Below are 72,089 nucleotides of genomic sequence, written 5' to 3' on the forward strand. Positions count from 1 at the left end.
TTGCCGGAGGAAATATCAATAACCTCAGATACGCAGATGACACCACCCTTATGGCAGAAAGTGAAGAATTAAAGAGCCTCTTGATGAAAGTGAAAGAGGAGAGTGAAAAAGTTGGCTTAAAGGTCAACATTCAGAAAAGTAAGATCATGGCATCTGGTCCCATCACTTCATGGCAAATAGATGGGGAAACAGTGGAAACAGTGGCTGACTTTATTTTTCTGGGCACCAAAATCACTGCAGATGGTGACTGCAGCCATGAAATTAAAAGATGCTTACTCCTTGGAAGGAAGGTTATGACCAACCTAGACAGCATATTAAAAAGCAGAGACATTACTTTGTCAACAAAGGTCTGTCTAGTCAAGGCTGTGGTTTTTCCAGTGGTCATGGATGGATGTGAGACTTGGACTATAAAGAAAGCTGACTGCCGAAGAATTGATGCTTTTGAACTGTGGTGTTGGAGAAGACTCTTGAGAGTCCCTTGGACTGCAAGGAGACCCAACCAGTCCATTCTAAAGGAGATCAGTCCTGGATGTTCATTGGAAGGACTGATGTTGAGGCTGAAACACCAATACTTTGGCCACCTCATGTGAAGAGTTGACTCATTGGAAAAGACCCTGATGCTGGGAAAGATTGAGGGCAGTAGGAGAAGGGGACGACAGAGGATGAGATGGCTGGATGGCATCACCGACTCAGTGGACATGGTTTTGGGTGGACTCTAGGAGTTGGCGATGGACAGGGAGGCCTGGCGTGCTGTCATTCATGGGGTCGCAAAGAGTCAGACACGACTGAGAGACGGATTATAATGTTAGTTCCATGAAGGCAGAGATATTGGCCTGTTTTCTTTTTTCCCCATTACTTTATTTCCAGGGTGTGAATGAATACTTCTTGAATAGACAAATGAATGAAAATAGCCACTATAATGGGTCTTTGTAGTCTTTGATTTTCCAGATGCCTCTGGTTTTTTTTAAAGTTCATATTTATCAGCCTTTTCTTAGCTTTGATTTTGACTGAGGATAAATTCCTCATTCTCTGCTTCTGTTTTATGCCTGTTATTTATGAGTCTGTCCCAGAGCCACTTCTCATTTTTATGTTCTCCCTGTTGATGGGTCGTAGCACTTATCTTTTCCTACTCTCCAGTGTCCACAGGCCACCTCTACAAATGAGAATGTCCCCAATAGAAATTATCACCTCCCCACAAACCTGCTGTGGAGTTGGAAGCTCCGTGTTGGTGAATAACATCACTAATACCCAGTCTCTTAGGCTAGTGGTATCTGTATCTTCAGTTCCTCTGAAGGTTGATCCTACGAGTGTCAGTTTCTGATAGCCTGGCACCCAGTTTCTCCACATCCACACTGCCACTATCCTAGCCCAGATCCTTACCCTCCTGCCCTGAGGCAACTGCAATCTTCTCTGTACCTGTATGTGGAGAAGTTTAGGAAACTTTAAGGAACTACCACACTTACAGCCACATTTGGAGGAGATAGACTTAGGTCTTTCTGTGGTAACTAACAATGGCTTGAGCAGCATTTGTGGGGTGGAAGCTGCCTCGATACATGATGGATCTATGATCAGATAAAAGCTCAACATAACCATGTGTGTGAGCTGGACATGGGAGGTAAGGGCAATCATTTCCGAGGCAGCCAGTATAAACAAAAAAAGCAGCCCCTGACTTGGGGAACTGACTTGACTCTGACAACTGGATCTGTGTGTGGTTAACAGCTGACCTGGCATTCACAGCTAGGCCCTGGCATCCTCAGAATCTTCCAGAGTCCTACATCTGATGACACCAAACAAACAAAACAAACTTCATAATCTTATCTAAGCCCAGATGAAAACAAGGTCACCATGTAAACCACAAAATGCCAAAAAGTCCCCTCTCCCAGCTAATGTGAATGACTGCTGCTTTTGTAACAATGACAGCCTTAGCCTCATTGTTCTAGTTACAGTCAAGATATGCAATCATAGAATTATTCCCCTCACTTCCTGAGAGCATTCAGCAAAGCCCTGCTTCCTTGAGCTCTTCCCCAGATCACTCAACAGCAGCTCCCTAAGAAGTCTTTTCTAACATTGTCTTACTGAGCTGCCTCCCAGGTCCCCACGGTGAGCACTCTCCCTTGCTGCAAAGAATGTGAGACCCAGCTGGTCCAACTCAAGGTTTGTACCTGATAGTTGTTGGCTGAAGAGTTTGGACCCTGGTGTGGGAACTCTGCTCTGTATTTGATTGAATCAAGTAAGCCATTTAGAGAGGCAATATTAGATGCTCTACAGGCAAAGATGAGTCAAATTCAGGCAGTAACTCAAATGCTTGAGGATATCTGAATCACACAGTCTTGAGAATCCTAGCCCAGAGTGAAAGCAGGGTTGAAGAAAAGATACTATTTGCCACTTCAGACTTCATGGATTATTAAAATACCCTCAATTTATGCCTTTAGAGAATATGTTCTGAAGTGGAAAAGGGGATGCAATAGCTGGCTACCTTGGATGCTGGCCTGATAGTCTGTCTGTCTTTATTAATTTAAAAAAATTTTCCAAAATGCTCAAATGCTTCAAGCATTTTTCTAAGCATTGCAGATACAGTAATAAACCAAACATACAAACTGTCTCCCTGCTCACTTTGATTTATATTACAACTGGGCATGAAAAACAACAAAAACAAATGTATACATCTGAAAAAACAAGTAGCAAAGTAAAAAATATGTAGCTTGTTAAACAGAGGATGAGATTGTTGGATGGCATCAATGACACAATGGACATGAGTTTGAGTAGGTTCTGGGAGTTGGTGATGGACAGGGAAGCCTGGCGAGCTGAAGTCCCTGGGGTCACAAAGAGTCAGACACAACTGAGCGACTGAACAGAAATTAGAGAAAGTCAACAGTGTGTCTTGACAGTTCCTCTAGATTTTTGGATAGTATCAATAAAGGCCTTTCTCAGGAGGTAGAATTTAAACAGATATCTGAATATTGAGAAAGAGCCAGCCATACTCACATCAGAGAGACATGATTCTAGACAGAGGCCATATAAAGCAAAGGCTCTAAGGAACTATAAAGATTGTTTTAGTCAGCTCAGGTTGCTGTAACAAAAGACCATAGACTGGGTAGCTTATATGGAATCCTAAGAATTTCAATTATAACAACAAGAAAGACCCCTTTCCCTTGGAGAATGAATATGAGGCTATGTTTAAAGTCAGTGCTAGTGGAAGTAAGTGCTAGTAACAGAGCTGATTTTCATCACAGCTAAAACATGAATATTTAATTTGTATAGATTTAATTTTTTCAATTAAAATGTTCTGAATTGAAGACCAGGAAAATCTTACCTTCTCAGTCTTAAATGTGTACTTTCCCCAGGAGGTGGTGGTGGCTGCGACTTAGAACGCTAGCACTCTCACAGTTGCTTGTGAATCTCTCTCAATTTTACTGATGATAATAAGCAAACAGGAAAATGGAATTTCAAAGCAATCAACTTAATTCTGGGATCACCAACCCTGATGTTCATTCTACTTAAATCCTCAAGTCAATTTTACCAGAATGTATTACCTTTAGACTTCTCTTTGCAAAGGGTTTGGATACCACCATGACTATGTCAAAGCTTTTGACTGTGTGTGGATCAAAATAAGCTGTGGAAAATTCTGAAAGAGATGGGAATACCAGACCACCTGATCTGCCTCCTGAGAAATCTATATGCAGATCAAGAAGCAACAGTTAGAACTGGACGTGGAACAACAGACTGGTTCCAAATAGGAAAAGGAGTACGTCAAGGCTATGTATGAATAGTCTGCTTATTTAACTTACATGCAGAGTACATCATGGGAAATGCTGGGCTGGATGAAGCACAAGCTGGAATCAAGATTGCCAGGAGAAATATCAATAACCTAAGATATGCAGATGGCACCACCCTTATGGCAGAAAGCGAAGAAGAACTAAAGAGCCTCTTGATGAAAGTGAAAGAGGAGAGTGAAAAAGTTGGCTTAAAGCTCAACATTCAGAAAACTAAGATCATGGCATCTGGTCCCATCACTTCATGGGAAACAGATGGGGAAACAGTGGAAACAGTGGCAGACTTTATTTTTCTGGGCTCCAAAATCACTGCAGATGGTGAATGCAGCCATGAAATTAAAAGACACTTGCTCCTTGGAAGGAAAGTTATGACCAACCTAGACAACATATTAACAAGCAGAGACATTACTTTGCCAACAAAGATCCATCTAGTCAAAGCTATGGTCTTTCCAGTAGTCATGTATGGATGTGAGAGTTGGACTATAAAGAAGGCTGAGCGCTGAAGAATTGATGCTTTTGAACTGTGGTGTTGGAGAAGACTCTTGAGAGTCCCTTGGACTGCAAGGAGATCCAATCAGTCCATCCTAAAGGAAATCAGTCCTGAATATTCATTGGAAGGACTGATGCTGAAGCTGAAACTCCAATACTTTGGCCACCTCATGCAAAGAACTGACCCAATGGCAAAGACCCTGATGCTGGGAAAGATTGAAGGTGGGAGAAGCTTTAAGCCAACTTTTTCACTCTCCTCTTTCACTTTCATCAAGAGGTTCTTCAGCTCCTCTTCACTTTCTGCCATAAGGGTGGTATCCTCTGCATATCTGAGGTTATTGATATTTCTCCCAGCAATCTTGATTCCAGCTTGGGCTTTTTCCAGCCCAGCGTTTCTCATGACATACTCTGCTGCTGCTAAGTCACTTCAGTCCGACTCTGTGTGACCCCATAGACAGCAGCCCACCAGGCTCCCCCGTCCCTGGAATTCTCCAGGCAAGAACACTGGAATGGGTTGCCATTTCCTTCTCAAATGCATGAAAGTGGAAAGTGAAAATGAAGTCACTCAGTCGTATCCGATTCTTAGCGACCCCATGGATTGCAGCCTACCAGGCTCCTCCATCCATGGGATTTTCCAGGCAAGAGTACTGGAGTGGGTTGCCATTGCCTTCTCTGATGATGTACTCTACATAGAAGTTAAATAAGCAGGGTGACAATATACCGCCTTGACGTACTCCTTTTCCTATTTGGAACCAGTCTGTTGCTCCATGTCCAGTTCTAACTGTTGCTTCCTGATCTGCATACAGGTTTCTCAAGAGGCAGGTCAGGTGGTCTGGTATTTCCATCTCTTTCAGAATTTTCCACAGTTTATTGTGATCCACACAGTCACAGGTTTTGGCTAGAGGTGGGCTAATCCACAGCTATGGTCTCATTTCTACAAGGTCTCTCTTAAGTTCAAGCTCAACTGAGTCCAGTTTTTCTAAAGAAACCAGGAAATGGGTCTCTCAATGGGGAACACACATCCCATCAATACCCAACTTAAACACTGTGTAAGTGGGCAGCTTCCTAGAGGTTCCTGTGGTACCATGTGAATGGACATCTAGGCCTGATACTACAGAGGCTCTGGGACGATTATCTGAGAAGACAGGTCTTAAGACCATGGATTCCCTGAGAAGGCAAGTATAGTTCTACAGAAAGAAGTAAGAGGTAATCCACCAGAAACAAACAATGGCAATGGCTATTATCTCTGTGGAATCATTTCCTAGTGGATTCATCAGGAAAACTGCAGCCATTTTGCAACTTCTGAATGCAAAAATCACTTGAGCAGAGAAAACTGCAGCTATAATCAGAGAAGTGTCTTGGGCAAGGGTTTCTTAACCTGAGGAATTTTAAAATTAATTTAATAAATGCACTGTGACTGGTTGAATTATGGCCTCCCAAAGAAGACTCTTGAGAGTCCCTTGGACTGCAAGGAGATCCAACCAGTCCATTCTGAAGGAGATCAGCCCTGGGATTTCTTTGGAGGGAATGATGCTAAAGCTGAAACTCCAGTACTTTGGCCACCTCATGTGAAGAGTTGACTCATTGGAAAAGACACTGATGCTGGGAGGGATTGGGGGCAGGAGGAGACGGGGATGACAGAGGATGAGATGGCTGGATGGCATCACTGACTCGATGGACGTGAGTCTCAGTGAACTCTGGGAGTTGGTGATGGACAGGGAGGCCTGGCGTCCTGTGATTCATGAGGTTGCAAAGAGTCGGACACCACTGAGGGACTGAACTGAACTGAAAGACATCCCCACCCAAATCCGCCAACACCTAATGATGTTAGTTTAGGAGCTTTATGGATGTGATTAAGTTAAGGATCTTGAGATGAGGAGATTACCCTGGATTATCTGATGGACCAAACTTAATCATCTAAGGGCAAGGCAGGGAGGTCAGAGGAGAAGAAGGGACTGAAGCAGAAGGCTGAGAGATATGGGGTCATGAGCTGAGAATGTGAACAGCTTCTAGGAGCTGGAAAAGGCAAGGAAATGGATTCTGCTCTGAGCCTCCAGAAGGAACACAATCTGGCTTACTCATTTAGACTTCTGATGGACAGAAGTGTAAGCAAATAAATTTGTGTTGCTTTATCTAAATTTGTGTTATTGAGTTCCAGAAACAGTAGGAAATGAAGATATACTCTTTATTAGATCCCATTTCACAAATCACAAAGGTGATTGGTATTTATTGCCATAATGAGATAAAACAAATATATAAAGGAAAAAAATCCCCCAACTTCTCTGTTCAGCACCTCCCAAACCTCACCTCCAGGGCCACCTAAGTTTTTCTACCCACACTCAGTACTGGCAGTTCTAGCTCTTCAGTTGGTCGTTTTTATTTAAAGTATTAAGACCTTTGCTAATATATTCTCCCACTAAAAATATATTCTCTCACTAAAAATGGAAGATTACACAAATGGCTCCCAATCATTCCCTTCTCTCTATGTAGGCCCCTTTGCAAAGTGCTTTGTAGCAATTCCCATCAAAAGGTGGGTTCTATTCCCCAAACTATCCCTGGGCTTGTCCAGTTGACTTGGTTTGACCAATGGGACAATAGCAAGCATTAACTCAAGCAGAGGCTAGGAATTGTCATGTTTGTGTGAACTAGGCCAAGGCAAGCCAACCTGACTGGAAGAAATTTCTACTCAACTCACAGACTCATATCAAATAACTGTTCATAGCTTAAAGCCACTAAGTTTCAAGGTCATTTGTTATTATAAGTAACTGTTCCACAAATTTGAAGCTATTGACATCTTCTCAGATGTCACCTTCCAAGAGTCTGGATTTTCTCTCTCGTCTGAATTTCTGAAAAGAATGATCTACAGATACAATACATATCAAGCTGAGGCATCATATGGTTCAATCTCAATGAAGAGTCACATCCAAAGACAAAATGGTGAAACAAAATAAGCAAATAGGGAGATAGAAGCAACTAAAATCTTTTCTGAAATTTCTTTTATTAATGCACTGAAAATTTCTTAATATTCTCTTTCTCTGTTTTTCTTGTATCTCCCACACATGCTAGCTACTACTACTACTACTACTACTACTACTAAGTCACTTCAGTCGTGTTCGACTCTGTGCGACCCCAGAGACGGCAGCCCACCAGGCTCCCCCATCCCTCGGATTCTCTAGGCAAGAACACTGGAGTGGGTTGCTATTTCCTTCTCCAATGCATGAAAGTGAAAAGTGAAAGTGAAGTCATTCAGTCCTGTCTGACTCCTAGCGACCCCATGGACTGCAGCCCACCAGGCTCCTCCGTCCATGGGATTTTCTAGGCAAGAGTACTGGAGGGGGGTGCCATTGCCTTCTCTGCACATGCTAGCTACTACTCACCAAATCCAAAATGTCTCCTCTTCTAAGATCTCTCTTAAATCTCTAAATCTCTCTTCTCTAAGATCTCCAAAATCTTTTCCATACCATGTCCATGCTCCTGTTTCAGTTCACTTCTTTAACTCTTTCCTTCTAGAGTAACTGCCTGCCTTTTACAATATAAATTAGCAGGCAGGAAAGCAGTTCTCTAGTTTCTAACCTACCTATTATTCTGAAGTCAACTTCATATCAACTGACATCAGGAATGGATTTGGAAATATGGAATAATACTTTTAGGAGTTTGTGTGGGGGCGGGGAGAGGAGCCATGGAAAAGTCCATGAATAGTCTTATAAGGATAAAAATATTTCTGCCTGCATCTCACAAGAATACAGTGAGTAAAGGCACTGGTAAATTTTATAGTTAAGTTTGAGTAAAGTGGCTGGGAATATAACAGTGAATTAATTTTAAAGCTTTCTGGAAAAATAATAATATAGAGCTAAAATTTCAGATGATCTTAACTGAACACAGGAATCGCTCCCAATGGTAGACGAAGGATTAAAATTATCTACTCTTGGGGCAGAGATGACAGTACAAGTCTGGATGTTGTGAAACCAACATGTTTACATTGTTTTGTTAGAAAATTTAAGGAAAAATGATAGATGAACAGAGTAACAGACACAATTTCTAAGCCACTAGAATAGGAAAAATCTAAAATAATCCAATCAATCCAGTTCAAGACAAAAACTATTTAACTGAAATAGCATAATCTTAAAAATCAATTTGGGATGAAGTGCCTTCCTGTTGTTCAGTCTTTCATGCAGGAAGATTTTTTATTTATTTTCAAACTCTTTAAAACAGCTTATTTATATAAACTCACATAGTCTTCACAACAAGCTTACTAAGGTAGGCATTACTATTATACCTTTATTACAGAGAGGAAGATACAGAATATCTTCAATAAATTTTCAAAATCTCAGAAAAAAAGGTTTGTAGTTTCCTTCTTATAATAACTGCATGTTTTCTTTTACATTTATTCTACGTGTGCATTGCCATAAACATGAACATAATGTCAGATTTTTATATTTTTAACATTTTTATATTTATTTTAAATAGTGATTAATTTTTCATATTTCTCCATTATTTTAGTAAAATTCTTGATGATACTGAGATTTTCACTGGGTGAATAATTTTATTGATTAAAATAATCACTCTCCATTTAAGAGATATCAAGTGTAACTTGGAGAAGGCAATGGCACCCCACTCCAGTACTCTTGCCTGGAATATCCCATGGATAGAGGAGCCTGGTGGGCTGCAGTCCATGGGGTCATTAGGAGTCAGATACGACTGAATGACTTCACTTTCACTTTTCACTTTCATGCACTGGAGAAGGAAATGGCAACCCACTCCAGTGTTCTTGCCTGGAGAATCCCAGGGACGGGGGAGCATGGTGGGCTGCCGTCTCTGGGGTTGCACAGAGTCGGACACGACTGAAGCGACTTAGCAGCAGCAAGAGCAGCAGCAGCAAGTGTAACTACTGTTGTTTCATGGGGTTAATTTTTGCTTTGTTTTAATACATCATAACATATTATTCATAAAAGTTTATCTTTTTCTTCTAAAAGGTATATCCCTTATTCCTATTTCATATCTTATGAATTGGTCAGAATATTCAGAAAATGCTATATAATACATGATACAGGACATCTTTTTTAATGGTGATGCTTTTGGTTTTTCACCATTACACAATATGTTGGCTCCTGGCTAAAGAGAGGAACTACTTATTAAAATGGAGGATTTATCCTTTCTTAGTAAAAACTTAAAAAAAAATTTAAGTGAATGATTTGTGTATTAAATTTAAAACTATTCTTTGAAACAACTAGCCAACAGACTGAAACATACTTTTAATATAACTTGAACGTGTCCAAAGTCTGACAGAATGTAGTCCACTGGAGAAGGGAATGGCAAACCACTTCAGTATTCTTGCCTTGAGAACCCCATGAACAGTATGAAAAGGCAAACTGACAGAGGAACTGAAAGAGGAACTCTCCAGGTCAGTAGGTGCCCAATATGCTATAGGAGATCAGTGGAGAAATAACTCCAGAAAGAATGAGGGGATGGAGCCAAAGCAAATTCAATACCCAGTTGTGGATGTGACTGGTGATAGAAGCAAGGTCCAATGCTGTAAAGAGCAATATTGCATAGGAACCTGGAACGTTAGGTCCATGAATCAAGGCAAATTGGAAATGGTCAAACAGGAGATGGCCAGAGTGAACGTCGACACTCTAGGAATCAGCAAACTAAAATGGACTGGAATGGGTGAATTTAACTCAGATGACCTTATATCTACTACCGTGGGCAGGGATCCCTTAGAAGAAATGGAGTAGCCATCACGGTCAACAAAAGAGTCCGAAATGCAGTACTTGGATGCAATCTCAAAAACGACAGAATGATCTCGTTTATTTCCAAGGCAAACAATTCAATGTCACAGTAATCCAGGCCCATGCCCCAACTAGTAACGCTGAAGAAGCTGAAGTTGAACAGTTCTATAAAGACCTTCAAGACCTTTTAGAACTAACACCCAAAAAGATGTCCTTTTCATTATGGGGGACTGGAATGCAAAAGTAGGAAGTCAAGAAACACCTGGAGTAACAGGCAGATTTGGCCTTGGAGTACAAAATGAAGCAGGGCAAAGGCTAATAAAGTTTTGCCAAGAGAACGCACTGGTCATGCAAACACCCTCTTCTAACAACACAAGAGAAGACTCTACAAATGGACATCACCAGATGGTCAACACTGAAATCAGACTGATTATATTCTTTGCAGCCAAAGATGGAGAAGCTCTATAAAGTCAGCAAAAACAAGACCGGGAGCTGACTGTGGCTCAGACCATGAACTCCTTATTGCCAAACTCAGACTTCAATTGAAGAAAGTGGAGAAAACCACTAGACCATTCAGGTATGACCTAAATCAAATCCCATGTAAGTAAGAAATAGATGTAAGGGACTAGATCTGATAGATAGAGTACCTGATGAACCATGGACGGAGGTTCATGACATTGTACAGGAGACAGGGATCAAGAAAAAGAAATTCAAAAAATCAAAATGGCTGTCTGAGGAGGCCTTACAAATAGCTGTGAAAAGAAGGGAAGCGAAAAGCAAAGGAGAAAAGGAAATATATACCCATTTGAATGCATGTTCAATGAGTTCCAAAGAATAGCAACAAGAGATAAGAAAGCCTTCCTCAGCGATCAATGCAAAGAACTAGAAGAAAACAATAGAATGGGAAAGACTACAGATCTCTTCAAGAAAATCAGAGATACCAAGGGAACATTTCATGCAAAGATGGGCTTTGCATTTCATGTAAAGATGTACAGAAGAACTGTACAAAAAAGATCTTCACAACCCAGATAATCACAATGGTGTGAACACTCACCTAGAGCCAGACATCCTGGAATGTGAAGTCAAGTGGGCCTTAGCAAGCATCACTACAAACAAAGCTAGTGGAAGTGATGGAATTGCAGTTGAGCTATTTCAAATCCTGAAAGATGATGCTGTGAAAGTGCTACACTGAATATGCCAGCAAATTTGGAAAACTCAGCAGTAGCCACAGGACTGGAAAAGTTCAGTTTTCATTCCAATCCCAAAGAACGTGAACGTGAATGTGAAGTCGCTCAGTCGTGTCCGACACTTTGCGTCCCCATGGACTGTAGCCTACCAGGCTCCTCTGTCCATGGGATTTTCCAGGCAATAGTACTGGAGTGAGTTGCCATTTCCTTCTCCAGCAGATCTTCCCAACTCAGGGATCGAACCCAGGTCTCCCACATCGTAGACAGACGTTTTACCGTCTGAGTCACCAGGGAAGTCCAATCCCAAAGAAAGGCAATGCCAAAGAATGCTCAAACTACCGCACAACTGCACTCACCTCACATGCTAGTAAAGTAATGCTCAAAATTCTCCAAGCCAGGCTTCAGCAATATGTGAACCGTGAACTTCCAGATGTTCAAGCTAGATTTAAAAAAGGCAGAGGAACCAGAGATCAAATTGCCAACATCCGCCGGATCATGGAAAAAGCAAGAGAGTTCCAGAAAAACATCTATTTCTGCTTTATTGACTATGCGAAAGCCTTTGACTGTGTGGATCACAATAAACTGTGGAAAATTCTGAAAGAGATGGGAATTCCAGACCACCTGATCTGCCTCTTGAGAAACCTATATGCAGGTCAGGAAGCAAGAGTTAGAACTGGACGTGGAACAACAGACTGGTTCCAAATAGGAAAAGGAGTACGTCAAGGCTGTATATTGTCACCCTGTTTATTTAACTTCTATGCAGAGTACATCATGAGAAAAGCTGGGCTGGAAGAAACACAAGCTGGAATCAAGATTGCCGGGAGAAATATCAATAACCTCAGATATGCATTATGGCAGAAAGTGAAGAGGAACTCAAAAGCTTCTTGATGAAAGTAAAAGTGGAGAGTGAAAAAGTTGGCCTAAAACTCAACATTCAGAAAACAAAGATCATGGCATCTGGTCCCATCACTTTATGGGAAACAGATGGGGAAACAGAGGCAACAGTGGCAGACTTTATTTTTCTGGGCTCCAAAATCACTGCAGATGGTGATTTCAGCCATGCAATTAAAAGACGCTTACTCCTTGGAAGGAAAGTTATGACCAACCTAGACAGTGTATTAAAAAGCAGAGACATTAGTTTGCCAACAAAGGTCCGTCTAGTCAAGGCTATGGTTTTTCCAGTGGTCATGTATAGATGTGAGAGTTGGACTGTGAAGAAAGCTGAATGACAAAGAATTGATACTTTTGAACTGTGGTGTTGGAGAAGACTCTTGAGAGTCCCTTGGACTGCAAGGAGATCCAACCAGTCCATCCTAAAGGGGATCAGTCCTGGGTGTTCTTTGGAAGGAATGATGCTAAAGCTGAAACTCCAATACTTTGGCCACCTCATGTGAAGAGTTGACTCATTGGAAAAGACTCTGATGCTGGGAGGGATTGGGGGCAGGAGGAGAAGGGGACGAGAGAGGATGAGATGGCTGGATGGCATCACTGACTTGATGCACATGAGTCTGAGTGAACTCCAGCATTGGTGATGGACAGGGAGGCCTGGCTTGCTGCGATTCATGGGGTCGCAAAGAGTCAGACACGGCTGAGAGACTGAACTGAACTGAGCTGAACATGTCCAATTAGATTAAAACTCCTTCATAAGTAATACACAGCTTAATGTCTCTACAACATGTAGAAAATTTGTGACAAACAAAAGTGTGTAAATATAATTTGGTCTTCCTAACTCTTTTTCTCTTTATTTAATCTTATGTAATAACTCAAATTCTAGCTTTTTTACATATGGTTATTCAATTATTTTTGAGTTTCTGCTACACAAGTTTTCCCCTGTAGGTTGCAATACATCAAATTTGACAAATGTGGAAAGCTCTGACAGATATTTTAGTAAGCTGATTTGTACTTCTTAATGTTTGATATTTATATGGTTAGTTGACACCCTGGCTAAGGCAATAAAATACTGAGGAATACAGTACAAGCTTAATCTTAGTTAACATATGTTTTTTTTGTATCAGCACCATAAAATTCTGCATTTATGAATTTTGTTCATATGCTGTTGATTTATTGGAAGGAAATTTCTATAGACAGTTAAGCAGAGATGTTGAGTAGGGGGTTGGATTATATGCATCCAGAGCTAGATTTTTAAATCTGTAGTTATCAGCATATAGAAGATAGTTAAAACCAGGTTTCAAATCTTAATCTTTGTACCATGGATGATTCACAGAATGTAGACATTAAGGCACAAAATCAAAAATATAAAAATGTCTAAGCTAAACAGATTCAGAATTATTCTCTGGCAGGAACACTGAGGCCACAGTTAAAGGACTGCGTAGTGTTGTGGGTATGTGTACAGGTATTGCCTTACATCCTAACAGTAACATGCTAATGTTACAGTCATGCTAAAAATTCATGATGAAATTTTACCCACAATCCCATCCATAAGTCTCAAGTGTCCATTTTTCATGTTGTCTTCTATATCCTGTCCATTTACTTAATAATAAGAGGCTATAACTGTCACTTTGATGGCTATATATTCTATTGAACTGGCATACCATAATTTCCTTATGTAATAGCAGTTCACACACTTGGCTTAAAAAGTGTTCTTAAAATTATATAAAAATAAGAAACCAGGCTTGGGGGAAGAAGATAGAAAAGAAATGCACTAAATGTATCATGTCCTCCTTCCTGTAGAACATTTAACTTCCTCTGGGAAGTCCCCTGGACACCCCAGCTGGGTTGGGTGCGACTCTGAGATTGGACACCTTATCTTCCTGTCACACTGTGTAGTGTGGACCTGCGGGGGTTGTCTCTCCTAAACACTGTCGGGCTGTGCGCTGGCTCACTGCTGCCTGCCTGACACCAAGTACTCCTCTGCATGACTGCATACAGGATGTCTGGATGCTATGCTCTGACTGGAAAGTAGAACACAGCCATCTCAAAACGTGTGTTCCTAGTTCCCAAATTTCCTTTCCTTACACATCTTGCAATATTTAAAACCATTCTCATGTGGACAGGAATGTGCAAAAGACAAGAGTCTGAAGAACACAGAATCTTGAAGAGGCTTTTTTTTTCCCTCTAAAATGCAAAAACTTTCCAGGTAGCACCGGTAATGAGTGGGGCATGCTGACTCTATCCAGCTTTCTGCTCCACTGGGACAAGGCTTTCTGGCCCTCTTGTGGTGGGTAGGAAAAGGCCCTCTTACTTGTTCCTATGAAAGAGCTGTAAAAACAGTCACTTCCGGACTGGAATAATGATGCTGGGAGCCCCTGTAGAGCTTGCTTTTCCTCAGACACAGTGACTAGAATGTTCCAGATAGCGGCTTTTCTGTCAGCCAGGTCTCAGCATGAGAACCACATGAAGCAGTCCCTAGGCAAATGGAGATGACATATCCTATGAGTGAGCAATGAACCTCTGTATTGTGCAGTTGTTGAGATTTAGGTATTGTCTGGTATTGATACTAGCCTACCCTGATCAACACTTCATGGGAAAAATTTTGCTTCATTACACTTTAAAAAAGGGACTGTCACTGAGCTCTAGAAATTTGAAAATGAAAATGAAGCACAGGAAAATTAACATCTCTCTTAAGACAGTAAAATTTAAATGCTAAAACATTAGAAGAGGAAGCATGTCTGCTTAGCAACCACAGTACCAAGATGGAAAACCTAGGCATTTCTTCTGTGGCTTTTATCTGGCTTACAGATAAGCTAGTGGGACTTCCCTGGTGGCTCAGACGGTAAAGCATCTGCCTACAATGTGGGAGACCCGGGTTCGATCCCTGGGTCGGGAAGATCCTCTGGAGGAGGAAACGGCAACCCACTCCAGTACTCTTGCCTGGAAAATCCCATGGATGGAGGAGCCTGGTAGGCTACAGTCCATGGGGTCGCAAAGAGTCGGACACGACTAAGCAACTTCCCTTCACTTCACAGGGCTAGTTAGACCAACAGTTGTAAGTAACTAGATGCAGTTCTTTTTTTTTAATTCTTTAATAGAAAATTATTTAATTAGTATACATGTGTTCCCCATCCTGAACCCTCCTCCCTCCTCCCTCCCCACACCATCCCTCTGGGTCGTCCCAGTGCACCAGCTCCAAGCATCCAGCATCGTGCATTGAACCTGACTGGGACACTAGGGCCTTCTGAGCATCTTCTATGTAAATCCAGGGACTGCTATATTGACCAAAAAAAAAGAACACGGTCCATTGGATTACTTCAGGATATTTTCTAGCCCTAAATGTTGGTAGCTTGACTGGTCCTTATCACGTTCTGAAATACAGGCAGGAAAAGTAAGCGTTATACATGTGAGTTTTGACGTGTGTTTTAGTACCTTTAGTACCTCATCCCCAGTGAAGGAGAAACCTCTTAAATATGGAATTCCTTGGCCTTATCCAGGGCACTGTGAGGATCTGCATTCACTGGTAGCTTTGGAAAAGCCATGGGGGAAAGTAGCTCCAGAATTATTGAAAAAGTACAGAGCATAGATTCAAAGGACCTGGATCTGAACACCAGCTCTGTCACTCTGAGTTATATCATATGAACTTTTAAAGCTTGGCCAAATGTCATAATGCCAGATTATGAGGATTCCTGTGAAAAGTACATGTAATGAAGTTGGTAATCAGGCTACCTAGGTTCCAAGGGGTTAACTTCTTTACTAAGGCTTATTCCATTGACCGTGTTTCTGACTAAGAATGGGAGTAGCTGGAGATGCATCCAGAGAGACCTTGCTGCTGAATTAATTGTTTTTAAATCCCAAAGAGTGCCTATTAATCAAGTACTATTTTTGGTGTAGGCTCAAGGATTTCTCCTCCAAATAAATGGAAAATGACTATTACAGAAGTGGATAACCAATTGGTATTCATGGTCAAGCCTCAGACCAGGTGCTATGGGGATTTCCGCCATTCTATGCAATTTAGACAAATTCTCATCAGTACCTCTGTCTCTGAGAGTTGTTTAAACTCAGTCTTACTGTGCGGCAACTGGAATTACAACTGCACACATCAGAAGCAATTTCACACCCTGGATGCTCAGAAGAACAACACTGATGTTTTAGCTAAAAGCTCCGGCTCTACCTGCTAACAATGGGTTTGGGAACTAATAATCTCAAATTCTGACAGTCACTGAGCTGGGCCAGCTAATAGTGGAGCCTTATGTCTGAAACAGAAATTGTTTTGAGGAACAGACTTGGAATTAGCATCTTGGTACTGGCTGTAGACAGTTCAGAGCTTGGGTGACAGAACGTGAGTTTTAGTACCTATTTCAAATCTTCATAATTTAGTATTTAGAGACATTACAAGAAGAAGGATGTCAAGGAAGGAATTTGTAGTTTATATTGTCCTCCTCCTGCCTCCTTTCTCCCCAACTTTATTGAACTGGATGGCAGAAAACAAATTTCTATTCAAATATACTTAAGAAAGGTACTCATTTCAAGTTTCCTTCATGTGTCACTCAAGATAAGGAGACTTGGAATTTTCAATGTCCTTAGAAGCCTAGTATTTAGATGGGAGTTTGTCTTTATAACAACATAGGATACACTTTTCTCACTCCATTTCACCTTAAGGCCCCCAATCAAGCAGTAATGGGACACTTTCTTCCCAAATATATTGAAAACTTACTATTTGCCAGGCTTATTGCATATGCCATTTTTCAAACAACTCTGTGAGGTAGATGCCTTTCTTTATTTTGTTGATAAGAAAAATGTAGCCTGAGGAAATTAAGTAATACCTAAGGGCACCCTGTTGGTAAATAACATAGTCAAGATTTAAACTCTGGGCATCGCACTCCTGAGTTTTAACTATGTCTCTCAGTGGCAGTGGTAAGGGGCAGGTTCAGAAGTCCTGGAAAATGGATATGGGTCATTTTTCTGGAATGAGTGAAGAGGAAAGGGGTCAACAACAACAAGGAAACAGTGATACTTAAAACAAGAAAAAGAAAAAAAAAACACCTCAGAATGGTTTAAGGTCTACCTGTACAGACCAAGGAATACTGTTTTGGAACTAGAGTTTCCCTTTCTGGAAATTCTTCTTTTCTGAAACTGAGAGTTGCTCGCCAATGAAGAATGGTTAAATGGTTCATATAGTAGAATACTTTAAGGCCTTTAAAAAGTCAAAGGGTCAAGATATAAGCTCTGTGTGTCACCCAATAGTTAATCTCCTCTTTCTTCTACTAAATGAGGAAACAATATTAACTACTTGAGAGGGATACTATGAGAATTAATGTAATAATTCATGTAAAATGCTTAGAAGGGCGCCTAGTGCATGGTGAATTTAGCAATAAGGAGTTCATGATCTGAACCACCGTCAACTCCTGGTCTTGTTTTTGCTGACTGTATAGAGCTTCTCCATCTTTGGCTGTAAAGAATATAATCAATCTGATTTTGGTATTGACCATCTGGTGATGTCCATGTGTAGAGTCTTCTCTTGTGTTGTTGGAAAAGGGTGTTTGCTATGACCAGTATGTTCTCTTGGCAAAACTCTACTAGTCTTTGCCCTGCTTCATTCCATACTCCAAGGCCAGATGGTGATTGCAGCCATGAAATTAAAAGATGCTTACTCCTTGGAAGCAAAGTTATGACCAACCTAGGCAGCATATTCAAAAGCAGAGACATTACTCTGCCAACAAAGGTTCGTCTAGTCAAGGCTATGGTTTTTCCTGTGGTCATGTATGGATGTGAGAGTTGGACTGTGAAGAAAGCTGAATGATGAAGAATTGATACTTTTGAACTGTGGTGTTGGAGAAGACTCTTGAGAGTCCCTTGGACTGCAGGGAGATCCAACCAGTCCATCCTAAAGGAGATCAGTCCTGGGTGTTCATTGGAAGGACTGATGCTAAAGCTGAAACTCCAATACTTTGGCCACCTCATGTGAAGAGTTGACTCATTGGAAAAGACCCTGATGCTGGGAGGGATTGGGGGCAGGAGGAGAAGGGGACGACGGAGGATGAGATGGCTGGATGGTATCACCGACTTGATGGACATGATTATGGGTAAACTCCAGGAGTTGGTGATGGACAGGGAGGCCTGGCGTGCTGCAATTCATGGGGTTGCAAAGAGTCAGACACGACTGAGGAACTGAACTGAACTGAACTGAGTGCATGGTGAGCACTCAGCAGAGGTTAGCTTTTATTATCAATATGATGTGAAAAGGTGTTCATGATATACTGTAATGTGAATAGAAGAGGCTATGAAACAGGGTATATATTGTGTTCCCATTTTTTAAAAAAATATGTACACATCCAGGGGAAATATCTGGAAACACATATATCATAATGTTACGAGTATTAGCTGCTTCAACTGTATGTGAACTGAGAACTCCCAGATCTTCAATCTGGGTTTAGAAGAGGCAGAGAAACGAGAGATCAAATTGCCAACATCCACTGGATCATCGAAAAAGCAAGAGAATTTAAAAAAAAAAAAAACATCTACTTCTACTTCACTGACTATGCTAAAGTATTTGACTGTGTGGATCACAACAAACTATGGAAAATTCTTAAAGAGATGAGAATACTAGACCACCTGACCTGCCTCCTGAAAAATCTGTATGCAGGTCAAGAAGCAATAGTTAGAACCACACATGGAACAATGGAATGGTTCAATAATGGGAAAGGAGTACATCAAGGCTGTATATTGTCACCCTGCTTATTTAGCTTATATGCAGAGTATATCATGAGAAGTGCGAGGCTGGATAAAGCACAAGCTGGAATGCAGATTGACGGGAGAAATACCAACAACCTCAGATGTGTAGATGACACCAGCCTAATCAGAGAAAATGAAGAGGAACTAAAGAGCCTCTTGATGAAGGTGAAAGAGGACACTGAAAAAGCTGGCTTAAAACTCAATATTCAAAGAATAAAGATCATGGCATCTGGTCGCATCACTTCATGGCACACAAATGGGAAACAATGGAGACAGTGACAGACTTTTATTTTCTTGAGCTCCAAAATCACTGCAGATGGTAACTGCAGCCATGAAATTAAAAGATACTTGATCCTTGGAAGAAAAGCTATTTCAAACCTAGACAGGATATTAAAAAGCAGAGACATTACTTAGCCAGCAAAGGTCCATCTAGTCAAAGCTATGGTTTTCCAGTAGTCATGTTTGGATGTGAGAGTTGAACCATAAAGAAGGCTGAGCACCGAAGTATTGATGCTTTTGAACTGTGGTGTTGGAAAAGACTCGTGAGAGTCCCTTAGACTGCAAGGAAATCAAACCAGTCCATGCTAAAGGAAATCAACTTTGAATATTCATTGGAAGGACTGATGTTGAAGTTCTAATACTTTGACCATCTGATGCAAAGGGCCAACTCATTCAAAAAGACCCTGATGCTGGGAAAGATTGAAGGCAGGAAGAGAAGGGGATGACAGAGGATGAGATGGTTGGATGGTATCACCGTCTCAACAGACATGAGTTTGAGCAAGCTCTGGGAGATGGTGAAGGACAGGGAAGCCTGCTGCTGCTGCTGCTAAGTCGCTTCAGTTGTGTCTGACTCTGTGCGACCCCACAGACGGCAGCCCACCAGGCTCCCCAGTCCCTGGGATTCTCCAGGCAAGAATACTGGAGTGGGTTGCCATTTCCTTCTCCAATTCATGAAGCCTGGCGTGCTGCAGTCCATGGGATCACAAAGAGCCAGACACGACTGAGTGACTGAACTACAACAACAACTAATTGCTGTGGTTGGGAGATCCTTATTTCCTATAAACATAGGTGATTTTTATAATTGCAAAAATTTGGTTTCCATTTTGACAAAAACAATAAAAATAAACAAATGACCCTTGGGGGATCCACAACTCTATCTTCTTTCTTGGTTTCTCCAATTCCAGGACAAGATAATGAAGAACATGAGGGTGAGATCTAGGTCTCAGTTCTGTTATCACAACCAAGTGATTTAACCCAGGTCTCAATATCTTGTATGGTTATTATAGAAAACCAAGTGAGAGATATGTAAAAGCATTTAAGCCCTCATAAGGAATTATTATTACTCATGTTCTCTTTTGCAGGCTTTAGAGGAGCATTTTGTTTCTAGGGCTTAGAATTGTAACAACCAGAGTTTTGCAAATAAGAACAACGACAAAATACTATCCAAACTTCAATGGCTCTTCCTTATTTTAAACAAACTGTATATGCAAGAATCTCAGTGCTTTTGAACTCTTCTAAATAAATAATATTATCTCCCACTACTAAGATAATGAGAGGATATTCAGTGCCCACACCTATGGTATCTGCACAAAGAAACAAACCATGAACTAATCATACAATCTCCAAACACAGGTTCCAGAATTTCCTCTGTATAATCTGTACAATAATCTGTATGATTAAGCACACTACTCACCAATAAAACCATACTAGATGTGTTTGGAATGAGTAAGACAGAGTGAGACAGAGGTGAGCAAGAAAACAAAATCTTTCTTTTCTTAACCTCCTTTCCCTCCTTCTTCCACGCTACCCCCCAATTTGTCTCTGTCTTTGACTCTCTCCATAAGAAGTTGTCCTAAAGTCAGTATTGATTAAAAAATATTGATGTCCTAAGGCATCTCAAATCAAAACAAATCTTGCTTTATGACTAAAAATAAATATTACAATGGAAAAACTGAATGTGAGGGTGTTCAGAGAGTAGAAGTTAGAATTGTTCACCCTTTAATAGTTTTTACTCAAAATGTTTGAGGTCTTAACCTTCTCAATGTGAAGTCATGACTTATTTCATTTAACTTGTAGACACAAAAAGAAATGTAATTTAAATAGATATTTTACTTAAAATCCAACGATACCAATAAATTTATCTACTTCAAATCTGTTAGACTAAAAGCTGACTGCCCTCTGGTGGGCTGTTTCTAAAATATTTAGCACCTCTTTAACTTTGCTTTATAAATATTGCAAGTATCATAAGACTATTTTACAATTCAATCCATGTAAATAACACTAATATTTGGGAAAAGGAGAAAAGTCAGTTAAATACTCTTTATTAAATGTAAAAACAAATTAAAACAAGTTTAGCTATTTCTAATTTTTAAAACGTGTTTTTCCTTGAAATGTACATTTATTTTCATTTCAAGCTTCAATTACAGTAGTGGAAGCAAAGCAAAAAGTTCTGTGAACTTTATTTTCATTTTCTACACATTTGCATTTTAATAATTGTGTTGTTTTTTCACTGTTAAGCAATAACAACAAAAAAAGTGTTTATCACACTTAGGTTCTGTTCTCTGTCCCTAAGTGTTAATTTTACTATTTGAAAAAAGAAATAAAAATGAGATAATTATATTTTTAATTAAAAAAACATATTATATTGCTTTGGGGGGAAAACAGCTAAAAAAAATACCACATCAATGTATAAGAGCTAAGATGGGTAAAATAGGAAGCATGTTTAAGGACTATGGATAAAACCCTTTGGAATCTTAACAAAGTCCGGTACATTGTCAATCCAATAGGATCTCATTCTCCTGTTTGCAATTCTTCCTAATAAAGAGGTTCTAGTGAGCTGATATCTCAGGTATGCTAACTGAATTTTTCAGTTTTCATTCAGCTATTTAGGCTGTGTACATCAAATTCTGAAGCATCACCAGCCCCATTAGTAAGATCATTGTCAATGAGAATTTCAACTCACATTTTAAATTATTTCCTCAGCATATGTCCCATCCTTATGCAAACAAATCTTGTGAAAATTTGAATTCACATTAACAAAGTTATTTCAAATAGAAAAAGATTGGGTTTTTTAAAGAAGTCAAGAAAAACTTCCTAAAGAAAGACTCCTTAAAGCTTTAAGTAAACTACTTAAAAACAAAAAACCACCCTCTTAGCCTCTCTGTAAGAAAAATGAAAAGTGTTACTGAGTAATTTATCCGATCAATTTCATCAATACTGATAACATATCTAGAAAATCCAATTTAACATACCCTCTTTCTTTTCTTGGTAGCACTGTCTTCTGGCAATAGCATAAAGATTAATTTATTAAGTCTCAATTTCATTTGGCATTTCCAAATAGAACCTCAGCAGGGGGGGGGGGGGTGTGGAAATCTCTCCGTTTCTAACAGTGGAATTGAAGACTGCAATCAAATTCCTACATAAGGTTAATTTTGTGGTTGCAGATACTCAGATTTAAGCACAAGAGCAGCTTACAGCTTTGTATATCTAAAATACACAAAGATCACCCACATTCAGTCTCTTAGAAGATATTTGAAACATGCGGTAGCAATGTAAGTGTCTTTATCCAAAATAGGCAAGGAAGTCACACAAATTCAAATGCTTCCTGTATTTGGTGCAAGTTAACATTTTTTCAAGTTTGCTTTTAAACTAATTAACATGCGAAACGGATTTAAAATAGAAAATTGTCACTTCTGTGAGATTTGATTACAACCCCCCTCCACCTTCCAATTCAAAGTAAATGGAAATATAGAAATGAAGAAAGAAAAAGTGAAAGACTGTGAAAAGTGAAAGCATCAGTGAAAGACTGCTTTAAAACTGCAATAAAATTTACTGTTTTATAAGGGCTCACTAGAACGTCATTTGAAAGCCATTAACAGCAAACCAGGTTATCCATTTTTCTCACCCTGCAGAGACAGCGCTGGAGGCTGCTCTCCTCGATTTTGCTTTCTGTCTAAACACCCCCACCCTTCCTTGAGCCTGAGGGAATTAGAAATTTCCCTATTCATTTGAGTTGTTTGTTACAGTTTTTCACTTTAAAATTATTTAAATTATAGACCCTGAGCATTTGGGATTATTATTCATGCCAAGTTTTCAATTCAGCTTCAGAAATAATTGAATGGAAGCACAGTGTGTGTAGGTAAATCAGTATCTTCGCAGAATAAAAAGAAATCATCTTACCTAGCATTTCCAGCTATGTAGAAAGTGAAAAATAAGCTGTGTGTGTGTAAATAGATATGATTCTACAACTGCCTCTGAACTCTCTGAATTTGCAACAGTTTTGCTCTATCAGTACCCATTAAATCAATATTTTTATAGCTTAAAATGCGATTTTTTTCCCATTACAAATGTGTACCAGCTAATCGCAGCTTTGCGACTTATCAGAAAGCTTCTCCATGTGTCCTGCACTGAGCATTGTTTTTTCCATCAACAGAGGGCAGTCTATCGTTTGCCAAGGAACTCAGCTCCGGTGAGGGGGCTGAGGGCTGGGAGTGCTGCATCTGACAGACGAGGTTTGCAAAGAGTTTGCTCCAGTAACAGGCAGAAGCTCTTCCAACTGGTCAGTGTGTAATTCATTGGAAATGCTACTGATCGTTGAAACAACATACCTGAGTGAAAGAGAACCCCGTGATTTATAAAAGTCTGATGCAAGTGACTTTTAAGCCAGTGGTGTGTTATTATTTGAGTATCAGTCTAAGGGTTAGTATAGGAAATCATCATTTGCATAACACCCAGATGCATGCTCAAATCCGAGCTCGCCTTGTAGAGGTAGTGACAGCCTTATTTATGTTGCCTGCCCTCACACTGTGTGCGGGAGTGTCTTCAGTGTGACTGTTTTAGTACAACTTAAATATATTATAGCTGTTTTATATTTGATCCAAGAAAAATGAAATAATTCTTCATATGGTAATCTATCAGGGCCATAATTGACACATTAGAGAGATCTAGCTTTTTTTCTCTGTTACCGGGAATAAAGAAAATTTCAGGTGCTGGGGCTATTAATTTTTCATCAGTCAAAGGCATTAAATTTAAACTGAAAATCTGAAAGAATGGAAAAAGATGCACTTTAAGAAAATTAGATCTTCTCGGAGTATTCGTCCAAGATCTACATTTACTGATATGTAATTTATTAGACATTTCAACACAGCAAAGTCATAATCTGGTAGTACAGGGATTGCATTTTACTCTGTGGCAGAAAAGTTTTACAAATGTCTCAAAGCTATTGTAAAAGCGGCAGTGAGAAATCCTAATAGACACCAGAATCAACATATCTGAAGTGTGTGCGTTATCATGGCCCATTATTTTAAATAAGAGTGTTCTACCTCAAGAACTGGAATGATACCACAAATAACAGAATAAATGGGAATGTAAAAGTCAAACAGCATGACAGAAAATGCTCAGACTTAGAGAAAAAGCTTTTTAGAATACAGATGTGTTCTAAAAATCCTCCTGTAAAAAAGTGTGTTCCGTTATCACAGAAGGAAAGAAACTCAAGGTTTTTCTTATGTTTAGGGTATATTTATGTGATATTAAGGATGATGAAGCAAATATTTAGCAGCTAGGGTACTGCGCGCAGCTAACAATAATTCCTTTATCATTTACCCAACAAGAAGATAAGTGCCATTTTCCTTCTTTTGCAAATATATTTGCCAGCAGCTGTTTCAACATTTATAAAGACCATTTCTACTGATTGCCAAATAACCATAAATTCATTTACACATATTTCTGAGTTGGAGGCATAAAAATAATTACATGTCTGATTAAATCCACTTATGCCTTCACGTCTTACTAAATCTATAATAGACATGAATTGTTACGATGTATTACATCTAAGTGCATAAATAATACAATGCAGATGTAGAGTCCAGTTTTTCTACAACAGAACGTGTGGAGATAATTTACACAAATATAGTTGGGATACAGTATAAAAAACAACTTATTTTAGAAATTGTTATGACAGAAAATGTCTGACACAGAAAAGTGGGACTTCAGCTAGAAAACTAAAGAAACTATCCTTGTTTATCACTGCCTCACTGTCTTGAAATACATATTAAATGGTTATCTTAATAAGCTTGTCATTAGAGGAGAATAATTAAGCTGAAAACTCCTTTTCTTAATATGCAAACTACAGAAAATTATACACACACTTACAACTTGCTGAATTCTTGAGGTATGCTCTGTTGCTCCTCCCCCACCTACCTCCCACCCCACAACCGAATCATTCCACCCACCCTCCCCTACCTCCTCTGCCACTTGGCACCAAGGTGATTTAAATGGTTATAGTACATAGTATGTGGGAAAATACTTTCGGCGACTGTTCAAAGTTAAGAATCACAGTGCTTAGAAAGAGCAGATTACCCTCTTAACTCCCTATAAGAGACATGAAATTTTGCTTTCTTTTGACTGAGACTCAGGCCAGAATACTGGAGCGGGTAGCCTTTCCCTTCTCCAGGGGATCCTTCCAACCCAGGGATTGAACCCAGGTCTCCTGCATTGCAGGCAGATTCTTTACCAGCTGAGCCACAAGGGAAGCCCTATAATAACTTTAATCACACAATATTTAACCATATTTGTTATACCACAACACTTGGTAACACTTCATTTTGAGTGTCCCAGCATTATTAATTCATTTGGTATTCACTGTAATAACACTGATCATCATGAACTTATTTGGTATGCATGTGGATGTCATAAGTATTTCCATAGGAATTCTATTGCATTTCAGCATTAATTAAATGCACTCCCTAATTTTCTTAGGAAAACAGGAATATACTGTAATTCTTAAATACTATGTCTTTCAATAGCACATACATAGGCTGATTATTAAGCCATATGTAGAATTATTTGTACCACCTTATGAACATATTTTATATGCAAAACAGCTAACAAAATGAGTGTCTAGGTTTTTGTGGATCATGATATATTTTCTTAATATCAGCATTTCATGAACACAGAAGTGACATTTACAATCACATTTCTCAAGCAAAGAAGAAAACCACCCTACATTAATTTCCAGAATCTAAGACAGAAAATGTCTTTCTTTAAAAACAAACATACAAATAATAAACACCTAGAGAATGAAAGCCACCTAACCAGGAGTTTGCATGTTCATGTTCTTTCCTTCCTGCTTTCCCAGATCCTAGAGGTACCCATGGCTCTGTGGATGTAGTGCCTTTTATCTGCTATTGGGGTATGCCAGTTCTGTGATGTCATTCACGCAGCAACAAAAAATACCAGCCACCCCCACTGGTATCCTGAGATGGCAAAATGAAGTGGCTTATCAAAGGATAGCAGAAAACTGTCTAAAAGAGAGATCTGCTAAAATCTACTAATCTTCAATCACATCAAGGTTTCTAAAGTTATACAGGCTTTTTCACGTGTTCATAAAAGGAGCTGATCCCATTCTCTTTTCTGCCAACAGAGATCACATTTGTCAGCCCTATCATATCCCTTCTGCTATAGGAAAGTAATGATACCATATTTGAGAGTGTGTGAGATTCTCTCCTGAATTTCAGCTTCAAACACCAGGGGGTTCCTATCTTAATGCAAGGGAGTGTTTTTCATTTATATTTGATTTTTTATTTAAAAAAAATTTTTTTTAACTTACCGCTATTCTGGAAACTAAAATCAGGCAGCAGTATTAGCAAGTAAATCTTAAAGGACTTAAATCTTATTTAAAATTATAGGAAGTAAATATTCCCCCCCCCCACTTGATTTTGTAATTTCAAGGTGGGGGGAGGATAATTATTTAATTCTTAAAGTTTCTGAATGTGTCTTAAAATGGGAATCTGTAAACACTGGTTAAACCTTAGCATTATTTGTTCATTATTTCTCAGTCGTAACATGAATAGACAAACATACCTAAAAGAATGACACCTTTACTGGGGAAACACGTTTTCTCAAAGCAGTGATAAGACTCACAAGTTCTCACACTTTATGTAACAAATATAATTTTTAAAATATTTAAAAGTAACACTAGTATTGTACTATTCCAAAACAGAAAATGAAAAGGAGTTTGCAGTTAAAATATTTATTTTTCCAGTACATTTAGTGATAACAGTTATTTTTAATGAAACCCATGCAGAAAGAATAGAAAATCCAGTTCATAATTGTAATGTAGGGAGGAGACAGAGCTGGACTTTTTCTCTTACGGTCTGTACTCCGGATTCATTTACTAGGCACTGCACCTCAAGGCGTGCGGACAGCGGTGGATTCCTATTCTGTAGCTTAGAGAATTACCCACTCCTCAAAGGATAGATTTAAAATGTCGCTGCCTGTGAATTCTAGGCTTTTGTTCATTTCAACATTTAAGGCAGATCTCTCATGCACAAAAAGTACTTCAAAGGTATTCATTTATTTTTTGTTTGTTTAGGTTTGTAGTCCTTTCTCTGAGAATTGTTCTTATTAATCTTTGCACTGAAATATTTTTAGGAACCAATGCCAGTTACCTTGATGTTGCCTATTTAACAGTGGCAGAATTCTGTTTTGCTACTGGTGGCAAACAATTTAATTAGGAACACAAAATAGCCACCTGCTTTATTTCCCTCTGCAAGTATCTGTTCCTTGTCTAAGAATAAGAAACTACCACTATAAAAATCTCTTTGAGCTCTTGCTAATGAAACTTCCTGATTCCACTTGTTTAACCAAGCTCTCTCTGCAACAATTTATTCTTTCTTTCTAAACAGACCTTTAGGTATGCAAGGCCGTTTGTAAATTATATGGTGCTGGCAATATCATGAAATATCATGACTGCAGTTTATGGGCAGATGAAGGGGGATGAGTTGTAACAAGAATAAATTACACAAAATACATTGGGGGAGAAATGGCAAAGTGTTGGTGCCAGCAAAATTATTAAACTTTAGAGTGGTACTTAATAAGGGCATTAAATTAAGTGACCTTATGAGTGGATGGACATAGCAAATGGGATTCTCAGGGAATTATCTTCCATTAACTTACAAAGAAATAAGGAGATATAGTATCATAAACCAAGATAAGAAAAGTATAGGTGAACTGAATATTAACAAATAAAGCAGTTCACTGAAAACAACTATCCCTTTAGAGACATCCTGAACATACTACCTAAAATCACATGCTAGTGAAAAGACTATAGTTTATGGCTTAGGACCATACATTTTATATTTAATTTTGTCTTTTTTTACAAATGTGTCTAGCCACAAGCATACAAGCTCACATTGTCTAACTAATATAAAGTTATGAAGAATGTTGGGAACTAGAAAGTCAGTCATGCACTATGGATTTCTTTACCTTGCTTAATTCATCTGTGAAATGGAGTCATAATTCTGACTGACCTATAGAAGCTCAGTGAGGAATCATTAATATATGGCTTAAATATAAATTAGAAAATGTTGGCCTACATGTATGTGTATGCACATGCATTTTGCTCTCAGGTACCTTTTTTTAAACTGAAGTAGAATTAACAAGCATTAAAGTACACAAATCTTACATGCAGAGCTCAATGAGGTTTTGCATGTATATGTGTGTGTGTATATATATATATATGTATATATATGCCCTTGTGACCACTTCAGTTCAGTGCTAAGCTTCAAACATGTCCAACTCTTTGCAATCCTATAGACTGTAACCCGCCAGGATCCTCTATCCATGAGATTTCCCAGGCAAGAATTCTGAAGTGGATTGCCATTTCCTACTCCAGGCGATCTTTCCGACCCAGGGATCAAACCCACATCTCTTGTGTCCCCTCAACTGGCAGGCAGGTTCTTTACCACTAGTGCCACCTGGGAAGCCCTTGTGACCAATATCCAGATATTTTCACTCACCCTAGAAAGTTTCCTTCTTGCCATACTCCCCCATTTCTCCCCAGAGTTAACCACTGCTATGACTTTTGTCAACATAGATTAGTTTAAAATGTTCTTGAACTCATAGATTTATACTCTTTTCTGTTTGAAATCTTTCAACCTCGTTGTAGTTTTTGACTCTGTCATTAGACTCCATTATTAGGGATTAGTAAACTTGAAAGCATCAATCAGCCTTCTCCTCCTTTTTTTCCTCTTCTCTGTTCTGCATCCTCAGTGGTTAACAATGTGGTCTCTGCCATCTCTCAGGCTCAGATCAGTTCAGTCGCTCAGTCATGTCTGACTCTGAGACCCCACGAACTGCAGCATGCCAGGCTTCCCTGTCCATCACCAACTCCCAGAGCTTACTCAAACTCATGTCCATTGAGTCCGTGATGCCATCCAACTATCTCATCCTCTGTCATCACCTTCTCTTCCTGCCTTCAATCTTTCCTAGCATCAGGGTCTTGTCCAGTGAGTCAATTCTTCTCATCATGTGGCCAAAGTATTGGAGTTTCAGCTTAAATATCTGTCCATCCAATGAATATTCAGGACTGATTTCCTTTAGGATGGACTGGTTGGATCTCCTTGCAGTCCAAAGGACTCTCAAGAGTCTTCTCCAACACCATGATTCAAAAGCATCAATTCTTCAGCACTCAGCTTTCTTTGTAGTTCAACTCTCACATCCACACATGACTACTGGAAAAACCATGGCCTTGACTATACAGATCTTTCTTGGCAAAGTAATGTCTCTGCTTTTTAATATGCTGTCTAGGTTGCTCTCCCAGGCTAGGAATTAATTTTAGCTCCATCACTACCACTGTACACACCTGGGTAACTTACTTTAAATCTCCTAGTTTTCTACTCAAATGAATGAGATTAGTAACTGCCTCTTACAGTAGTTGTGAAGGCTAAATAGGATGATCCACATCAAGTACACAGTATAGTTTCTGGCTACTAAACAACAATTATTAAAGCTAGTCTGGAATACTCTAAGTGAAAAAAGAAGATCTCTTTGTTGGATTGTTCTTGAGGACAGCAGGCAGAAGGATCAAGACTTCTAGGCTCTGATTTTCATTTTTTAGAAAATCAGTTCTCAGTTAGCCTTAGCACATATCAAGGCAAAAAAAGATGCTGACAGGTGTTCTTCCATAAGTAAACCTGTGTCATTATTGGTCATTTTGAATGAAGGAAACACTCTTGGTAAAAATGTATTTACGTACATTTCAGAGTCACCAATGTAGCATATTTGTTTATTTTGAGACAAAGGCCAGGAGGAATGGATAGATTTTAGTACTAGAAGGATTCTTACGAATTATTCAGTTTATCCGTATTTTATAACTGAGGAAACTGAGGCAAATCAGGTCATTTGTTTAAGGTCAATGAAGAAGCCAAGATGTCTGCCACACAGTCTAGGGCAACAGTTCTCAAAGTGTGGTTCCCTAGTCATTAACTACAATAACACCTAATGCTGATGTATCTTGTTAGAGATGCACATTTTCAGGTCACATCCAATGGCATCCACCCATTCAACTACTGTAAGAACTACTAGATGGAAACTCTGGGGACAGGGTCCAGTGTGCATGCCCTCATGGTATGTTACCTGCTAAAGCTGGAACCTTAGTCTATGACCCTGCTACCCTAAGTACGGTCTGCGGACTAGCAAAATTCACGCTATCCAGAAGTTACTTAGAACTGTAGACTCTTGGGCTCCAGATCTACTAAATACTACACTTTAATAAGATTCCTCGGTGTTATGTATGCCACTAAAGCTACGAATCATCAATACACACTAGCAGCCATGGTCAGAACTATTTGAGCTTCAGTTGTCCACTAGAATCTGTGCTGTTTTATGCCATCAGAGCCGACTGACCCTATTCCCTTTCCCAGAGGATCTGCCAAAACAACTATCATAATACTGAAAACTAGCTTCCCCTATGTGCCAGATCCTGTACTAAGCAACCTCTGTAGAGCCAATTACGCTTCAAAATTCTTTAATACAGAAATAACTATGCCCATTTTACGAGTAGGAGAACAGTGTTAAAGAATTCCTTCTCAACTAGGGCCATGCCATTAGTAGCTGGAGGAACTGGATAAAATTTTGGTTCTTATGGATTTTTTCCATGATACCATGAGACATCAGCTCCCTAGTCCCCCTAGACTAAGCACTATGGTAATTATTTAAACCAGGACTGGTTTATTTGCACTTACACTAGTTTTAATTTACAGGAATCATAAAAACTATAAGAGTGCCCATAGATATGACATCTTTATTATAACCACGTATAGTTTTTGAAAGCTTTTGAACTGTGGTGCTAGAGAAGACTCTTGAGAGTCCCTTGAACAGCAAGGTGATCAAACCAGTCAATCTTAAAGGAAATATTCATTGGAAGGACTGATGATGAAGCTGAAGCTCCAATACTTGGGCCACCTGATGCAAAGAGCTGACTTATTAGGAAAGACCCTGATGCTGGGAAACACTGAAGCCAAGAGGAGAAGGGGACGACAGAGGATGAGATGGTTGGATGGTACCACCTACTCAATGGACATGAATTTGAGGAAACTCCAGGAGATAGTGAAGGACAGGGAAGCCTGGCATGCTGCACTTCATGGGGTCACAAATAGTCGGATATGACTTAGTGACTGAAAACAACTAGAATGATAAACCAGGTCACTGCTTCTCAGACTGCCTTTAGTGAAGGATGACTCTCCCCCAACTCTACTCTGCCATACACCAATTATTTTGCAACATATAATAAAATGAATTTATGGAAAAATAAATGTAAAAGAAAAAATACAAGACAACTTTTAAAAAGATTCAATAGATGTAAATTTACACTGTCAAGTTGCTGCTAGCATTTCTAAATGCTTACTCTTAATTTCTGTACTTACATTGTCACAGACCAGTGTCAGAGAGCTTGCAGACTAGTATTGTTCTAGAAGTATACTTTGAAGAGCAAGAAACTAGACAATTTGCAAATTAAGTTGAGGTACAGTACCAACCAGTTTTAAACTACTATAAAATAGGTCACACAAATTCTGACTTCATTTCTTCATCCCTAGAAAGATCTGGAAGGCCACTGATACTTTCTCCAGAGTCAGTCCTAGGAAAACTAGCAACGTTTCTTTTTTTTTTTCGTGCTTTTATTCATTCATCCAACCAATATTTAATGATAATTGATTATATACAATTTTCCTAAAGGAAATCAGTCCTGAATATTCACTGGAAGGACTGATGCTGAAGCTGAAACTCCAATACTTTGGCCACCTGATGCGAATAACTGACTCATTTGAAAAGACCCTGATGCTGGGAAAGATTGAAGGTGGGAGGAGAAGGGGACAACAGAGGATGAGACAGTTGGATGGCATCACCGACTCTAGGGACGTAAGTTTGAGTAAGCTCCGGTACTTGGTGATGGACAGGGAAGCCTGGTGTGCTGCAGTCCATGAGGTTGCAAAGAGTTGGACACGACTGAGAGACTGAACTGATTATGTATAAGATTCTTGGGATTCTAAACTGATTTAAGAATGGTCCCTTTGTATATATATATTTGCCACATGTTCTTTATCCAATCATCTGTCAGTGGGCATTTAGGTTGTGTCCACGGCTTGGCTATTGTGAATAGCGCCACTATAAATATAGGGGTGCATGTATCTTCTTAAATTATAGTTCTGTCTGGACACTACTCAGCCATTAAAAAAAAAATGCCATTGGCAGCAACATGTATACAACTAGAGATTAGACTATAATATTAGACTATAATATTAAGTGAAGTAAATCAGAAAGACAAATACTATATGATATCACTTAAACATGGAATCTAAACTATGACACAATTGAACTTATCCATTAAACAGAAACAGACTCACAGACATCGAGAATAGACTGGTGATTGCCAAGGGAGAGAGGGTTGGTGGAGGGGTGGAGTGGGTGGTGGGGGTTAGCAGATATAAAGTTTTACACATAGAATAAATAAGCAACAAGGTCCTACTGTGTAGAATAGAGAACTATATTCAATAATCTTAAAATAAGCCATAATGAAAAAGAATATAAAAAAAGAACTGGGTGTGTATGCGTGTGTGTGTGTGTGTGTGTGCGTATATATATATATATAAATAACTGAATCACTGTGCTCTACAGGACTGTGCTCCATAGGAGAAATAAATGTAATATTGTAAATCAACTATACCTCAATAAAAATAATGATAAAAAGCAAAAAAATACAGTCCCTATTTTTAGGCATGGACATGGTAGTGGATAATAGCAATAATTTCTTTCACGTGTATTGTATATACTTCCAGTCATACATCTGTAATCTTTCTCTTAAAAACTAATTTGAAGTAGCTTACTTTACAGTATAATGAGAAAGATAAAACTGATAAAATATAGCTTTTTATTAGCCTCTCACTCTAATCTTGACTTTTCACATTATGCTGTAGTGTGATTAGAATAAGTGTTAATGTATCATTTTTAAAGATAGGAAAACAAGCTCAGAAGGACTGTCTCATGTGCTTAAAATCATACAGCTTGTGCAGAACATAGCAGGGCATCAAACTTAGCCTTGTTGCTTTCAAGCCCAATACCACGTTCACAGTAGCCTAGCCATAGTTGTTTTCTTTCACAATTCTTCAGCCATTTCATCTTTGGATTCTCTTTGGATAACCATCCACTCCCAAGCATCATGACCTGGTGACCCTCCTAGAGATGGCAAGCCTCTGACCTGGGCTTCTACCTACATTTCTTTAGAGATAGCAGTCTTTTTATTTTTCCTTTATCCAAATTCAGACTTAGCTGACTTATATTCTATTCATTCTTGAGTTTACTATATGCTGGATGACAGGACATCTAAAAAATCTGAATATATGATTCTATTTAATAGTAACTAATGGCCAACTACCTCCCTTCTGTCTGGGGGAAACCTAGTTAAGACCACAAGACAGGGAAGGTTTATCTTCATGACTTCTCCTCTCCTGGTTCCGTGTCCTCATCCCCAAATCAGTGACCTACCCAGGAATACATTTTTTTGTTTAGTAAAATAGTCTCTCAGAGCATGCATTCATGTAAAAGTATAACGGTGGCCAACAACACAAAGCATTAGCTACGTAGAGGCATTTTTGTGTTCTGTTCTCTTCACTATTGTGTTGCCATAGCCTAGCAACACATCTCTCACATGGTTAGGTGCTCAGTACACATTTACTGAATGAATGTTAAATGAATTTGTAATCTGCAAAGAACAGGAACAGAAACCAATACAGAAGTTTCCATCATTTGCCTTCACCGTATTCAGTGCTCCTATGCTTTTTATTTAATTCATCCTTATCTAATTTATCTCATTGCCTCTGGTTTCCCTTCAAATCTGTCCTCTGCATATCTGTCTGAATGATGACTCTGAAATTCATATGTGATTATGCCACTTCCTTGCCTTAAATGCCTTCTGTATATCTCTACTATCTTCAGTATGTAATTCAAAAACATCAGTTAATACTAAAGGTGGTAACAGTAAAAGCAGGAAGAAGTCACCAAATACAGGGCTACTTAGAAGATGCAATTGATAGGAACTGAGATGGAGCTGGATGAGAAGTTGAGAGGAAGGCAAGCATTGGCAAGGATGTTAAAGAAAAGGCTGGGGGGGGGGGGGGAAGTTCAGGAACAACCTATGTGAGAATGCCTGCTTATTTCTCTGGTCCCAATCCCCCTCCCCCTACTCGACTCAAAATGTACAAAATCCAGAGAAACTCCCTTGGACTTGCCTTACAATATGGTAAGGAATTCAGGGATTATAAAACACAATTTTAAGACCTTAGTAATATATCTTTAAAATATGTATTTTAATATTAAATGCAGTAATTTTATTAAATATAGTATGACATCTATTTATTAAACATAATAATATATATATATTTTTTAAAAGTTGGTTACTTTCTCCATGTTAGTCCGTTTTAGATATCTGGTTTTCTCATTATGAAGGCAATAAAATCCTTAAAACTCTATAGCCTACACACTTATGTTCTGTATAAGAAGAGGAATAGTGGGAAAAAAAGTTAAAAGGTATCTCACTTCTTTGTAGATGTTGATTGTGAACAAAAGCCCAGAACAGAATGGGTTGTGGAAGCTATCAAGAACAGAAGAAAGATCTTGGGGGACTGTCTCAGTCCAGGTAAAAGGCATAGAGAAGAAGAGACTGTAGGATTTTAATAATATGAGATCTGGCATCAAATCTAGTGAGGTCCTTTTTTCCACATATTTATTAATTGAATGATCTTAGACAAGTTACTTAACCCCTTCAAGTTCCACTATGTATAAAATGAGTTATAATAGCACCTAACTCATACACCAATGGCTTAAATAAGTTTTTTCTCAACACAACGCTTAGCTTTAGAATGCTCAATAAATATTAATTCTTATTGTAGTGATTAACTACTATGAGTTAACAATAAAAACAACAACAACATGGTGGTCTCTGTGGCATATGAGCGGAGGATGCCCAAAAGGCTTTGCCATCTAGAAAGCACATATTTTCCAAGATTTCCACATGGAGTTTGTGTTCATTATGGTGTTTGCCTCACATTGGTATAAGTAAGGGAAAACTGATACAATTAACATTCCTTTCCAATAGCAGAAAAAGCCTTTCTCTTCTACTACAATAATCAATAATACAGAACAGACTTCTGGGATGGTGAGAAACCAAAACTAATTTATGAACTGTGATTGTGAAGATATACCACAGAATGGAGACTATTCCTCAGCCTGTTTCCTCCTGCTCCAGACAGACAATCTTATGATACCAGGACATGGAAATAGAGCTTACTGGAATCTAAAAGGGCTTATTTGACACATTCCAATTCTTATAACCACTGAGACAATAGCTTCAGTCTATGAACAGTGGGCTCCAGACTTGAACCTTCATCAGAATCCCTGGAAAGCTTGTAAAATTTGCAGATTTTGGGGCCTCAACTCAGTTTATTTTTAACAAGTTCCCAAAAGTGATGCCCATGATACTGGTATGGGACCACACACTAATAATCACTGCTTTAGAACTGAGAGGTCATTCTCCACCTAACAAGAGATTCAGACCATAAGCTATTCTTGACAATAACATTAGCATTATTTAAAAAAGGTTCTTTGTGGCTTACTAGGTAGCGTCAGTGGTAAAGAACCCGCTTGCAAATGCAAGAGACATAAAAAAGTTTCTTCTTGGAACACACCCTATTTATGGTCCCTGACATTTCAGTGCACATTATCAACTTTCTCTTGCATCACCACTCTCTTTCTAGAAATCTTGCCAACACATTTTGGTTCGTGCTTCAGCATGCTTTGTATTACATTTTTCCTGCTCTATCTGTATTGTTAAATTCTGCCTGTTGTATACTTGGAATCTTCCTTTTGATTTCACCTCTGGCCTAACAGTTTCTCTCAAAGTTTTTGCCTCTTTTTTTTTTTTTTTAATACAAAACATAAATATATCTACTAGAACTAACTATAATAGCATACTTCATCAGAATGTGCTTAACACCCAGCATATATTATTTTTAACCAAAAGCAAAACTAAAACTAAAATATCAGTACTTGGAACTGGTCCTTTAGATATGTATAATGGATTGACTTCTTTATCAATGTTACCAAAGATTTTGCTACTGAGTGTGCTTAAATCAAGGGATACTTGGGCTAAAAAACCTACTGAAACTATCATTGGCTTTTTTCATACTTTTAAATTAATTTTTTGTTTTGGTTTTAGCGTAAACCTTAATTTTAGAGCCTGTTATTGTTGCAGGAAGGGGGAACCCTTCCAGTGTCCAAAACTGGGCTCTTGTCTAATACTCGGAAATGAACTATCCGAGGAGACACATATGCTGACAAAGCAAGAGATTTTATCGTGAAAGGGCACCCAGGTGGACAGCAGTAGGGTAAGAGAACCCAGGAGAACAGCTCTGCTACATGGCTTGCAGTCTCAGGTTTTATGGTGATGGGATTAGCTTCTGGGTTGTCTTTAGCCAATCATTCTGACTCAGAGTCCTTTCTGGCGGTGTATGCCTTGTTCAGCCAAGATGGATGCCAGAGAGAAGGATTCTGGGATGTGGTCTGACATGTGGTAACCCCTTTTGACCTTTCCCGAACTCTTCCGGTTGGTGGTGGCTTATTAGTTCCATGTTCATTACCAGGACCTCCTGTCATAAAACAACTCATGCAAGTGGTTACTATGTTGCCTGGCCAGGGTGGGCAGTTTCAGTCAGTGTGTTTCCCCTAACATTATGGCCAACTATGGGCTTCCCGGTAGCTCAGCTGCTAAAGAATCTGTCTGCAATGCAGGAGATCCTGGTTTGCTTCCTGGGTCAGTAAGATCTCCTGGAGAAAGGCATGGCAACCCACTCCAGTATCCTTGCCTGGAGAATCCCCATGGACAGAGGAGCCTGGTGGGCTACAGTCCATGGGGTCACAAAGAGTCAGATGCAACTAAGCACAGCATCAGCATGGCTAACTATAATATTTAAGCATTAATCTGCAACACTATCTCAATTGGACCTCCCATTGTGCCCAATTTTGCATTTTAATTTTTAGAATGGCCAAATATAATTTTTTAATGTTCCTCAAATATAAATACATGGCCAAGTATATGAATCTTAGTGAAGTTTTAGCTTTAACTTATTTATATTCTCTCTCATTTGAGAAGACGAAATGGATATTTGGATTTTACTTGTTAACAACTGTCTTCTTACAGCTGTGAAAAAATGAACAGGTTGCCATATTCATCAAAGAGAAACCACTGCACATGTGTGTTTGTGTGTATCTTTAAAAAGCACTGCCTCTGCACTATTTGTATTTAACCACAATGACAGTGACTACCATATAATAAAAGACTTCATTAATTTGTGCTCTGCTTTGGAAAAGAGCATTTAAGTCAGCTCTGCAGATTCAGGGGATAGGTTTCTTTCCTAAGAAAGCAGAAAAGGAAATAAATAAAAACTCAGATCTAAAGGAAAATTAGTATAGAAGATGATCTGGTAAACTGGTTAAAAGAAAAGGCAAAAATGTCCTGTCTCCTATTAGTTGAATTTGCCCTCAAATTCCAAAGACATTTGGTTTTATCCAGTCACTATACTTCGAACAACCACACTTAGGAAAAAATAACTGTCAAGTAAACGATCTCTTTATTACGAAAGAAAAGGTGGGAGAGCAGTGAGTAAAGACTAGCCAGTACAGAATGGATTTAGAGCTGGGGGAAAAAGGAAGTGGGGAAAGATTTCACATTCTTCTTTCCTCTGTTTTGATGTGTGCATACTCTATAAAGAAAAATTTTTAATTTTTTTTTTTTTTGCAGTCAATAAGAAATTTACTTGTTTTAAAAAAATCCAAATTCTGGCATTGTCCAGAAAAATTTAACAGGTTTATTTATAACTGTTATAAAGTTGAACTGCTGAAACTTGTTCACTGAAACATTTTGACTTTCATTAATGCTTTATGTCCCTGCATTTATATTAAAAATTCACACACAAATGAAAATGGAAAAACTGCCAATACCTGATTTCTGTCCCCTATTTTCCACTTGTAATCATATACTTAGGTACCTTTTGACCCCATGGAAAAAAAATATCTAACGTTCAGAACTACCAATAACAGGAAGAAGAGAATTTTTTTTTAAGAATGAAATGTTTCCCATCATAGTGGATTCTTAAGCACGTTCTCCACATTTGCGGCATGCTAGCTGAATGTCTTTTGGCATAATTGTTACACGTTTGGCACAGATAGCACACAGGTTGGTGTCTTCAAAAAGGCCAACCAGGTAGGCCTCACTTGCCTCCAGCAAAGCACCAATAGCTGCACTCTGGAAGCGCAGATCTGTTTTGAAGTCCTGAGCAATTTCCCGCACCAGACTCTGGAAGGGAAGTTTGCGAATCAGAAGTTCAGTGGACTTCTGATAACGTCTAATTTCACGGAGTGCCACAGTACCAGGCCTGTAACGATGAGGTTTCTTCACCCGTCCAGTAGAGGGCGCACTCTTGCGAGCGGCTTTTGTAGCGAGTTGCTTCCTCGGTGCTTTACCACTGGTCGATTTGCGGGCAGTCTGCTTTGTACGAGCCATGGTATATAGACCTCCTTACTTACCCTCTTTCTCCTTCGGCTGGAGCTCGGCAAGCTAGAGGCGGCGCTGGCGTTGGAGAGCGACAGCGGCGCAGCGGCGGCTGCGAACACCTAAATTCCTTTTTTGATGAGTGTTAAACCATTTCAGATTATGTCACTCATCAAAGTTAGCTCAGATGTTCTAAATAAGAACATTTTCACATTAAAAACAAGTTTTTCAGATACCTATCTTGAAAAAATAAGAGCTATTCCATAGTTTATAATATATGGGAATATCCTGTAACCTTTATATTTGGTAAAAATTAAATTTTGGTAACATGTTCTCTGGTGAGAATGTGAAAATTCAGGCACACTTATGTTGGTGGCATATAAATTGGTATAACACCTAAGGAAATTGGTTTGCAATATCTGTTAAGAGAAAAACATACATAACCTTTGACCTAGCAATTTCTCTTCTGTGAATTCAAGCTGCATACATAATTTCACATTTGTGGAAAGATACATGTGCCAATGATAAGCATTTGAGATATCATTTGTAATAACATTTATTTATCAATATGTGACTGATTATAAATTACATTCTATCCATCTAATGGGATTCTATGCAGCTATTAAAATAAATGCAATATGTATTGATATGGGATAGTCTCAAAGACATTAAATAAGAAAATTGCATGTTCATATTCAATATTTGCTTTGCATATAACACTTCTGAAATGATACAGAAGAAGTTGGTATAAGTGCATGGATTGGGGAAAGTGTTAAGTAGAGCAGGGAGCCCAGGGTAGGAAGGATACTTCACTATACTCTCTTTGGGACTTCCTGAATTTTATATTCTGAGCATATTTCCTAGTCAAAATTAATTCAAAAATTTAGAAGCCAATGGAACCTCAAGATGCAAAAGTCTGAAACAACTGAGTTAGTCAACCTTATTTCAAGTTCAACTTAAAATTTTAGTTCCCAAGAACAAAAAGTCTAAATCTTTTACTTCTGAATGTAATTAAACTTATTATATACAGAAGGCAACAGTCTTATCATAGGCCATGCAAACTTAGGACCAAAAAAGTACTTTTTAACAACATATTTCTTAAACAGGCATTTGTAAAACTAAAACACATCCATTCTTTGCTTTTCCTGACATGCCAAGTTAGTTCAGCTTAAAGCCTGTCTCTGTAAGGTAAAATAAAGGAAGCTTTGTAGCCATCATTAAATGTCTTCACTGTAAGATTTATTGCCATAATTGTGACAGAGCAAATGATTTTTTTTCTTGGCAGCAAAAATAGTCTTAAAAAGAAACTAGGTATTGTTTTTTTCCAAGCAAAGTATAGATACCCCAAAAATTACATGGTGTCACAGAGCATGCCATAGTTAAAAAAAATGATGCACTGCCTTCTCTGTCTTATTAAGAAAATTACACAGTTAACTCTTAGTACCTTTGAAGGATGTCTCTGTCTGATGAATTTTGTTATTAGAACAACATTCAGCTGCAAATTGTGTATTGAAACTAACCCATTCTGGACTTAATGAAGTAGATTCTGAATAAAACAGAGATGTCATAGTAACAGATACAAATTCTACACTACAAATGTGGCCGAACATTCCCAGGTTTTTTATGTAGCTATTTGTGAGAGAACAATAAGAAATGTAAAGGATCCATATTCTAGCAAATAACTGACAAGTAGGTTATTAACGTACTAGAGGAAGGAACCATGCAGTTTTCTGCATTACTATTTGCAGAGATTTAATATCATGGGGTTCAAGCTACTCACTCACTCATTTTTTTCTGATTTGGTCAATGAGTCACCTCCCACTGGTCTCATTGCTAGGTGCTGGGAAATCCAAAAGTAAATGAAATACAGTTTATCTTACAGGTTAGTAATAAGGAGGTTGGGAGGAAGTGAACACACAAAAAGATAAACGTAATGAAGGTTAGGAAGGGCAGTGGTGAGGAGATACCCCTCGTCCAAGATAAGGAGCAATGGCTGCGCTTTGCTGGAGCAGCCGTGAAGAGATACCCCACGCCCAAGGTAAGAGAAACCCAAGTAAGACGGTAGGTATTGCAAGAGGGCATCAGAGGGCAAACAAACTGAAACCATACTCACAGAAAACTAGTCAATCTAATCACACTAGGACCACAGCCTTGTCTAACTCAATGAAACTAAGCCATGCCCGTGGGGCAACCCAAGACGGGTGGGTCATGATGGAGAGATTTGACAGAATGTGGTCCACTGGAGAAGGGAATGGCAAACTACTTCAGTATTCTTGCCTTGAGAACCCCATGAACAGTATGAAAAGGCAAAATGATAGGATACTGAAAGAGAAACTCCCCAGGTCAGTAGGTGCCCAAAATGCTACTGGAGATCAGTGGAGAAATAACTCCAGAAAGAATGAAGGGATGGAGCCAAAGCAAAAAGAATACCCAGCTGTGGATGTGACTGGTGATAGAAGCAAGGTCTGATGCTATAAAGAGCAATATTGCATAGGAACCTGGAATGTCAGGTCCACGAATCAAGGCAAATTGGAAGTGGTCAAACAAGAGATGGCAAGAGTGAATGTCGACATTCTAGGAATCAGCGAGCTGAAATGGACTGGAATGGGTGAATTTAACTCAGATGACCATTATATCTACTACTGTGGGCAGGAATCCCTCAGAAGAAATGGAGTGGCCATCATGGTCAACAAAAGAGTCCGAAATGCAGTACTTGGTGCAATCTCAAAAACGACAGAATGATCTCTGTTCGTTTCCAAGGCAAACCACTCAATATCACAGTAATCCAAGTCTATGCCCCAACCAGTAACGCTGAAGAAGCTGAAGTTGAATGGTTCTATGAAGACCTACAGACCTTTTAGAACTAACACCCAAAAAAGATGTCCTTTTCATTATAGGGGACTGGAATGCAAAAGTAGGAAGTCAAGAAACACCTGGAGTAACAGGCAAATTTGTCCTTGGAATATGGAATGAAGTAGGGCAAAGACTAATAGAGTTTTGCCAAGAAAATACACTGGTCATAATAGACACCCTCTTCCAACAACACAAGAGAAGACTCTATACATGGACATCACCAGATGATCAACACCGAAATCAGATTGATTACATTCTTGCAGCCAGAGATGGCGAAGCTCTATACAGTCAGCAAAAACAAGACCAGGAGCTGACTGTGGCTCAGACCATGAACTCCTTATTGCCAAATTCAGACTTAAATTGAACAAAGTAGGGAAAACCAGTAGACCATTCAGGTATGACCTAAATCAAATCCCTTATGATTATACAGTGGAAGTGAGAAATAGATTTAAGGGCCTAGATCTGATAGATAAGAGTGCCTGACGAACTATGTAATGAGGTTCGTGACATTGTATAGGAGACAGGGATCAAGACCATTCCCATAGAAAAGAAATGCAAAAAAGCAAAATGGCTGTCTGGGGAGGCCTTACAAATAGCTGTGACAAGAAGAGAAGCGAAAAGCAAAGGAGAAAAGGAAAGATAGAAACATCTGAATGCAGAGTTCCAAAGAATAGCAAGAAGAGATAAGAAAGCCTTCTTCAGCGATCAATGCAAAGAAATAGAGGAAAACAACAGAATGGGAAAGACTAGGGATCTCTTCAAGAAAATCAGAGATACCAAAGGAACATTTCATGCAAAGATGAGCTCGATAAAGGACAGAAATGGTATGGACCTAACAGAAGCAGAAGATATTAAGAAGAGATGGCAAGAATACACAGAAGAACTGTATTAAAAAGATCTTCACGACCCAGATAATCACGATGGTGTGATCACTGACCGAGAGCCAGACATCCTGGAATGTGAAGTCAAGTGGGCCTTAGAAAGCATCACTATGAACAAAGCTAGTGGAGGTGATGGAATTCCAGTTGAACTATTTCAAATCCTGAAAGTTGATGCTGTGAAAGTGCTGCACTCAATTTGCCAGCAAATTTGGAAAACTCAGCAGTGGCCACAGGACTGGAAAAGGTTAGTTTTCATTCCAATCCCAAAGAAAGGCAATGCCAAAGAATGCTCAAACTACCGCACAATTGCACTCATCTCACACGCTAGTAAAGTAATGCTCAAAATTCTCCAAGCCAGGCTTCAGCAATATGTGAACCGTGAACTTCCTGATGTTCAAGCTGGTTTTAGAAAAGGCAGAGGAACCAGAGATCAAATTGCCAACGTCCGCTGGATCATGGAAAAAGCAAGAGAGCTCCAGAAAAACGTCTATTTCTGCTTTATTGACTATGCCAAAGCCTTTGACTGTGTGGATCACAATACACTGTGGAAAATTCTGAAAGAGATGGGAATACCAGACCACCTGACCTGCCTCTTGAGAAATGTGCATGCAGGCCGGGAAGCAACAGTTAGAACTGGACATGGAACAACAGACTGGTTCCAAATAGGAAAAGGAGTTCATCAAGGCTGTATATTGTCACCCTGTTTATTTAACTTATATGCAGAGTACATCATGAGAAATACTGGACTGGAAGCAACACAAGCTGGAATCAAGATTGCTGGGAGAAATATCAATAACCTCAGATATGCAGAGGATACCACCCTTATGGCACAAAGTGAAGAGGAACTAAAAAGCCTCTTGATGAAAGTGAAAGTGGAGAGTGAAAAAGTTGGCTTAAAGCTCAACATTCAGAAAACGAAGATCATGGCATCTGGTCCCACCACTTCATGGGAAATAGATGGGGAAACAGTGGAAACAGTGTCAGACTTTATTTTGGGGGGCTCCAAAATCACTGCAGATGTTGACTGCAGCCATGAAATTAAAAGACACTTACTCCTTGGAAGGAAAGTTATGACCAACCTAGATAGCATATTCAAAAGCAGAGACATTACTTTGCGAACAAAGATCCGTCTAGTCAAAGCTATGGTTTTTCCTGTCGTCATGTATGGATGTGAGAGTTTGACTGTGAAGAAGGCTGAGCGCTGAAGAATTGATGCTTTTGAACTGTCGTTGGAGAAGACTCTTGAGAGTCCCTTGGACTGCAAGGAGATCCAACCAGTCCATTCTGAAGGGGATAAGCCCTGGGATTTCTTTGGAAGGACTGATGCTAAAGCTGAAACTCCAATACTTTGGCCACCTCATGCGAAGAGTTGACTCATTGGAAAAGACTCTCTGATGCTGGGAGGGATTGGGGGCAGGAGGAGAAGGGGACGACAGAGGATGAGATGGCTGGATGGCATCACTGACTCGATGGACGTGAGTCTGAGTGAACTCCGGGAGTTGGTGATGGACAGGGAGGCCTGGCGTGCTGCGATTCATGGGGTCGCAAAGAGTCGGAAACGACTGAGAGACTGAACTGAACTGAACTGAATGCCATATAAGAAGTGTAATAAGAGAAGAAAACAAAAGCGTTAGGAGCCTGGAGGAAAGTCATCTAATTCAGCTTGAAGCATGCATGGGTTTGTGAGTCTAGATGAGATTGAGTGGACAGGATCAAGGAACATTACTGGGAAGTGGTGATAGTAGAAGGGAGTTTTAGTGAAATGCTGAAGTCTGTGTGTGTGTTTGTGTGTGTGTGTGCAGCAAAGCAAAATTGCAGGGGGAGGCAGGGAAATACAACCCTAAAAAGGTACAGAGGTGAGAAATATCAAGGTGAGGGATGGGGGTTGAGGACAGCTTTAAGTAGCTGTGTCCCTAGAACACACTGTAAGGGCAAGAGGGAGAGAAAATGAGTATGAGAGATTCATACAGAATATTCCAGCAACAAAATGCTTGAATAAGGATTGACTATAAGAAAAATGCAGCAAGAATCATATACTTGGTCCTCCTTGAATCTATTTACTTCAGAAATGGAAACTTTAGATATTAACTATATAATTTGGATTGAGGGGACAACTAGCATAATAGAGACTGGTAGTAATCGGGTTCTAGGAGTCGGACAGACTGAGTGACTTCACTTTCACTTTTCACTTTCATGCATTGGAGAAGGAAATGGCAACCCACTCCAGGGTTCTTGCCTGGAGAATCCCAGGGACGGGGAAGCCTGGTGGGCTGCTGTCTCTGGGGTTGCACAGAGTCGGACACAACTGAAGCGACTTAGCAGCAGCAGCAGTAATGGGTTATTTTGCTAATTAACTGGAACTTTTACAAAAAACATTTCCTTAATAGAAAATACTGTGTGGAATGTTGCAAACCCACAGTTTGCAACTGGCAAGCACACTTCACTGGTCCTTAGGGAGCTTAAGTTTGAAGTCTGAGGGCATTACTGCTAGATAAAGCTTTTCATTTGAAAACCCTTAAAAAATCTGGATTTCTAAAAAAATTTTTTTAAATACTGAGCAAACTATAAGAAGAAAAAATCATTATCAATACTAAAAGTAACTGTGATAAGGCAGGATAAAGCAAGATGAAGTGATTTTTTAGAACAGACATTTGTTCTATCAATATATATTCTTTTTTATTGTGGTAAAATATATTGTGGTCTCAAGCAAGATAACTTAGGCTTCCTTACAGCACGGTGGCTGTGTTCTAAGAGTGCAAAAACCTAGACTGCCAGGCTTCTTCAGTCCAAGGCCCAGAAAATACCTTCTGCTGATTTTTATTGGTCAAAGCAAGTCACAAGTGAGCTTAATATAAAAGTTGGGGAAATAGAGTCCACCTCTTGGTGGGGGAAATGTGACAAAGCAATTGTGGTCATCTTCAATCTACCACAGTATTTATATTCAAAATTATGAATTTATATACCTAAAACAAAACAAACAACAAACCAAAAACCCCTTTGTCTCTATTAGATTTTCTGTAAGGACCACATGCTTTGGTTGCTTTAAGTTATCTTTTTATGGGGCTGAAGGTAAAGGGTTAAGGGGAAATAGTAACTTACTGGTGTGTACTGTCATAACTGGCATGTTTATTTCTGTGTTCTTTTTTTTTATAGATCTGAAAAGGAATTTGCATCCAGAATATATATTACAAACTTTTACACTAATGCCAAAGACACTATAAGAAAATAACAAACATCCTTTATGAATATTGACATAAAAATCCTGGACAAAATACCAGCAAATCAAAGTAGTACATTAAAAGGGTTATATACCATGACCAAGTGGGACCTACTTCTGGAATTTCAGAATGGGTCAACAGACAAAAATTAATCAAGGTAATATTTCACATCAGTAGAATGCAGGAAAAAAACCGAATCATCTCAGTTGATGCAATAAAAGAATTTGACAAAGTTCAACATCCTTTCATGACAAAAAACACTTAGTAAAACAGAAATAGAAGTTAACTTCCACACCACAATAAAGGCTATACATGAAAAACCCACTGCCAACAACACAGTGGCAAAAGACAGAAAGCCTGCCTGCCCAGAACAAGGAACAATGCCCACTTTTGCCACTTCCAGTCAACATTATATGAGACGTTCTAGCCAGAGCAAGCAGGCAAGAAAAAGAAAGAAAAGGCATTCAAATTAGGAAGAAGCAACACTATCCCTATTCACAGCTGACATGACCTTGTATCTGAGAAAACCCCAAAGATTACACATACAAAGTTAGAGCTAAAATTTAGCAAGGTTCTGTGGTCTTATTTTAAACTTTCTGATGATACTGTTGTCTTTGTTTTCTCTCTTCTACCGGTTATACGATTGTTGCTCTATTGGTATCTTTTGCAGTTAACAGTAGTGGGGAATTCTGAATTAACTCTATAGCAATCTAGATATATTAAATTTAGCTATATCTCTTTAATTCTTAAGGTCATAAAAGTAAATTTTGATTCTACTCCCTTATAATATACGGCCAAAAATTCAGTGTCCCGTTAATTTTCCATGGTCTGTCTTTACTACAAAGTTTTTATTTCATTTAGGGTTATAGATACAGCTCATTTTTATACATCATTTTTTGTCACTTGACTCTACTTTTTCACCCAATAGTTCTAGGATTTCTCATTGAATTCTTCAATTATATCTATAATAGCTTATTAATAATTATCTAGATTTTACACTGTTTCCAGAAACCCACCAGTTTTTTTGACACTTGCTGGATCTATCTTCAAGTATTCTTCTTGGGAAGGACACATAGTGATATATCCTTTAATCCTTGCCTGACTGAGACTCTTGCCATAGATATGTCATCTAGATTTTATAATGTAATTCTTGCTTCTCAATCTTTTTATGCCTTGAAATTTTATAGATAACATTCTTTTGTTTTTCTTTCATTAAAAAAAAGAAACGAGCATTCTTATTGCTGCGTATTTCTGAAAAGTGATTATATAATGTTCCTTTTTGTTCCTGAATTTAAGTTTTAAAAATTATTACTGTTCATTTAGATGTGGTTGCTTAGTTGATCAGTCATGTCCAACTCTTTGTAACCCCATGGACTATAGCCCACCAGGCCCTTCTGTCAATGGGATTTCCCAGGCAAGAATACTGGAGTGGGTTGCCATTTCCTACTCCAGATTTAGATGTAGGTTCTTCTAACTAATTTTGCCTAGACCCTGGTAATTCACTTTGAGTCATGATTTTTCTTTACTCAGAAAAGTTTTGTCTGTTAGATCCATGACTATTGCTTCCCTCATACTGCCCTGGTTTCTGAATTTGGAAAATTACTATCCAAGTCTGACTTCGCATATAAGCCTTTCATATTTTTTATTACCTCTGCATTTTTTACTCTGCTTCTGAATGGGTATCTCCTGTGTCTTTCATAGTATAGATATGAATTTAGAAATTATTTATGCTGTCTATAATCAATATCAAAGCAAATTTACATTTTTATATTATATTTTTTCTTATACTATTTCCTTATTTTAGCTATATTTGTATCTGACTTTATCTCAGCTTTGATTTTTTTTCTATGCTTGCTTGCTCTTTATTCAAAGAAGCTCTTTAACTTTTCCTTTTTGAATCTTTTTGAGAAACCAAGCAGAAATTTTTTCTCATTTTTACCAGCTTCCTATAGGATAAGTCAGGCTTTTCTGAGGCTTTGGGGTAATAAACTCTTTCCCTTAAGTAGCAATATTATTAGCCTTCTTTTTTATAAAAATGGTTTCCCAGATGACTAAAATGCAGCAAAAGGAATATTAACTAGAGGTAGAAAAAGGAAAAATAAGGAGAACGACCTTAAATAAATCTAGGGATCAACCAATATAAAATGCCTAGCCTGTAGGCATTTGGTATTTGTGGATGGCTATTTGGACTATGTCTGTAAGGAGCAAAGGGCGATACACCAGCCACGGTATCCATAAGGCAAATCCTTAAGAAAAAAGAGCAATTGTTAGGAGAAGCTCAGATACTAAGATAAGGTAGAAAGTGTCCTTGAGGTTGCATATACAAGGGATTCTCTGTACTGTAATTGCTCAATATCCTCAATAATACTTGAGAGATAACATGATCAATTTCATATGGCTAATGAAATGGACTAAGACTTTACCCCAAATGCAATTCAATAGGAAGATATTTAGAGTGTGTCCAAGTGTATGTGAATTTCATTCATATTCTTTGAGTGGTCCCCCATAAGCTCTGCTTCCTTCAGGTAGGCTTTTGCTGTGTTTTGGATAACTTGATTTTGAAATTATTCTCTTTGGCAATTATTTGGAATATAATTTCTTTTTCAGTGCTATTTAAAACTGTATCTTAATGAAATGTCAAACTAGATACCCTCCCCCTTGTGAAAGTACTAGAGCCTAGCAAAAAACACATGACTGAAAAAAATGAACATAAAGCTGGTCTATTTCCATGCAGAGGATTACCAGAAGTCAAGGCATTACCAATGAGCAGAATGAAAATTCTTTTTAGAAAATAATTTATATCTATCTTAATTCATGGACAACTAAAGCCCCAAAGTTCTTCTTCTAGACTTTGACTACAACAATTTTAGCATGGAAATCTTTACTGTAAGTATACTCAAATACTCAACTGTATGCATAACACCAACCCAATAAAGTATTCGGAATGTATTGTTTTGAGCAATGCTATCTTCTATTGTGTTCTCTAAAACACTGTCACCTAAATAAAGCAACTAAAGCAACACAAAGCAACTAAATGAGTTGATTATTGCGCTGTGCTTAGTCACTCAGTGATGTCCAACTCCTTGTGACTCCATGGACTGTAGCCCGCCAGGCTACTCTGTCCATAGAATTCTGCAGGCAAGAATACTGGAGTGGGTTGCCATGCCCTTCTCCTGGGAATCTTCCCAACCCAGGGATTGAATCGGGGTCTCCTGTATTGCAGGCAGATTCTTTACCAGCTGAGCCACCAGGGAAGCCCAGAGTTTATTATTAAATATACATAAATTAAAATTTGGGGCAATATTACAAAAGTAAGTTTTTGGCTTTGAAAGTCAGGTATCCATCATCATGCTTTGATCAAAAAATGAGGTCATATCTCATATATTTGAAAATTCTTTTTTGTCTATAGGATATTTTTTCCCCATCACACTAAACAACTGCTGAAATGGTCTCACCTAAATCTTTGAAGGGCTTTTGATGAGTTTTTCTTTTTAACTTAGTGTTCTCTTTGGGATAGGGGTAGTGAACTGACAAAAAATTACAAATCAGAAATACCACAAAATCTCACTGACTGGATCATTAACCTCTGTAACATTTTTATATATTTTTGGTTATGTGTTCTTGGGCAACTTTTCTCCAAAAAAATTACAAGATCATCTGTGAAAGTGTTTTTTTTTCCTCAAAAACTGCCTGAGAATGCCTATTTGTCAATAGGCAGAACTGTCTCTCCTGGAGATTCGAGACCGAGACAATCCCGCCTGGAAGAGGTCAGTGGGAATATCATTCTGTGTGCTTTCTCCCACAGTTCCCCTCTCCCTAAAAGACAGATAAGAGTAGAGAGAGGATAAAATGAGTTTCACTGTGTGGCTTGAAGGTATGAAGAAATCTTAAGGGGCTCCGTGCAGCCTGAGGGGGCAGTGGCAACGGGGTTAGGCTTGACGGAATGAGTACATGTGGCCCTACTGGCAGCTTCCCTGAGTCTCTATAGAGCTAAGAGCAGAGAGGTGGCTTTCCCAAAAGGGGAGCCTAAGCTGTGTCCCTCTGAGCTGTCAATTTGCACCTTCATGAATTCCTTGACTATATGTTACCACAATGATTCAACTACAGCTGTCCTCATGGCAAACAACAAACCTGTTTCCCCCATAGAAATGGAGCGTGTGTATGTCTGCATGTATATATTGGGGAGGGGGGAGGGATCCTTAAAGAATATAATACCAAATTTTTCAAGTGTCAGTGTAAAATATGGTAAAAAGCACCCACATGAAAACCAATTATCCCTCTGCTGCTCCAAAAGAAAGACTGTTCTAGTGAGGAACTGACCCTTGTGACAAACCAGAATGAAATGGCGCATTTTAAGGAGAATCTTTTCATTGGGAGTGCCTGGAGGGGCTGATGAGGGCCACAGTATGGAGACCGCTCCCATACCCATAGATGCTGCTGCTTAAGGCTGTATTTCAACACGATGAACGTCATTACTGTTATATGACAAGATGACAAATACTACCCCATGAACCACAGCACATAAAAGGGAAAAATAACATTTTCTCACCTTGGGAGGGCTTGAAAGGTCCATCGAGCTGCAGATGCTGGTTTATATTATTTTGCCAAGAAGGTTTCAACCTAGAGATGGTTCAAAGAGAAGAATTTTAACTAAGGAGGAGCCTGAGATAAAACAAGGATTGAGCAAGAAGTCAGTCTGGCAATGCAAGATGAACTTTGATGAAATATTCTAAATCTAACTTTCTAAAGGGGTCTCTGATTTCTCTTCTTTACATCTTTACATTTGAATAGGTGAATATGATCCCCCCAAAGCAGACTATCCCAAAATAAGAGAAAACAAAGCAGTGCTCTAATAAACATAGACTTCCAAACATTCAGTTTCTAGTTCTCACCTTGATTGGATATCACTTACGAGTAGATAATTTCTTTTCATTGCTTCTCCAGGCTGGAACTAGATAAAAACTTATCCATACGATCAACAGTCATTTTGTTAGTCAGCTCCACTAACAGATGCAGGCTCACACATCAAATCTGCTGTCATTCAATTGAGCTGTCCCCTTAAATATGCAGGCTTGATTGAGTGATTCAATTTTTCACACCCTGATCAAACAAATATCATCCAGAATGGCTATTTTTTCTCACTCTGGGTTGTTTAAGTTCAACAAGTGTCAGGGGAATTGAATGGGCCACAGTAGTAGGAAAATCATCTGAGAGATTCTTTGAAGTCCCTGTTCTTACAAGGGAATGATAATGGGCATTTGTAGATTTCACCCAAAGCACTGCCAAAGAATGTTCAAACTACTGCACAATTGCACTCATCTCACATACTAGTAAAGTAAGGCTCAAAATTCTCCAAGCCAGGCTTATACAGTATGTGAATCATGAACTTCCAGATGTTCAAGCTAGATTTAGAAAAGGCAGAGGAACCAGAGATCAAATTGCCAACATCTGTTGGATCACAGAAAAAGCAAGAGTTCCAGAAAAACATCTACTTCTGCTTTATTGACTACGCCAAAGCCTTTGACTGTATGGATCACAATAAACCGTGGAAAATTATTCAAGAGATGGGAATACCAGACCATCTGACCTGCCTCCTGAGAAATCCGTATGCAGGTCAAGAAGCAACAGTTAGAACAGGACATGGAACAACAGACTGGTTCCAAATTGGGAAAGGAGTACATCAAGGCTATATATTGTCATCCTGCTTATTTAACTTATCTGAAGAGTATATCATATGAAATGCTGGGCTGGACAAAGCACAATCTGGAATCAAGACTGTCAGGAGACATACAGATGGCTAACAAACACATGAAAAGATGCTCAACATCACTCATTATCAGAGAAATGCAAATCAAAACCACTATGAGGTACCATCTCACGCTGGTCAGAATGGCTGCGATCCAAAAGTCTACAAGCAATAAATGCTGGAGAGGGTGTGGAGAAAAGTGAACCCTCTTAAACTGTTGGTGGGAATGCAAACTAGTACAGCCACTATGGAGAACAGTGTGGAGATTCCAGCAATCCCACTGCTGGGCATACACGCTGAGGAAACCAGAATCGAAAGAGACACGTGTACCCCAATGTTCATTGCAGCACTGTTTATAATAGCCAGGACATGGAAGCAACCTAGATGTCCATCAGCAGATGAATGGATAAGAAAGCTGTGGTACATATACACAATGGAGTATTACTCAGTCATTAAAAAGAATACATTTGAATCAGTTCTAATGAGGTGGATGAAACTGGAGCCTATTAAACAGAGTGAAGTAAGCCAGAAAGAAAAACACCAATACAGTATACTAACGCATATATATGGAATTTAGAAAGATGGTAACAATAACCCTGTGTACGAGACAGCAAAAGAGACACTGATGTATAGAACAGTCTTTTGGACTCTGTGGGAGAAGGCGAGGGGGGATGATTTTGAGAGAATAGCATTGAAACATATATATTATCATACGTGAAACAGATTACCAGTCCAGGTTTGATGCATGAGACAGGGTGCTCAGGGCTGGTACGCTGGGATGACCCAGATGGATGGGATAGGGAGGGAGGCGGGAGAGGGGTTCAGGATGGGGAACACATGTACACCCATGGCTGATTCATGTCAATGTATGGCAAAACCACTACAATATTGTAAAGTAATTAGCCTCCAATTAAAATAAATTAATTAAAAAAAAAAAGCAAGAATGAAAAAAAAAAAAGACACAGATGACAGCACCCTTATGGCATAAAGCAAAGAAGAACTACAGAGCCTCTTGATGAAAGTGAAAGAGGAGAGTGAAAAAGTTGGCTTTAAAACTCAACATTCAGAAAACTAAGATCATGGCATCTGGTACCATCACTTCATGGCAAATAGATGGGGAAACAATGGCAACAGTGACAGACTTTATTTTTTTGGACTCCAAAATCACTGCAGATTGTGACAGTAGCCATGAAATTAAAAGATGCTTGCTCCTTGGAAGAAAAGCTATGACAAACCTAGACAGCATATTAAAAAGCAGAGACACTACTTTGTCAACAATGGTCCATCTAGTCAAAGGTATGGTCTTTTCAGTAGTCATGTATGGATGTGAGAGTTGGACTATAAAGAAAGCTGAGTGTCAAAGAATTGATGCTTTTGAACTGTGGTGTCAGAGAAGACTCTTGAGAGTCCCTGGACTGCAAGGAGATCCAACCAATCCATCCTAAAGGAAATCAGTCCTGAATGTTTATTGGAAGGACTGATGTTGAAGCTGAAACTCCAATACTTTGGCCACCTAATGCAAAGAACTGACTCACTGGAAAAGACCCTGATGCTGGGAAAGATCGAAGGCAGGAGGAGAAGGGGATGACAGAGGATGAGATGGTTGGATGGCATCACCATTGTGATCGACATGAGTTTGAGCAAGCTCTGGGAGTTGGTGATGGACAGGGAAGCCTGGCGTGCTGCAGTCCACGGGTTGCAAAGAGTTGGACACGACTGAGCAACTGAACTGAAGTGAGATTTCAAAATAAGTTTGTGGGCACAAGGATGGTCAAATTGCATTCTTGTAAAAACGCAGTACTGTTTAGGAGCTGTGATTTTAAAATTTATTATTTTAGCTCCTAGGTAACCTCCACCTCTGAAGACAATTTATTTACAGCCTATTAGTGGAATGATTAGGTCTTGGCTGTTTGGATGGTGGTGGCAGGGGACACAGGATTGACAGTGAGCTTTAGAGGTATGTGTCACAAGCAAAATCAAGTTCATATAAGGGGTGAGAACAAAGATTCACATTTCAGAGCATCAGATTTTGCTGACATATTTATAGAAAATTCAGGTGTCTTCTCTATATAGCTTTTATTGTTGCCTCTGTATTACCTCTTCATGATAGGTTATCAAAATCTACAAAATAATTGGGAATTTCAAGGATAAAAATAAATGGTGCAGAGAAGTCCTAATTAAGTGTCTAGGCTCTGGACTACCTGTCATGTTCATATCCCGCATGCACTCATCATCTAGCAGCCATTTGACCACGGATGAGTGAGTTCCTCTGAACCTCAGTGTTTGCAGCTGTGAAAAGGGGATAAGACCAGCAATACCTGACAGCACTGGAATGAGGATTAACTGACCCTGTGCACACACAGCTTTTAGCACGGTGCCTGTAACATCACATCCATTTAATAAATGATCATCACCATTTTGAGATGTGACAAAAGTAATCTTCGGGAAGGTAGCACTTGCTGAAGAGGTACTTTTTTCATGTGAACCAAGTAAAACCAACTTGATTAAGGGTTTGACTACCAGATTTCCACATTTTCCCTTGCTTGGCTTTCCTTTCATTTTCCATCCATTCACCATTACAACTTCATAATTCTGAATACAACCCAGTTCAGGAAAATTCTGCTAGAAGAGAGGAGAGTGGGAAGATGATGGGTGTTGGGGCGCTCCCCATGAAAATGAACAGAATGAACAAATAAAAAGAAACCAGTCATCTACCACTCAGTGTAGGCAGCTTAGTACAGGAACTGGTATAAGCTATCTGTTGAAACACATTGTTACACAATGTGAGATATATCAATTAGCATGATTTTCTTGGCTACCATTAATATGGAGTACCAAGGGGTGAAGACAGGTATGTTTGTGCAATGCATGACCCTCCGTGCATGCATACATATATATTTATGCTCACAAAAATGCAAATTACCTTTTGACATTAATCCTCTTACAATTACAATAAATTCTGTCCTCAACTCTGCATGACATTGCTGGCAAAAGACACAGTTGCTGGATAAGCATTTGATGCACTGACAGCAGCCCCTGGACTCAAACACTGATTTGCTGGTGTTCTGCCATCTTCTATAAAGTAAAGATCATGTCCTCCGCATCAATGATAGAGAAATCTTCAAAAAAGGGGTTGGTTAAAAATGAGCATTTTAGTAAAAAATATTTGCTATTCCTCTGTCACTGCCTGAGATAGGAAGATGTGGAGTCAATTTAGTGAGCTTCAATTGCAGCTGACTTTGGAAGGAATAATATACTCATGTCTCTATGGATGCATATCGAATAGGGAGTTCTTTCCAGAGCTGTGATTTTGTAGATTGCAACCTGATCAGACTTCCAAACATAGAGTCTCCCCTTAAAACAGGGAGTGGTAAAGCGCTAGATCATGCAAGACCAGTGATTCAAGGGCTTCCCAATTCATTTCTAAAACATATATGGGAAGTTCTCCATTTTATTTACTTTCTTGTCACGCTTGACATCAGGAAGATGTCTATAAAGGGGCTAAGCATTATAGATAAGCAAGATCAGGAACTGCCTTTACGAGACCTCAGAGGTCTAAGAAAGGGCTCTCGCCCCTTACAGCCCATACACAAACCCTATGATGTCTAAAATGCCACATAAAACCTGCATGCTAAAGTCATTTTCTTTGAAGCTGCAAGTTTGGTAGGGAGGCATTAAAAGTAGCTGAGGTGGTGAGTATCTGAGGAAGGGACAGTGCAGTCAGAGGTCTTCCTCTGTGCTGTCATGCTGTTTTGTGCAGCACCAGCTTCAGAGGTGGTAACAGTGAGTGACCTTCAGGGACTGAGACTATAATGAACTGCTGAGTGGATGCAATTAAAATGAGCACAAAATTGAAAAGCAGCAATGTGACAAAGTAAACTGGCTCTATTTTGGGGAGACCTTTTGAAAAATACCCCACATGTAACCTGAGATGCCAACACTACCACATAATGATTTTACCTTCTCAGAGGAAGCGTACACAAAAAACAGTGAGGATCTCAAGCAGGGCATCCCAGGGTATCTCTTCTATACAATGAGTTGTCTGTTGGTGAGAAAAAAGAATGTGTAAAACCATTAAACATTCTAGTAAAAGCCCATCTTCTTCTTGAAATCTCACATTTTGCCTTTTACATTTCTATAAAATAATAAGCAGACACTCATCCATTGATGTTCTAAGTGAGACATGAAAACATAGTGTTTGGCCATTAACATGGTCTTTATTCCTGTCTTAAGTTAGACAAAAAGAGATGGGAAAATTTTCCTCTCCTTTGTAATGTTTATCCAGCACTGACAGCAAAAGCTTGGCTGTAAGTCCTGAGCAAAATTCTTTGGGATTCAGCAGCATGGTTATGTGTCCTATGAGAAGCTTTGATGCCCATGAATGTTCAGATAGCTGAAGACAACCACTTCCAGACAGAGGGAAGGAGGTTTCAGGAACACTTGGCTTTGCAACTGGTAAGGAATGAAGAGAGAATAAAATCCCTGAACTAGTTTCTTCTTGGCCTCATGTGTCTTATTAGAAAGCAAGGATAATCTAGAAACCCTGCATGCTAGGTGAGTCTAGAAAGGAGCCATCTTGGCAGCTTTGGTCAGGGTACTAGGGAATAGTTGGCAGGTAAAAAAAGGCAAAACCACAATGGTAACCATGATGGTGTGATCACTCACCTAGAGCCAGACAACCTAGAATGCAAAGTCAAGTGGGCCTTAGGAAGTATCACTACAAACAAAGCTAGTGGAGGTAATGGGATTCCAGGTAAGCTATTTGAAATCCTAAAAGATGATGCTGTGAAAGTGCCACACTCAATATGCCAGCAAATTTGGAAAACTCAGCAGTGGCCACGGGACTATAAAAGGTCAATTTTCATCCCAATCCCAAAGACAGGCAATGCCAAAGAATGTTCAAACTATTGCACAATTGTACTCATCTCACATACTAGCAAAGGCAGGCTCAAAATTCTCCAAGTAACAGTACGTGAACCTTGACTTTCCAGAAATTCAAGCTGGATTTAGAAAAGGGAGAGGAACCAGAGATCAAATTGCCAACACCCATTGGATCATGGCACCCCACTCCAGTACTCTTGCCTGGAAAATCCCATGGACGGAGGAGCCTGGTAGGCTGCAGTCCATGGGGTTGCAAAGAGTCGGACATGACTGAGCGACTTCACTTTCACTTTTCACTTTCATACACTGGAGAAGAAAATGGCAACCCACTCCAGTGTTCTTTCCTGGAGAATCCCAGGGATGGGGGAGCCCGGTGGGCTGCCTTCTCTGGGGTCGCAAAGAGTCGGACACGACTGAAGCGACTTAGCAGCAGCAGCATTGGATCATTGAAAAAGCAAGAGAATTCTAGAAAAACATCTACTTCTGATTGACTATACTAAAACCTTTCATTATGTAGATCATAACAAACTGTGGGAAATTCTTAGAGATGGGAATACCAGACCTGCCTCCTGAGAAATCTGTACACAGGTCAAGAAGCAAGAGATAGAACTGGACGTGGAACAATGGGCTGGTTCCAAATTGGGAAAGGACTACGTCAAGGCTATATATCGCCACCCTGCTCATTCAACTTCTATGCAGAGTACATCATGCAAAATGCCAGGCTGGATGAAGCACAAGCTGGAATCAAGATTGATGGGAGAAACATCAATAACCTCAGATCTGCAATGATAGCAACCTTATGGCAGAAACAAAAGAGGAATGAAAGAGACTCGATGAAAGGGAAAGAGTAGAGTAAAAAAGCTGGCTTAAAACTCAACATTCAAAAAATGAAGATTATGGCATCTGGCCCCATCACTTCATTCCAAATAGATGGAAAACAATGGAAATAGTGAGAGATTTTCCTTTTCTTGGGTTCCCAAATCACTGCAGATGGTGACTGCAGCCATGAAATTAAAAGATGCAGTTCTATTTCCAGTTTTTTTAAGGAATCTCCACACTGTTCTCCATAGTGGCTGTACTAGTTTGCATTCCGACCAACGGTGTAAGAGGGTTCCCTTTTCTCCACACCCTCTCCAGCATTTATTGCTTGTAGACTTTTGGATCGCAGCCATTCTGACTGGCGTGAAATGGTACCTCATAGTGGTTTTGATTTGCATTTCTCTGATAATGAGTGATGTTGAACATTTTTTCATGTGTTTGTTAGCCATCTGTATGTCTTCTTTGGATAAATGTCTATTTAGTTCTTTGGCCCATTTTTTGATTGGGTCATTTATTTTTCTGGAGTTGAGCTGGAGGAGTTGCTTGTATGTTTTTGAGATTAGTTGTTTGTCAGTTGCTTCATTTGCTATTATTTTCTCCCATTCTGAAGGCTGTATTTTCACCTTGCTTATAGTTTCCTTTGATATGCAGAAGCTTTTAAGTTTAATTAGGTCCCATTTGTTTATTTTTGCTTTTATTTCCAATATTCTGGGAGGTGGGTCATAGAGGATCCTGCTGCGATGTATGTCAGAGAGTGTTTTGCCTATGTTCTCCTCTAGGAGTTTTATAGTTTCTGGTCTTACGTTTAGATCTTTAATCCATTTTGAGTTTATTTTTGTGTATGGTGTTAGAAAGTGCCTTAAGATCCAGCAATCCCACTGCTGTGCTTACACACTGAGGAAACCAGAATTGAAAGAGACACATGTACCCCAATGTTCATCACAGCACTGTTTATAATAGCCAGGACACAGAAGCAATCTAGATGTCCATCAGCAGATGAATGGATAAGAAAGCTATGGTACATATACACAATGGAGTATTATTCAGCCATTAAAAATAATACATTTGAATCAGTTCTAATGAGGTGGATGAAACTGGAGCCTATTATACAGAGTGAAGTAAGCCAGAAAGAAAAACACCAATACAGTATACTAACACATATATATGGAATTTAGAAAGACGGTAACAATAACCCTGTATACGAGACAGTAAAAGAGACACTGATATATAGAACAGTCTTTTGGACTCTGTGGGAGAGGGAGAGGGTGGGATGATTTGGGAGAATGGCATTGAAATATGTATAATATCATATATGAAATGAGTCGCCAGTATACTGGATGCTTGGGGCTGTTGCACTGGGACGACCCAGAGGGATGGTATGGGGAGGGAGGAGGGAGGAGGGTTCAGGATGGGGAACACATGTATACCTGTGGCAGATTCGTTTTGATATATGGCAAAACCAATACAATATTGTAAAGTTAAATAAAATAAAATTTAAAAAAAATAAAAAAATAGGACATGAAAAAAAATAAAAAATAAAAGACGCTTGCTCCTTGGAAGAAAAGCAATAACAAACTGAGACAGCATATTAAATAGCAGAGACATTACTTTGCCAACAAAAATCCATATAGTCAAAGCTATGGTTTTACCAGTAGTCATTTATGGATGTGACAGTTGGGCAATAAAGAAGGCTGACTGCCGAAGAATTGATGCTTTTGAACTACGGTGTTGGATAAGACTTTTGAGAGTCTTTTGGACTGCAAGGAGATCAAAACCAGTCAATCCTAAAGGAAATCAGTCCTGAAAATTCATTGGGAGGACTGATGCTGAAGCTGAAGCTCTAATACTTTGGCCACCTGATGAAAACAGCTGACTCATTAGAAAAGACCCCAATGCTGGGAAAGATTGAAGGCGGGAAGAGAAGGGGACAACAGAGGACGAGATGGTTGAATGGTATCACCAACTCAATGGACATGAGTTTGAGCAGGCTCTGCGAGATGGTGAAGGACAAGGAAGCCTGGCATGCTGCAGTCCTTGGGGTCAGAAAGAGTTGGACACAACTGAGCGACTGAAAAACAACAACAAAAATGCATAACTCAGGGATGTGGAAATTCACCTTTTTATCATGAACATTCCTCAAATGTAAGTCCATTGAATAATACAAATGTAAGACACTATGTACATGTTAAGAAGAAATGGTAGAAATGTCATGCTGGGTACTGGACTCATGAATAAGAATAGCTAGTAGTATACCTCAAAAAGAAGCAAATTGCTCATCATGATTAAGCATCAATTTGTGAATGGTCACTGAACTCTGCTGCTTTCAAAGTTCTTTCAATCTGTCTAGCTGAGTGTACAGTTTTTTTTTTTTTTTAAATACAGTTTTATGTCTCGTGTATTTACAGGAGAAGGTTCTAATGTTTGTATCTCCATTCATCTTCATATTTCTTCAATTTAATCATTTAGAGCTTAACTATACCTTGTGCCGGAGAAGGCAATGGCAACCCACTCCAGTACTCTTGCCTGGAAAATCCCACGGATGGAGGAGCCTGGTGAGTTGCAGTCCATGGGGTCACTAAGAGTCGGATACGACTGAGCGACTTCACTTTCACTTTTTCACTTTCATGCATTGGAGAAGGAAATGGCAACCCACTCCAGTGTTCTTGCCTGGAGAATCCCAGGGGCAGGACAGCCTGGTGGGCTCATGTCTATGGGGTCACACAGAGTCGGACACGACTGAAGCGACTAAGCAGCAGCAGCATACCTTGTGCCAGGCACTGTCCAACTGCAGGGGCTTCTGTGATAAAATAAATTCAGTTTCATCTCTGTCCTCATAGAACATTCCAGAAGATGCGATAGGCATTAATAAAATCATCATACTAATGTAAAATTCCATCTTTAGTGATAGGAAGGAAAGGTTAATTATGTTGTGAGAACAGAAGCTGGGTTGGTAGACATGGTCTGTGGGGTAAGGAAAGTGTACTGTAAAAAAACAAAGACACAGATGACACCTAAATTATGAACTGGATGATTTAGGTAAAGAGGTCGGGGGAAGAGAATTCCAGGCAGAAGGAATAGTATTTTCAAATGCCTTGTGGCAGGAAAAATTGGGGCATATCCAAGGGATTAAAGAGGCCTGAGCTGCAGAGAGTAAGGGAACATGGCAGGAATGAGGTTGGTGAGGCAGGTCTGGATCTCATAGGGCATTGTAGGCCACTTTAAAGATATTGTTTGTCCTTAGATTATTGGGAGGCCTAGAAATATCAGGTTTTTAAAAATTGGTAGTGCTGTAAAACAGGATATTCTTGTTTATTTTTAATGTTGAAGACATTCATACAATGCAGTGTTTCTAGAAAACAGGGTATTTCTGAGGGCTGTCACATGTGACTCCTTGGGTTGCATATTGCATTTTCACATCTTTCTTAACTATTGTGACTGAATAGACTTCAGGGAAGCCTTGGTTAGACATTCTCTGATCAGCAAACATGACACATTTCTCTAAATGGAGAATCAAAAGACACACTTCAAAGTGAAAGTTGTGGGAAAGGAATCTAAATTGGTTAAGTGTCAGATACATCCATGATGTCTCCTTTATATCTCATTGTTGAAAAAGCTAACACTCCTCTATTAGTTGTATTTGTGGGTATGAGGGGTGTGTGTGTGTAAATTTTCCAAGGCAAGGAGATTGGAATTCATTACCTTATATCCCCTAGCACACAGTAAAGTCAGAAATACTTGACCTACAAAAATGCAAACTTCATGCCATGCACCAGGTAAAGTCTCTATTAATTTCTATTTTATTATATAAGCAATTCATATTCACTGTAGAAGCAGTAGGAAAGCTCTACAACCAAAAAGAAAAAAAACTGAAAACTCCCAATTCTATTAATATTACCATTTGGTATTTATACAGTGATATATATATAGATCTTTAATCCAGATATATATATATATATATATATATATATATATATATATATATATATTTCTCTGTGTGTGTACAGACTCGTGCCTTTAAAATTTCTAAAGATGAGGATGAAAGTATATTATGAAGAAAAGTAAGCTAACATCTTTAGATATCAAAAAGAAGTCAACCAGAGGTACTTCCATGGTGGTTCAGTGGTTGAGACTTCGCTTTCCAATGCAGGGTGTGTGGGTTAAACTTCTGGTTGGGGAGCTAGGATCTCACATACCTTGAGGCCAAAAAACCAAAAAAATAAAAATACAGAGGCAAAATTGTAACAAATTCAATAAAAGGGCTTCCGGTTCAAGATGGTAGAGCAGAAGGATGTGTGCTCATCTCCTCTTGTGAGACCACCATAACTGCAACTAGCTGTTGACCAACCATTGACAGGAGGATGTTGGAACCCACCAAAAAAAGATACCCCACATCCAAAAACAAAGAAAAAGCTGCAGTGAGACAATAGAAGGGGTGCAGTCATGACAAAAATCAAATACCATACCTGCCGGGTGGGTGATCCACAATCTAGAGAACAATAATACCAAAGAAATTCTCCCATTGTTGTGAAGGTTCTGAACTCCACATCAGGCTTGCCAGCCTGGGGATCTGAAAAAGGGACTGGGAATCCCCAGGGAATCTGACCTTGAAGGCTAGCAGGATTTGATTACAGGACTTCCACAGGACTGAGGGAAACAGACTCTAGTCATGGAGGCACACAAACAAAATCTTGCATGCACCAAGACCCAGAGGAAAGGAGCAGCGACCCACAGGAGACTGAACCAAAACTATGCACTAGTGTTGGGAGGGTCTCCTGTGGAGGTGTGGGTTGGCAGGGGTTCACCACAGGGACTGGGGCACTGGCAGCAGCAGTCTGAGAAGGTCTCCCTTGGTAACCCTCCGTTAGTAACCCTCTTGGAGGTCATCATTAACCCTACCATAGAGCCCACAGACCCCAGGGCTGGCTCGCCTCAGTACAAACAACTACCAAGGAGGGAGCACAACCCCACTCATCATTAGATAACTGGATTAAAGCTTTACTAAGCAAGACCCTGCCCACCAGAGCAAGACACAGCTTTTCCCACTCTCAGTCTCTCCCATTAGGAAGCTTACACAAGCTTCTTAGCCTCCTCCATCAGAGGGTAGACAGAAGAAGCAAGAAGAACCACAGTCCCACAGTGGCTAAAACAAAAACCGCATTAAAGAAAGTTAATCAGCATGAAAATGCAGAAAGTTATGTCCCAGATGAAAGGACAAGAAAAAGTTCCAGAAAAACAACTAAATGAAGTGGAGATAGGCAACCTTCCAGAAAATTAATTCAGAATAATTATAGTAAAGATGATGCATGATCTTGGGTAAACAATGAAGAAGATGCAAGAAATGTTTACGAAAGACCTACAAGAACTAAAGAACAAACAAATAGAGATGAATAATACACTAGAAGGAATCCATAGCAGAATAACTGAGGCAGAACAATGGATAAATGACCTGGAGGACAAAATGGTGGAAATCACTGCTGCAGAACAGAATATAGAAAAAAGAATGAAAACAGTCATATGAAGTCATATGAAGAAAAAAGAATGAAAAAGTCATATGAAGACAGTCTAAGAGACCTCTGGGACAACATTAAAAGGACCAACATTCACATTATAGGGGTCCCAGAAGGAGGAGAGAGAAAGAAACTGAAACTACCTGAGAAAATATTTGAAAAGATAATAGCCAAAAACTTCCCTAACATGAGAAAGGCAACAGTCAACCAAGTCCTGGAAGCACAGAGAGTTCCAGGCAGGATAAACCCAAGAAGGAACACACCAAGACACATAGCAATCAAACTGACAAAAATTAAAGACAAAGATATGGCACCATATATTTAAAGCGATGAAAGGGAAGAACCTTCAACCAAATCTATGCAGAAAGATTCTATTTCAGATTTGATGGAGAAATTATAAAGCTTTCCAGACAAGCGAAAGTTAAAAGAATTCAGCACCACCAAACCAGCTTTACAACAAATGCTAAAGGAACTTCTCTAGGCAAGAAACACAAGAAAAGGAAAAGTCTTACAGAAAATAAACCCAAAACAATTAAGAAAACGGTAATAGGATCAAATGCACCAACCAAAAGACACAGAAGGACTGGATAGATGAAAACATATGCATGTATGCACTTCTGCTTACCACATCATTCTGCTTGACCACCCAAATTGTATGTAATTATATTCTATTGTTGGGCTTCCCTGGTGGCTCAGCTTGTAAAGAACCTGCCTGCAATGCAGGAGACCTGGGTTCGATCCCTGGGTTGGGAAGATCTCCTGGAGAAAGGAACCAGAAGATTTCCTGGAGAATGGAATTCTCCAGGATTCCCTTCCTGGAGCAGGGAATACTGGAGGGTACCCACTCCAGTATTCTGGCCTAGAGAATTCCATGGACTACATGTAGTCTATGGGGTTGCAAAGAGTCGGCCACGACTGAGCAACTGTCACTTTCACTTGTCATTTTATATTGTTAGATTAATCATGTTTCCATAATGGCTTGCAACTGTAATTATCTTTTACTTCTTGTCTGGCTATTGATTGTGAAACTGGTAAACATTTTTTACTATTGTGATTATGTAATTATCACTCACTTAATACCACTGTAGCATGATTGGTCAAGCAAAAAATAATAGAATGTTATATCACCAAAATTACCATTTAATAGAAAAACCTGTTCAGTTCAGTTCAGTCGCTCAGTCGTGTCCAACTCTTTGTGACCCCATGGACTGCAGCACGCCAGACTTCCCTATCACCAACTCCCAGAGCCTACTGAAACTCATGTCCATCGTGTTGGTGATGCCATCCAACCATCTCATCCTCTGTCGTCCCCTTCTCCTCCTGCCCTAAATCTTTCCCAGCATCAGAGTCTTTTCCAATGAGTTGGTTCTTTGCATCAGGTGGTCAAAGTATTGGAGTTTCAGCTTCAGCATCAGTCCTTTCAATGAATATTCAGGATGGATTTCCTTTAAGATTAACTTGTTTTGATCTCTTTGCAGTCCAAGGGGCTCTGAAGAGTCTTCTCCAACACCAAAGTTCAAAGCACCAATTTTTTGGTGCTCAGCTTTCCTTATAGTCCAACTCTCACATCCATACATGACTACTGGAAAAACCATAGCTTTGACTGGCAGACTTTGTCGGTAAAGTGACGTCTCTGCTTTTTAATATGCTGTCTAGGTTGGTCATAGCTTTTCTTCCAAGGAGAAAGTGTCTTTTAATTCCATGCCTGCAGTCACCATCTGCAGTGATTTTGGAGGCCCGCAAAATAAAGTCTGTCACTGTTACCATTGTTTCCCCATCTATTTGCCATGAAGTGATGGAACCAGATGCCATGATTTTAATTTTCTGAATGTTGAGTTGTAAGCCAACTTTTTCACTCTCCTCTTTCACTTTATCAAGAGGCTCTTTAGTTCTTCTTCACTTTCTGCCATAAAGGTGCTGTCATCTGCGTATTCGGGGTTATTGATATTTCTCCAGGAAATCTTGATACCAGCTTCTGCTTCATCCAGTCCAGCATTTCACATGATGTACTCTGCATATAAGTTAAATAAGCAGGGTGACAATATACAGCCTTGATGTACTCCTTTCCCGATTTGTAACCAGTCTGTTGTTTCATGTTTAGTTCTAACTGTTGCTTCTTGACCTACATACAGATTTCTCAAGAGGCAAGTCAGGTGGTCTGGTATTCTCATCTCTTTAAGAATTTTCAACCTTTTAAAATCCACATGCATATCAATATTATCTTGAAATTTTTGGAAAAATACAAATGCCCAGGTCTTGCTGTTTTCTCTCCAGAGCTCCAGATATGTCTGTAATGAGCAGCCATGTTTAATAACAACTGGACTATATGAGGATCTTTTATTTTTATCGTTTGTTTTACTTTCTCTATTTCATATTCAGTGCTCCCATTTCATTTAGTCTGTTTTCCAATTCCTCCATTTCTTTTTTTTATGCTCTTTCTCAAGCTTTTATCAACTGTAGGAGAAAAGCTTTTAATACATATATGTAAATAATATGTATAATATATGTATTTTAGAAAATGTGAATTTTTTGCCTAACTAAAACATTTATGACATTTTGATTCTACTTGTTTGACTTAGTATGAAAAGAATGCTAGATTTCTAATTTTTTAAAAAAGATATGCAACAAGCAACAAAGATTTACTGTATAGCACAGGGAATTATAGTCAATATCTTGAAATAACTTATAATGGAAAATAATTTCAAAAATAATATATGTGTATAACTGAATCACTGTTCTGTGCATCTAAAACATCGTAAGTCAACTATATTTCAATAAAATATATACATTAAGAAAAAACCAAATTCAATGAAAGACTTTTGAAAAAATGGTCCACATTAAAAAAAAAGAAGTCACCAGATACCCACCCCACAGTTTTCCACCTATGTTTCTAGTGGTGTAAGTCCTGGCTTATGTTGACTTTTTTTACACCAGAAAACAAGCTTAAGTATGGTTTTACAGATTTTATATGTACTGCAGGTATTTATATCCTGGGGCTTCCATAACAGATTATCAATGCACTGCTGCTAAGTCGCTTCAGTTGTGTCCGACTCTGTGCGACCCCATAGACGGCAGCCCACCAGGCTCTCCCGTCCCTGGGATTCTCCAGGCAAGAATACTAGAGTGGGTTGCCATAGGTGGCTTTAAAAAAATTATTCTTTTACAAATTATGAGGCCAGAAGTGCAACAATCAAAGTGTCAACAAAACTGGTTCCTTCTGGAAACTCTGAGGGGAGAATCTGGTCCATGCCTTAGTCCTAACTTCTGGTGGTGGCCAGCACTCCTTGGTGTTCTTTAGCTTATAGCTGCATCGTTCCTGTCTCTGGCTCAGTTGCCACATGGCCTTCTTCCCTGTGTGCGTCCTCAGGTCTCTGAATCCAAACCTCTCTCTCCTTTCTCTTATAAATTAAGACACTAGTTGATGAACAACAAATGCTGGAACAGGTATGGAGAAAAGGGAACTTTCCTACACTGTTGGTGGAAACATAAGTTGGTGAAGCCAGTGTGAAGAACAGTATGGAGGTTCCTCAAAAAGCTAACAAAAGAGTTGCCATATGATCCAGCAATCCCACTCCTGGGCATTTATCCAGACAAAAATCCTAATTCAAAAAGATATATGCACCCCGATGTTCACAGCAGCACTACTCACAATAGCCAAGACATGCATGCTAAGTCACTTCAGTCATGTCTGACTCTTTGCAACCCTATGGACTGTAGGTTGCCAGGCCCCACTGTTCATGGGATTTTCAAGGCAAGAATAAGTAGGTTGCCATTTCCTTCTCCAGGGGATCTTCCTGACCCAGGGATCGAACCCACATCTCCTACATCTGCATTGGCAGGTGGGTTCTTTACTACTAGCAACACCTGGGAAGCCAAAGACATGGAAACAACCTAAATGTCCATTGACAGATGAATGGATAAAGAAGATGTAGATATATACAATGGAATATTACTCAGCCATAAAAAGAATGAAATAATGCTATCTGCAGCAACATGAATGGACCTAGAGACAATGATACTAAGTGGGGCAAGAGAGAGAAAGGCAAATACCATATGATACCACTTATATGTGGAATCTAACTATTACACAAATGAACTTATCTACAAAACAGAAACACTCACAGACATAGAGGTCAGACTTAATAGCTGCCATGGGAAGGAGGGTGTGTGTTGGGGGGGATAAAGGAGGACTTTGGGGTTAGCAGACACAAGCTAATATATAGAAGGTCCTACTATACAGCACAGGCAACTAACTATTATTCAATATCCTTTGATAAATCACAATGGAAAATATAAAAAAAGCATATATAACTGAATCACTTTACTATATAGCAAGAACTTAAGTAAATCAACTATACTTCAATTTTTTAAAATTCCTAAAAAAAAAAAGACATCAGTTGTTGGATTTAAGGCCCATCTCAATCCACTATGATTTCATCCTAGGACACATTGTTAAAAGGCCCTATTTAATAAGTAAAGTCAGATTCAGAAATATCTGGAATTAGGACTTAAACGTATCTTTTTTGGGGGGCACAATCCAATGACAATGCATATTATGAAACTCAGCATATAATAATTCATCTAATTCATAACTAGCAGCATTATGTGAAAGCTAAAATTGCAAAGCAGTTTTCTTTTCATTAATGATACAAGGATCCTACTTGAAATTCTCTGCTTTGTACCAAAAATACTAAATTCTCAGAACAAAACAAAACAAATACTTTCCTTTAGCACATTTTGGAAAGAACCTATGATAGCATCAAACTAAATTTGTAAAATAGAAGAGGAGAGAGCAGATTCCTGAGTCCTAAGAATATTGTCCCTACATATTAATTTGAGGAAGTATTCACACATTAATTTAAAGATGAAAAATTCAAAAGTATCCCATAGTGAGGGAGATTTAATCCTTCATATAAGAAATACATAAAAATAAATCAAAACAAATGAGTCACTCTACTATTTTAATAGAACTGAAAATTTAAAAAGTGTTAGTTGCTCAGTCCTGTCCAACTCTTTGCAACCCCATGGACTGTAGCCCATTAGGCTCCCCGGTCAATGAAATTCTCCAGGCAAGAATACTGGAGTGGGTAGCCATTCTCTTCTCCAGGGGACTTTCCTGACCGAGGAATCCAATCCATGTCCCTCGCATTGCAGGAATATTCTTTACCATCCGAGCCACAGGGAAACTCCTAATAGAATTGAGACAGTCTATTTGGAAAACAGGGTATGACAAAGTTCAGCTTCATTGTAGGCAGGATGCTTTAATATAAAATCTTTTTTCTGAGACTAGGACATAAAGTAATTGTTGTGAGCACAAATCCAAGAAATTATATTAGAGAACTGTCATTATTGTTCAGTTGCTCAGTCGTGTCTGACTGTTTGCAACCCCATGGACTGCAGCAAGCCAGGCTTCCCTGTCCTTCACAATCTCCCACAGTTTGCCCAAACTCATTTCCATTGAGTTGGTGATGCATCCAACCATCTCATCCTCTGTCATCCCCTTCTCTTCTTGTCTTCAATCTTTCCCAGCATCAGGGTCTTTTCTAACGAGTCAGTTCTTCGTATCAGGTGGCCAAAGTATCGGAGCTTCAGCATCAGTCCTTCCAATGAATATTCAGGGTTGTTTTCCTTTAGGAGTGACTGGTTTGATCTTGTTGTCCGTGAGACTCTCAAGTCTTCTCCAGCACCGTAGTTCAAAAGCATCAATTCTTTGGTGCTCAGCCTATTATTTTATATTAAATTACATTCAGATTTGTCTTAATCATACTGAAAACCTCATGATGAATTTTCCTATAATTTTTATGTAAAATATTTTTAGAAATCAAAGACTTTCTGTAAAACAGAGTTCTACGAATTATACTACATTTACCCCACGATTCACACTGTTTGACATGAAATGCTAAATTATGACAACTGTCATAATTAGGGGACATGATACAAAGGGAAGGAGGACCTGGGTACTCTCAGTGGATTTCCTCAAAGGCTCTGCTTCTCCAGCCTCCAGCCTGTAAGTCTATCACAAACCCTGCACTCTTCTACTTACCCTAGACTCCAGGCCCACTGCAGCAGTTATTCTATTCTACCATTTTTGAAGAAACCTAACCAGCTCTTTCAACCTAGAGCTGAAAAGTGCTGCAGGGGATAAAAATCACCCAAACAAGTGCCCAAAATGGATGGATGGCCCAACAAGCCCAAGGTTCCCACCTTCCTCTGGGACGTCCACGTTGACCTAGTATGCCTCTGAATCCTGCCTTTGGCCAGGATTCTCCTTTATTCTACTCTTGTGTCTAGTGGAGGCATCCATTTTCTTCAACACAGAATTTCAGAAGGATTCACCTGAGGGATTACAGGATTCCTTCCCTAATTCCGGGGATATTAAAGTAGCTTAAAAAGCTTTAGAATCTACATTCACTGCTTTTAATCATGATACAATTTGTGGGGAGAGCACTGCAGTAGTAGAGAAGAATAGCAGAGAAAAACAGCTGGTAAATTCTGTCATCTACAAAATTCAGTAAAATGACAATCCTATCCTTATTTTGTGGTCATGAATTGCTTATTAAAATGGACCTGAACACAAAAGTACTAAAGAGCTGTATTTTAATTAAAGTATCTGCTTACTGATGTTTAAAAGTGGCCTATGGTTAGACTTGAAATTTGCCCTGGGGCCTTACTGCTGTCTTTATAAACAGTGGTGTGTGTGAAAGAGAATGCATGCCATGGACCTGTTTAAACACAGGCACTCTGGGTTCCTTCCCTTTCCTGATGGGTACAGAGAAAATTACTTCCATTGCTGGCAGTTGAGGTGTCATGGTGGCTCCCCCCACACAAACCATTAATAATTTTTTTGTTAGATTACATAATTTATAGTATCAGTTTTGAATGCATAATGTAATACTGTATACTGAACGGTAGTTAGTCTTTCTTCAAATAGGTTACTGAAAATGAAATAAATACCTAGATTAAATTTCCATACTAGGGAGAGAGAAATGAAATAATTTGCTGAGTTGCAAAAATATGTAATAGACATTGTGGAGATAATCTAAATTCTAAAAAAAAAAAGATTACTTCATTGTTCTGGTCATCTCAGATAGCTTTATCATAAAAGCAATTCCTGAGAAAACACTGCTGTGATTATTGGACAAAAATTAGTATTTTTAAAGTAAATGAGTTAAAAAATCATCTCTACATAAATATTAATAAAGTTTAATTAATAATAATAGAGAAGGAAATGGCAATGCACTCCAGTGTTCTTGCCTGGAGAATCCCATGGACTGAGGAGCCCTCAGCAGAGCTGGGAAATTTTTGCTATCTTTACATCTAACCCTAGTCTTTAAAATAAAAATTACTGGAGTTATGTTTCTAGAAACTTGCTGGCATTCCTAGAGATTTATTTGCAGATTTTCTGTGGTTTTTAAGAAATGCAATTTATATTCTGTATTAAGAGGTATCTACTAAAATTACAAGGCATATTTTTTCCAAACTACCATCCCTTCTTTGGGTCTACTATAAATCAATTAATATGGAGCCCTTCTCCTTTTGCTGCTGCTGCTGCTAAGTCGCTTCAGTCGTGTCCGACTCTGTGCAACCCCATAGATGGCAGCACACCAGTCTCCCTCGTCCCTGGGATTCTCCAGGCAAGAACACTGGAGCGGGTTGCCATTTCCTTCTCCAATGCGTGAAAGTGAAAAGTGAAAAATGAAAGTGGAGTCGCTCAGTCGTGTCCGACTCTTCGAGACCCCATGGACTGCAGCCCACCAGGCTCCTCTGTTCCATGGGATTTTCCAGGCAAGAGTACTGGAGTAGGGTGCCATTTCCTTCTCTGTCTCCTTTTGCTATTATTACCATTATTTTTCATGGATTCAAACCCCTTATTTTCCTAAGCTTTGCCTTCCTGAGAAACTATCAAACTTCAGCTGTGGGATTGGTACTAGACCCTGTGGGAATTTCAAATAGAATTTTAATTTTCTCTGGGCATTGGGCACCATTTGTTGTTTATTCCTCTGAAATGGTGTTATTTTTGTCATGATAATAGGATTGTGTTCATCAGGACATGTGTCATCTCCCTTAGTGTAACCTCACTTTTCTCCTTTGGAAAGGACGCAAAACAGAAGTAAAGGAAAGACATGGGAAGATTAAATATAGCCAGTGGTGAAGTTAAAAGATTAATTAGTGACTCTGAGATGCTTTTAAAACAAGTACATACCAAAACCTTAGGGGAAATCTAATTTGTAAAAATAAGTTTTGATAATGTATAAAAATGAAATGTTCCATAAAATTCTCTTTAGAGTTATTTTTGAGGTTGTTTTTAATATATATATATGTTTTACTTTTAAAATATACATTTTTACATAATGTTTTAATACTTCCATGTATTAGTAAATGCTCTTAAATATACAGAATAATTGTGCCTAGACTGTTTATTTACCATGAGTTGTAAAAACTCTAAATCACAAATTATTTGTTAGTTTAACATTTATCGCTATTTTGTAAATAACATCAATATCATAATAATTAACACCCTTTAGGATGATGGAACTCTAGAGAAAAAATTAAATGCTGAATTTATCTTTTTAACTTTCTTCCTAAACATCAAGTTGGTTTACAAAAGCTTAGTGATTTTGCTAATGCTCGTCCACATCTATGAATTCCCTACATTTAAATTCTTTACAAACATGATTAAAATATTTTTTCATTTGTTCCCCTCATCTTGTTTGGGTTGTGCACAAAATAAAGGGACTTACACACTCAAGCCAGAGAAATCATACATAAGCTTGATAAGCTTCATAATGCTAATGCTGTTTTGATAGAGAAAACCACAAGTAATGCAAATAGCAGCCTCTACTCTGCAGTACAGGTGTATAATAAGCACATATAATTAAGCCAAAGATATATAATGGTTTGTTGTTGGATACGCATTTACAACAGCTGACTACGCTCTTAATGTGTGGTTCATGAGTTAGGTAATTTTCTTATGTCTCCACTCCTTGAACAGAATATTCCTCATGGACTCATATACAAAACGAGTCTGTGCTTTTTTATCCAGCAGATTCCCACTGCTGCCTGTAATTTAGTGTCTTTGCCATATCAGCATTACCTAAAGATGATTAAAAAGATCATGCAAATTCACAAACAAGTCATTTTATTCTTCAACTTAAATAATTTAGAAATGACCCCAAAAGGAAAGTTATCAAAATGTAAACCTTTTGACATGGTTTCCATCTTTGTGAAATATATCAACCGTGTATTTAATCACTGTTATGCATAAAATATGGTTTATGGCTCTGCTCTATATATCACATAAACTTCTTTGTATATTATGAATTTGAGTCCTTTAAAGGGCATAAAGTAAATATTAAAACTAGTAAAGGTTTTTAAAAATTGGTATAAAAACAGGCAGCAGTGTATAAACTATTTTCAGTTATTTTTAATTCTATACTTTCATTGGTAATTTTTTTACCTCAAAATGCATATACTCACATATATATACAGTCTTTGAATTTT

General features: G+C 38.9%; 1 protein-coding gene across 1 annotated transcript; it reads right to left on the reverse strand.

Annotated features, from left to right (window-relative positions):
- Window positions 1–38,252: 38,252 nt before the first annotated feature.
- On the reverse strand, window positions 38,253–38,733 carry LOC113891642 (histone H3.3-like). The gene has a single exon (XM_027539958.1). It carries the CDS (start codon window positions 38,693–38,695, stop codon window positions 38,285–38,287), a length of 411 nt encoding a protein of 136 aa, XP_027395759.1. The 5' UTR covers window positions 38,696–38,733; the 3' UTR covers window positions 38,253–38,284.
- Window positions 38,734–72,089: the final 33,356 nt, after the last annotated feature.

This window comes from Bos indicus x Bos taurus, chromosome 4 (assembly GCF_003369695.1).
Source record: "Bos indicus x Bos taurus breed Angus x Brahman F1 hybrid chromosome 4, Bos_hybrid_MaternalHap_v2.0, whole genome shotgun sequence".
Taxonomy (NCBI): domain Eukaryota; kingdom Metazoa; phylum Chordata; class Mammalia; order Artiodactyla; family Bovidae; genus Bos; species Bos indicus x Bos taurus.

Excerpts from the sequence above, each read along its gene's own strand:
- LOC113891642 (XM_027539958.1), bottom strand. The coding sequence starts at position 38,695 with ATGGCTCGTACAAAGCAGACTGCCCGCAAATCGACCAGTGGTAAAGCA.